The sequence below is a fragment of the Galendromus occidentalis genome, unplaced genomic scaffold (assembly GCF_000255335.2).
Source record: "Galendromus occidentalis unplaced genomic scaffold, Mocc_1.1 scf7180000077460, whole genome shotgun sequence".
Lineage (NCBI taxonomy): Eukaryota > Metazoa > Arthropoda > Arachnida > Mesostigmata > Phytoseiidae > Galendromus > Galendromus occidentalis.
In genome coordinates this window covers 132908-190958 of record NW_003805448.1, presented here as the reverse complement: position 1 = coordinate 190958, position 58051 = coordinate 132908, and the positions used below count along the sequence as shown (strand labels likewise).

The 58051-nt window shown below is 52.0% G+C and overlaps 4 protein-coding genes across 4 annotated transcripts in view; 3 read left to right on the top strand and 1 right to left on the bottom strand.

Moving 5' to 3' along the window:
* Positions 1 to 2428, top strand: part of Glut1 (Glucose transporter 1) — a 30000-nt gene extending 27572 nt beyond the window's left edge. Inside the window, exons 7-8 of the mRNA XM_003744098.1 lie at positions 223 to 426; positions 1926 to 2428. Of these exons, the coding sequence (XP_003744146.1) occupies positions 223 to 426; positions 1926 to 2279 (558 nt within the window). The 3' untranslated portion in view covers positions 2280 to 2428. The remainder of the gene's footprint in view (positions 1 to 222; positions 427 to 1925) is intronic.
* Positions 2429 to 10635: 8207 nt separating this feature from the next.
* RtGEF (Rho-type guanine nucleotide exchange factor) lies at positions 10636 to 14347 on the top strand. The gene is made up of 6 exons (XM_029111681.1): positions 10636 to 10692; positions 10885 to 11125; positions 11321 to 12377; positions 12736 to 12827; positions 13234 to 13553; positions 13701 to 14347. Exons 1-6 carry the CDS (start codon positions 10636 to 10638, stop codon positions 13794 to 13796), a joined length of 1863 nt encoding a protein of 620 aa, XP_028967514.1. The 3' UTR covers positions 13797 to 14347.
* A 2466-nt stretch (positions 14348 to 16813) lies between these two features.
* On the top strand, positions 16814 to 20962 carry LOC100901169 (bcl-2-like protein 1). The gene is made up of 2 exons (XM_003744148.1): positions 16814 to 17359; positions 20837 to 20962. Exons 1-2 carry the CDS (start codon positions 16826 to 16828, stop codon positions 20960 to 20962), a joined length of 660 nt encoding a protein of 219 aa, XP_003744196.1. The 5' UTR covers positions 16814 to 16825.
* Positions 20963 to 23598: 2636 nt separating this feature from the next.
* On the bottom strand, positions 23599 to 48829 carry dlg1 (MAGUK family member discs large 1). The gene is given in 17 exon segments (XM_029111685.1): positions 23599 to 24548; positions 24679 to 25041; positions 25219 to 25425; positions 25536 to 25689; positions 26134 to 26462; positions 29588 to 29847; positions 33586 to 33708; positions 34186 to 34193; positions 36209 to 36285; positions 36408 to 36570; positions 38191 to 38475; positions 38955 to 39171; positions 39591 to 39664; positions 44806 to 44973; positions 47104 to 47246; positions 47777 to 47908; positions 48811 to 48829. Coding segments are annotated over 17 exon segments (2844 nt in total). The 3' UTR covers positions 23599 to 24426.
* Positions 48830 to 58051: the final 9222 nt, after the last annotated feature.

The window sequence follows — 58051 nt, the reverse complement described above, 5'->3', positions numbered from 1 at the left end:
GGGAAGGAAGCAGACGCACCGCGCCTCCTCGCTGCGGATGAGCTCGCGATGGTCGGGTCGTGACCTCTGGCCTGCCAGAGGATCCAGGCTCCTCCAGGACGCGATACCCATCGGGAATTATATGTAGCGGATTGGGACGCCTCGAGAGGATTTCCCTCCCGCTCGGCGAAGGACCCGCTGAGATTTCCGTGGACAGGAACTAAAGAACATTCTATCTTGCAGTTTTTGTACACCTGGATCACGTATATGTCGGTGGTTTCGACGTTGGCGTTTGTCGTATTTTTTGCCATAGGACCAGGAACGATTCCGTGGATTTATATGGCCGAACTCTTCTCACAAGGTCCTCGGCCGGCAGCAATGGCTATCGGAGTCTTGGTCAACTGGGCTGCAAATTTTCTCGTATCGCTCACATTCCCACCGATGCAGGTGCGTAACCGTAAGACGACGTTTACTCTTTCGCTTTCCGTCCGTTTCTTTTCGCTCGCCGCGAGTTATAATGCCCCGCGAGTCGGTGTGGTTTTTATGTCCCGAAGTAGCGAGCGACTTGGTCAGCCAGCCCACCGACCGACTATCTGACTGAGCGACTGGCTGCGAGGTCTTCCCGCGGTTTTCTTTTGGTGCCGTTCGCTCGTCATTCCTACGACGAGCCGGGGTCGGACCGAAAACGAGTACGTGCCGTCACTGGAAAGGATGAGCGTAGCGAACAAGCAAAGCGAATGGCGAAACAGAAGATAGATTGACTGCGACTCGGGGCTGCGTTCTAAGCAGGAAAAAAAGAACCACTCGGATCGACCGCAAAGATGAGCACTCGAAGGCAGAAGTTCCATTGTCTACGATGTTGAATATGCGGTTCGACAGCGTCGTTCGCCCGGAGCTCTCGCCCTCCCTCCGAGTCGAGCTCGAATGGATGTTGGAGGAATATTCTATGGCTTATCTGGTGTGGCTACGCACAGCTCCCTCTAGGTCATTAGCAAAACCAATCTAGATTCGAGATACGTAGGTCGCAAGTGACTCCTAGACTCCTACTACAGCGACTCCTTGTAGATTACGGCCACTAACACACTGGAATAACTCTGACATCGGTCGCGAAACTTGTCTCTGTCCGGTCTGCTAGGAAAGGCTCGCTGAAAGTTCGGAGCCCGGGTCCTGAGGGGCGCTCGCAACGTGGGCGTAAGGGTCTCGCTTGTCCACTGGAAACTACTGGAGAATCCAGCCGACAGGATTTCGAGTAGCTGTACCCAGTGGAAATGAGGGCAGGGGGGCACGGCTGTACGGGGCAGCTCACAGTGGTGGCAGAGAAGGCACAAATCATCATAATTTATGTGCTACGTTCTCTTCTGCCAGCTCTGACCTGAGTCCCTCTCCCCCCCTACTCCCCCTTTTCTCCCAAGACTGCCTGCTGCTCACTTGACAAATGTAGCCTAGCGAGCACAAACGGCCGCGGCAACGCTGCCGACAGGAGAGCTAGCAGGAGTCACCAGTCAGTCAGACGGTCGGCGGCCGGCAGTCTCGGCGTCGACGGCTCGGCCGGTCTTCCCTGCCGACCGTCCGTCCCCGAACTAACTAACTAGACAGTCGCCATCCGAAGTCGGGACGCCTCCTGTCCCCTTTTCTTCCTCGATCATCGCCGTCGCTGAAGTTCGCGTAATGCTCCGTCGTCGCCGGCGCTTTTGGTGCCATCGTCGTCGTCGGCGGTGGTGCCGAGGGAGACTTGTCTTGAGGCGACAAACGTCACCTCTTCGCTAATATCCCCCATTGAAATCTTCTCCCGTTGTCGTGGCGTCTCTTCAGGAGTTCGTTCTGAATCATGACAAGCTGCTTCCCGCTCTATCACATTTATGCTGCATCGGTCCCCCATTGACTCTTCAAACGTCTGATTTCGTTTCTCCTGTTCTCCACTCACTCGTATGATTCCTCAATTGCAGTATGCTTTCGGCGACTACAGCTTCCTACCGTTCACTGCTCTGCTGGGAGTTTTTTGGGTGTTCACGTATAAGCGGGTTCCCGAAACCAAGAATCGAACCTTCGACGAGATTGCAGCACTTTTCCGTCAAGGCTCATCGTCTTGCGATCAAACCCATCTGGCTCAACGATCGCTGTCGCAGCCCGTGACACCGACCTGTCCCCATCAGGGGGCTGGACCACAGCAGAGCCATCTTTGCAATTCTGCTTTCCACAATCACCAACATATTGTGGTCAATAGCAACAACGGAGGTACGGAGAACGACAAGTCCTTTGGGGAAAATGGAGAGAAAAACTATCGAACCTTCGAATCGTGAACGTGATCTTCGATCGTACGACGCATCTCCCCCTCTCGTGACCAAAGATTTTATACTATATTTCTCGCAGTTCATTCTTCTACTCATAGTGTTGATAATACTCGATCCGTTTTATACTCGTTACTCAATAAAAATCAAAGTCCGTATTTCACAAAATCCGATGAAAAGCCGCTTTGCTCCCGGAACGCCGAGCCGGCGTATCCGGATCTGTCGTTCCCTAGGGAAATTCAGTGGAGAAATAGATAAGTTGGCGAGGTCGAACCTCGACGAGGATCGTACACGGACTCGAACGCAGGGAGAGCTGTGCGGGGCGCCATGACTAACTGAAGCGATTTTTCCCATGCTGCCTCTACTTCTTCCGGAATTTTGTTCCGTTCCGTTTTTTTCCCCTGTCTTCGAATTTCCCTCTCATTCCCGACCGTCGTGGTTCAATTGAATATCAGGAATCATGACAATACCGAGACGAAGCAACTCTGTGATCACAGTCCCACATCCCTATCATCCAGAGACGGACAAGGACTCTCGTGAGTATTATTAATCGAATTTCCGACTTACGAATTGTACATGTTATTTAATCAACTTCTCAGCAATCGAACTCAAAGCTTCTCGGACGGGATTCCTTTCTTTGACTGCTCGAATTCGTCTGTGTACTTCCATGAACCACGAACGGTGGGGTGGTTGCCGCGTCCTGTTCCACCGACAACCAACATGCGATCGGAAAGAGCGTTGTCCGGACAGGCGATTTCATATAAGCATTACATAACTGAAGATGAAACGAAAGAAAGATCGACAGTCGGGAGGGGGGAGGAGGAACTTAACGGGAAGGAGTTTAGAATTTTCATTTCCGGCCCCTGGAAAGGAGCCTTAGGCCGGAGCGAGTGCTCGAGTGGTGAACCAGGCACACGGAGGAACGAACGAATGGACGAGCGAGCGAGAGCATGGGCAGTCAGATTCCCCAATTCTCTGATGGTGTTGGTTCGCGAACAAGTTGGAATTAACACAGGGCTCATTATTCGCAGTCGGTTCGCCGGCTCGGGCAGGAAGAGAACCCCATCGAGGTTTGCGGAAGAGACGCCGCGGGGAGCGAGCAGGGGAGCGGAGCGAGCGCAATACATTTGCCCGCAATGGTGCAATTAAACGCTGTATATAATTGAGATAAGATAAGCTTCTCCACAGCTCTCTGTCAGCTCGCTCCGCCAGACTGCTCGTGCGTTCGCCCGCCCCCCTGCCCCCTCGCTCGTCCGACCGTTGCCTAACTCTATCGCTAACTGGCTATTCTTGCCTCGAACGGCACGCTGGCAAACATTCGAATCACGGAGCGAATATTCCGGGAAGTCCAGGACTCTGTCGGAGACACGAGACCGTTCCAATCCGCGCTCGGGGCCGAATGCTCCGCAGTAGCTGTACACAGATCGGGATGATCTCATGAGAGTTTTCGTTTTCTGTTGTAGAATACGTTCGCCCCCCGATGACGCCACATCCACACCAGGTGCATAGCCATTCTCACCATTCACTGCATCAATCGCCACCTTTGCCTCCATTGACGCCAACGATTCAACAACTACCGCCACCGCAGCAGTACTTCTATCCCACACTCACCAGCCACTTGCCATGCCATAACCGAATCCACAAGGAGCTCAACTGCACAGCGATGTCGGCAGGCTCGATGGGTGCTGCATTCATGTCTCGTCATCCGTCACAGGATCATCTATAGCAGCAAGAGTGCGTGGACCTGCATCCGCTAGAAGAACAGCTGAAGAGGATCCACGAGCTACAAAATATTCTCAAGGTATGAGACGGCAAGGAATTCGCCAATACATTCTATATTTCCCCACAAAGCAGGGCTCGTTGAGTGTTCGTCCTCGAGTTTTTCTGTCGAGATGCACCCGTAGGAGGAATCCCTCATTGCTGTTTCTTGCGTTCGTCAGCGTCTGATCGCTTGAATCTAGCCACCCCGTCACGCCGTACCTTCGAGGGCCATGAGCGACCTTCGGGATTTCTCTTTTTTGATGCACTCGCCTTCAATGCCGAGACCTCAATGCGGGTTGACCTTTTCCGTTTTCCTCTACTAGAATGGCAGCCATCGGAATATCGAACAGGCCACCGAGCAAGAGGCGCTGCCAGTCAATAAAACATCAATCCCGGCTCTGGTCGGTAGCGGCACCTGTTGGTCCTTGCTTCTTCTTGCCACGGTCGCCTGGAATTGGTCCGCGCTCGGAGCCATCGCGTTCTTGCGACATCCCACAGATTGAAAAGCTTCGAGGACTATGCACGGCCGAGTCCGAGACGAAAATGAATTCCGGAGGATTTCCGAAGCGTAACATTGCTCGTATATTCTTTCCAGGATCATTTTGAAACTTGAGCTGCTCCACAAAGATTCCGAACAAACGGCATCTTCTAGATGCTGCACCTCATCTGTACACTATTAGGTACGCTAGGCAGGGGATTTCGCATACCTACATTCAATCGATTGGTCAGCTGTTCGTGCGTTCGTGGATTCGATCGAAGGCGCGCACGATGAGATTGCTCCGAGTCAGTCGGCATAATTTGACTAGACGTTCTTCCGCTTGACGTGGTTGTCATGATGAACTCTGACATAGTATATTGATCTCTCTGAAATAATTTCACGTGGAGCATTGAGGCGGTGATGCGAAAGAGTGGTCCGCGCCCGTCGTCGAATGTCGTTTCTTCTGGCGGATGGAATGTCTGGCCTGGCGTTCGACAGCGGGAGAAGCCGGGGCCGTGCAGCCAAGAGCCGCGGTTTACCTGAAAATTTAGGAGGTGCGTTTGAACAAGCGGCTGATCAAGCGAACAACAACACAATGTAAATAAACTGCTGCTGATCTTAGTTCGGCTTTGCTCAGTGGTGGACAGTTAACGAAAACAATTACGTATACTCGCTCCAGGACAATGATGATGATGATGACGACAACGAGGGTGACCTCGATTGACGGACTTTGAGAGAAAATTTCTCGGGGATCATAGGAATCCCTGCTAAGTGCCTTGATATTCCCCAAATCGAGTCATCGCGAAGCTTCACCGCATTATCAATCCGCTTTCTCCCTCCGTGAGAGTGTCCCTGCGCGCGTGTTGCGTGGTTTTCGAGCGCTAGATGTCGCCGTGTATGTGAATCGCGGCGAATCGCAATCTTCACGTGCAGTAGATGAGGCCGTGATTACGAGATCGGTTGGGTCGATTATGTGGGCTCTCATTCAGAAGCGGCCACAGGGAATCTCATCTGGGAACTCATCAAAAGCCGGGAGGAAAAGGGCGCTCGACATCTCGCTGGAATGGATTTCCTAATAAACTGATCCTGTCGGTTCGCTTCGGTAGCCTCCTCGCCAGGTCCAGGCTTCCATTTTGGTCTACAGACCTTCGGAATTTCGTTCCAGCGAAATTGCAATTATTCGTCAGCTTCCTCCGATTGGCCCACGGCCCATCGAGCTCAACCGGGGTCTAATGGGCGGCAATCTCTTCGTCGCAGAGAGCCGTCTCTGTCCCAGTTCTCCTCCGCACGTTCCTCTTCCCGATAAGAGCTTGAGCTCGCTTCTCCAATAGTACTTGCCCTATTGGCAAAGGGGACTCAGATCGCGCGGTTAGGTGCTGCTTGGGTGCGCGAATCTCAGCGAGAACGAAGGCCTGCCAGAGAGCGGAGGAGCTAGCTAAACCTTTCGGTAATATGATCGCGGGGAATTAATATCCGACCGGAATACCTATATCAGACGAGACATGACGCTGCTCCATGACAGATATCTTTGTGGATAAAATAGGCGAGGAGGGATAATTCGCGAACGCGTGGGGGATGCGTTTATGAATGCTCGCTACGGAGCCGAAGCCGGAGTTGAGGTGAAAAATCGCTGTATTGAGCGGGAGCCCCCTCGACGGAGAGCTAGTACATACTTATATTATTCGCGCTAAAGCCTTAAGACGCTGTGTTTTGGGAGCAATCGTCGCGCGGGATATCATTGCAATCGGAAGATGCATGATGAGAATGTCCTTCGTGACCCACTCTGCCTGACGTTCATCCGAGCCGGATTGAGAACCATGGGCTCCATCTAGTATTCCGGGGAGATTCGTTCGCATCAGCTCAGGATCTCAATACCCTTCTATTTGATTATATTTACGTATCCAAGGAAATTAGGTCCTATCTTGGTTTATCAACATCGAACTGGCTGGCAGGATGGATGGATGCATTATGAAGCTTCCAAACCTCCCCTGCTCCATCCTACCCGTGCTGGTCAAGGAACAATCATATCCTAGGGCCGGAGCAGAGGATGAGAACGCGACGCTCGCTATGGGGGAAGCTTGGTGCTCCTCATGCTCTAGATGCGTCGTTCCTTAGCAAACGCAAGTCCGACCGACTACTCTGTGCCGGAACGGCCTTGTAGGAGCTCGAGGCAGATGTTCCACATTCTGCCCCTTCCCAAGAAGCGCGAGCTACGCCGTGCGTAGAGATGCTGCTTCACCTCCGTCTTCGTCGGAAACCGGAAGCTTCGAGCATGTGAGTTTCCATGCGGAATCGTTCGCTTGTAGCTTGTTCTCAGACCGTTTTTTTTTTCGATGCGCTCGACAACTCGTCCGTCTGTCGCGACTCTTTTGAGCAGACCGTTCATAGTCGCCGGTGGAGCTGCGAGCAAGAGTGAGCGCTTCCGCTTTCCGATTCGCGAGAGCGTCTGTCGCCATATATTACGAAAAACAGGTAAAACAGGAAGAAGCGGAAGCTAATGCCTCCTCAAGACTGGGGAGAGGAGGACGGCCGAAGTTTCACAATGAACGTGGGGGAAGGTCCCGAGAGCTATGCTGCAAGGCAAGGGGGATTAAACACGAGGAAGACGATACCAAAAAAGCGAAGCCTTGGACAGAATGTATGCCAAACAAGGGAATATTCCTCGATGGTTCTATCGATGGGCGAGGAATATTAGAACAGAGAGAGAACGAAGATGTTCAGCAAACAAAGAACGAAGGCGGAAGGGCAGGGAGCCTGGGACACGGTCAACAGCAAATAGGAAGGCATGGGAGATTGCCAACTGATGTCGACCATCGAATCGTCATCGCTTGTCGTCGACGACGATGACAACGGAACGAAAGACAATAACCAGAGCCACGCGGGCTGTAGATACGGCGGCAGCGGGCGAAGGCGGGTCCTCACTACGAATACGGTATGCTGCGGCTCGACCATCGAGTAAGTCGTTGAAGGCAGCAAAATGAGTTCTGCGACATGAGCAGGGATCACAGTGGGTCTGACAATGTTCGGGACCTCCGATGATTCATCGATTTCTCCCGCGGAATCGTGTGGGACTCAAGCACGAAAAGGCATCTCGAGACACCGAGCCCCGAAAAATAACTTATCCGACCGCGCTCGTCCGAGGCTTCCCCGCAGATTCGGAGCACCCGTCCTCGCCCAAAGCCTGACTGACGAAGTGGTGGATCTACAGTTAGTACAAATGCGTCCTTAGAAAGTCGGAGTTTAATAATGCGATTGATGAAAATGATGATTGTCGGAAATCTGAAACGATATATATCTTTATGTCTAGAATGAGAACGATGCACTTCATTTTGGAGATAATATGATTGACTGTCTGCGGTGTCGTTCAGAATGCGCTGTGTCTGTAAATACGAATCGGCATGACATCGGAAATACCGTCGCGGAGATCGATAAAGTGGGCTGGGCGAATTATGTTCCTCCTATTACATACATGCGGGAATTTCGAGACGAATCATCAACGAGGACTTCTTGAGCTGAGAAGTCCTCGATGATGACGTTTGAAACACATGTTATAATTGTCCTGTTCCAACGATGTAATTGTTAAATATTATTCATCAATGATTATCGCCACCTGAACCATTGCTACCGGTTATACGATGAGTTATAATCTTTCTGACAATTTATCAATTGGATGTTGACGCTTTCGCTATTACGCGGATTTCGCAATGCTTTTTGAAGGACAACGGAGGACATGGCGAATCGCGGTCCGAATCATTTCAATTCATTGTTATGATCTTCCTTCCGATCTGAACTGATAAGGATAAGAATAAATTGATACATGAATCGATTCGGAGGGTAGAAACAAGTGATTTTCCTAGATGTTCTCTGGCCATGAGCGCGTGTGGAGAATAAACTATGTATGGATACCAAACGTTAGGTGCGAAACGTCTGAACTCTCGGAGATCATATGAAAGGTGGCTCCTATCGATCGGGGGTCGAGGATTCACCGATTACTCGTGGAACTCTTATCCAATTGATACGGTAAATAAAAATATGGTTCATACATACACCCGTCGTTTTCTACTGATGCCCGGATCTTCCCTCTGCGATGTCTGAGCAGAGGCATCCGCAGCGGATTGACAGTATTGTCCGCGGATTTACAGCATCATCCTCGAATTCCGCCGGCTGCAGCTCGGTTTGGAAACCACTGATATTGGATCAGTTGAGCACCAGCCCGAGCCCGAGTGACGGCTCAGCAGCCTCACGTGGTTCGGAAGCTCGCGACTCCGGACTCGTGAGTATCAGCCGTCCGTTCGTGGATTTGGGCATCGAAAAGCTTCTCTTCCATCGCCAACAGAGAAATTCCTGGAATAGCTCTGAAGAAAATCGAAAGATCTGAGTGAGTAAGACTTGTGAGTGCATCGAGAGCGGGCCGCATTGCCTCTCAACGGAGGATCCGATATTCCGGAGCCTTACAGTCTCAAGCTCTGGCATGAGAGCGGTCTAATCAAGCGGACGATCCCGTGCACCCATCAAGCGGTTGGGTGGATATCGAACTCTCGGTCGGAGTCCGATCAGTCAGATCTGAGGCTGTAAGCTCAGATTCGGTAGGCAGGTACACCTCAAGGCCTTACGCGAGGCTTCCCTTTCACGTCTAGCGGAGTTCATGGCTCAGTGAACGGCTTCTTTCCAGATAACTATCGCGGCGTGGTTAATTTATGACGCAGGGGCTATAAATATTTTTCTCGAGAATTCATATTGCTCGGGAATTGTGTTTGAGCCATTCTCAAACTCCGGCCGACTCCCGAGCCCACGGTTCCCGGGATATCAATTATCTCATTCAGTTTAGCGGGCTGCGTCGATCGTGTAGGACACCGATATCATTCGAGAGATGAAAAGCGCGCTTCAGGGGACATGAGGTGTCTTCAGCACATTTCCGGAGAAAAAGCCTCGTCCCGAGCACGCGAAATCGCGTCGTTAAAAGTTGCACCTCATTTGCTCTATCAGGATCCGTGACGCGTTCGTAAGGAATGTCACCCTCTATAATCCGATTAGGTAAATTGGGCCTGAGCTCGTTCCGGAGGGCTTGCTAATTCAAGAAGGCTAATTCTGAATGTCAAGGCGAGTGCCCCGATCGCTGAGGAAAGAGAGACCTGAACGCCACGTCTTGCTTATCCTTCATGTAGCTTCGTCATATTCCTCTTGGACTCGTGGGTATGTTTGCAATCTGTAGAGCAAGAATGTCGGTAAACAGGAGTGGCTTCTCCAATCTTCGTAACGGTTCTCTTTCGAGACTCTACAGGTCGCAAAGGAAGGAGATGTTCCTGTAGGCGATGCCGATTGCTTTCCGTGAGACCAGCGACAATCTAATCACACGTGGATTTCGGGATGGCGGTGAACCCCTCGTGGAGCGGGCTCAAAGCGAGCGATTTCCATCGTTACATTTCCTGTAGAGAAGACCCAAAATCTCCCCGTTGCACGTCAGCGTACTGCTTTGCATCCTGCTCAACACCCCTCTCAGCTTGACTCCCTTCGCCCCCGGACTTGAAAGGAGAAAGGGATATCGTGTACGTCCCGACAGGAAACTCGCGTTCTGTGTCGGATGAAACCTCATTAGCGGAGACGTGTACTAGGCCGCTCTCCGTAGACCCGAGCGAGCGCCGCAGCAAAGATCACAGGCATGTTCTTTGAAAACAAAGATGGCGCCATGCATGGAGTTCTTCTTTCTCATCCGGCCACCCTAAGAAGTTCGGTTCCTGCACTATTCTCTTTGAGTTTGCTGTCGACAGCTTTCCGGTTCCTTACATATGTTTATGTTTCTCCTGTCCTCATCGGATTATGGCTCTTTCGGGTCGGTTTGAACCATAGAATTCATTTCCCGCTGTATGACTTGATTTGGGGGTTCTCTAATGAGTTACCAATAAAGGAAGTACTCGAAGAGGTGAGTCAGTGAGCTTGACATCGTACTCGGTGGAATCCTGACGCCGGAAAAGTGCAGAGACCATCAAGTGCTTCAGTCTTCCAACAATACCAGAGCTAGCGAAAGGCCGGGAATCCTATCCAAAGGGCATCCCGAAACTCTTTCAGAAGTTTTTTGTCCAACTTCCAGAGACCTCCAAGTTCTTAAGTTCCGCGAAGACACGATTCGTGATGGCACCCCAGAGAGTCAAGGCCCTCTACGACTACGACGGGCAGCATACGGATGAGGTCAGTGGTCATAGAAGCAAAGACCCACCGCTCTTCACAATTCTCATGGAATAACTCTCTGCACACATTCGAGGCGCAAGGGAATATCTCTGATTCGAAAGAACGACAGCGAGCTCGATTGGTGACTCTGGTCCATAGTACGACATCGTGTTGGGACCCCTGCTGATCCGTGCTCGATCCCTCCTTTTGCAGCTCACTTTCCGAAGAGGGGACATCATAACACTAACACAGCCCGCTCTAGAGGGTTGGTTCGAGGGGACATTGCGAGGTGTGACGGGTTGGTTCCCCGCGAACTACGTCATGGAGGTTCACGGGGAAGCTGACTCCACGCACCAGCCCATCACGATTAGCAACGACAATCGACAGAAAGTTCTCTCCAATATCATCGAAACCGAAGCGTCGTTCGTCGAAGATTTGGATAGCTTTATGAACTGTAAGTTTTCGGAATTGTCGGAAGTTTCCGCAATCGCTCCTGGAGCCGCGAATCTTGAGCGATTTCCAGGAGATTCGCCACCGAAGTCCGGTCCCCTTGTCACGCATCAGAATGTCGACCGACTGCGAGAAGCCTCTGGAACGGCTTAGGAAGTCGTAAGTCGTCATTACAATCCGTGGTTATCTCCTATTGCAGCAACCCTACAGCCTGTGTGGCGGCTTTTCGGCGAGGACTATGATCTCATTCACCGGAATCTCGAGCAGATACTGCAGGTTCATCGAACGCTGCTATCTGGTTTGAGGGGCGAGACGAATGGAGAGCCTAGCAAGGTCGGAAAAGTTTTCCAGGCGGTGTTCTCGAGGTTGAAGGGCGCTCATAGCAATTATTGCGCTCTGCACCCAAGGATTATCAAGATTCTGATGAAACACGCTTGTGTAACGAACAATAATCAGCCGGTCAACATGCTCAACGTAACGCTGGGTCTCTCGGCTCCATTCAAGCGACTCGAAAAATTCGAAACACTCCTCGAAGAATTAACGCGCCACACTCCAGAGAATCATCCAGACCGCGGTGAATGTCAAAGGAGCTGTAATTTGTTCCGTGAACTTGCACAAGAAATGAATGCTGTTAGGAAGCAGAAAGATATCGAGACCGAGATTCTCAACGCGAATATAAAGAATTGGGAAGGTCCTCCGATCAACACGCTGGGCGACGTCCGTGTCACTTGCCCGGTGAAAGGACAATGGAATTCCGGCTCGAAGGACTTCTACTTAGTCGCATTCGATTCTGTCATCGTGCTCGTATCCTTGTTGGACTCGAACGAGTTCCGGATGGACTACAGGTTCCCTCTGGACCGGACCACCATCAGCAGCGTGGAGAAGTCTCAAACTCTCGAAATGCAATTCCTTTCCGTGAAGCTGCTGGTGAGCTTCCATTCGTCGGACGATTTCGAGAAAATACGTAACAGGGTAGACGTCTATTCGACGGTGCAGAAACGAAGCTCAACGAAGTCGAACGACAGTTCAGTCATCCTACGATCGAACGGTTCTCGTCCCGTCACCCCGGATTCGAGGTTCGATTCTTCGAAGCACTCCTGGAATAGTTCCCGAATTTCCCGTCCGACCTCACCCGCGCCCCCGCCGCCGACTGCACCGAAAACTTGCTTGCAACCATTCGGGAGCGCGACGCTTCCCCCTGCCAGGATGAGTCTTACGATATCGCGCATTCGAGGTGTCCTACCACATCGAAGAGTGTAAGTACTGGATGAAGCCGAGGGCGGTTCACTTGTTGCTTAAAAAATCGGGGTGGGGAGACTGTTGACAGATAGAACTTGGAGAGACAAACGCTCGCAGTCTGATCATCCACGAGGGCCAATTCGATAGAATGGCGCACTCAGCTCCGATGTTTCTCTCCAACTCTCATCGCGAAGATACGTGTGTTCGCCGGATCGAACTATGAACCATAAACGCTGAGATTGCGACGTCACGTCGCAGAGTGGTAGCTGTACTGCCGAGCATCGAAGTCTGAACGCGCTCACTGAATATGTTTGGCTGTGTTTTGATTGGTCGAACTCGAACGAATGGCTCAAGCCTGCCGATTCACACTTGTAGGAAAATCTCCCTTCAAAAAGAAGCTGCTCCGGGTTTGAAGCGGGGTTCGTCTGCACGGAAGAACAAGAAAGATCTTCCAACGCCGATTTTGTGTGAGTATTCCCTGTATAAGTTTCAAGCTCAATCCTCCAGCCAGTCGTAGGTTGTGCTCGACCCTAATAAGATATGCGCTCCAATCGAATAGTGCTTTTCAGCTGCCGAAATCTTTCTCAGCGATTGTGAGTTGAATTCTTGTTGTCGTGAGCTCCATTCTGTTGCATATCCGGTGGCTTGCACAACTTTGGCCTCCAGAGTGTTTTTCTCTCCATATTTGAAAATGCGCACGCCATATGGATGAATCTCGCGGGAAATAAATATACTCCCGTTCTTTCTATTTGGAGTGCCTGCACAGCTTGAGTGCGCTGTTTCCTGTCCGAGCTCCGGGTCATAGTCGGTATATGCTCATAGTATTTTCTATTGTTCCCAAATCTAAACGATGAATTCATATCGATTATTCAGTTGAAGAATCCCTGACGAATCCCTCACACTACGAGAGAGATCTCCAAATACTCAAGGTGGTGGAGTCGTTTGCGAATCTCTCGAAGAAGCCTACGATTCCACTCGGAGGAGTTTCATCAAACTCGGCCATAGGTCTCACTTCGTTACCATCTGTGCGGGTTTCAACGTTGACTTCGCACAGCGGTGCACCTGGGATGGAAATCGATGTGCTCGGGAACTTGATCGGGCGGCCTAAAAGCATTTCCCCCATTTCCCCGAATCCGATCTCTGATCAAGGGGCGCTCCGGGTTCTCCAGAGCGACGTGTCTATCCTCAAAGAAGTGAGTGATTCGAATCCCAGAACTTCTGACATCTTTCATTCACCTATGATACGTAATATACATACACTGTGTGAGTACTGTTCTCGCCCTGTGCATCTCAGCATCATGCGTAAGCACCGAAAATCAACACCTCACGTGACTTTACAGCAAATGGCCAAACTTCAAGCGGACCTGCAGGAAGAGCGGAAACATCGGAAGGCTCTTCAGGAGCAATTGAATTCGCTTTCTCCCGGCAATAGATAATTTGACCGAGGCGCCTGCTCTCGAGAACAAGAGCCCTTGCTCACTGGTTGTAGTGAATACTTAAACAGGATGAGGAAGCTAATCTCACTCCGGATCTGATACCGAGATCGTCGGCGGCATCCAATGCCTGAGAAGCCGATCGTTCGTTCGGGAGATGGTAGCATTGAAGTATCCACAGGATTAACGGATCTGATAGCTCCTGTACTCTGAGCCCCACGAGTCCTCTGTTTTGGGAGGGTAGTCGCAACGTGATGTGGACGGAATTATATCTCTTCGTCTCTCGAACATAAATTACTGGGTGGTAGGCGACACCAGAGATCCAAGAATAATTAGGAGCTGTGGAAATCGGAGTCGCCCGTCATGGATTCAGCCTCTCCGAATGACTTGGCGAGGCTACACCGAACATCCTACTGGATTCTCCTCGTTGGGGTTGGGCAAACGTCGAACATCCCGTTACTGACAAGTTAATGCTCCCAGCTCGGAATCCTCCTCGCGGTCGACTCTCAGTAGCTTATCGCGCAATAAAATGATGGTTCATGTTATGTAATTTATCGGGTATTTTCCTTGCTTCTAAGGCAATTCTGACGGGGACAAGGTAGTGGAAACTAAGAATTCCCTCTCTCTCCCTGACATCGAGGCTGAACACGATGAGCTGTACGGTAATTCGTCAATGGAGGTTTATCATGAGAAGGATCTTCCTCGGATGGAGCCTTGACCTTAGGTTCCCCGCCTCACCGATTGCAGTGGCCCTGCTCCAGTAGCCGATCACGTCATTCTTTTCGGTACCTGCTATCTTCCTTTTGTTGTCAGGAATGAGAAACGCGGAGGGAGAGAGGGAGGCGGCTTCTGAGTGAGTTCTGAGAAAGGATGAGAGCGAGAAGAATGGGAGGGAGAGGGGCACCCGGTTCGAACAATAGTCGTATTCGTTGCCGACGAGAATTTTTCTCAATGGAGAGCTTGGCGTTTTTGCCACTCACAGCGCTGTGATCGATTCGACAAAAATGTGCTGCGTAAGGATCACGAGCCTCAGAACTTGTTTTGAACGACGAAAAGAGGCCCACGGTTCCGATAGACCCAAAGGGACGATCTCGGGGATGTGAGAGGAGTCCGTGGAACCGATAAGACTACATGTCTCAAGAAATGTTCTCATTCACGGAGAAGTCGAGTGACACCTGAGCCCCGAATGGAGACCGATCTCGTCTCCACCGTGATAATCTTGAACCGATGATCCCGGAATGTTGACACGCACCTATGCGCTGATTTATAGATTGGACCGATAACCCCTCCTCAGGTGTCGTCTCGATCGTAGAGACTTCGCAACAGTTTCGCGCTTCTCCCGAACTTACCACAGCTCATATAATGATGCCACGGAATACTCGGCAGTAGAGCGTGTCGAGCAGATGCGAACCCCGCACTTCCATTCTGAAGCCCTAGCCTGCCGTTTGCGGTACGAGGCGAGGGGCAGGCCGGACCTCCGTCTAGGTGGAGGTCTGATGCCGTAGTTATTCTAGCCTGAGCTACCCTTCCGTTTACAGTCGACAACCGACCTAGAAGAGGGGGGGGGCGATAGCTTGCGGAATCCAGATAGAAGAGGACCGCTCACGAGCATCTGATGCAGACTGCAATCTTTTGAGACGCGTCGAAGCGAGAGCGGTCGCGAACGGCTCGCGAATCCATGATGAGTACGGATACTCCATGGAGGTCCGAGAGTCCGCGAATATTGTCTACGGGGTTCAATGTGTTGTTCAATGTTCGCGTTCATCACTTTGGGGTCTCGACGACGACTGACCGCAAAGCGTGATGGCTTCTGGTCCGTCCGCCTGTTGGGCCAGCGCGGTCATTTCGCACAATCCGCCCTCACGAAACCCGCGATCCCTGCTCCCGAGGATAAATGCCTACGGTCTTCAAAGCAATTCGCAAGACGGAATCCCGGAATCGTAGGACCGTGGTCTTCCAAGAACCTTCCAGGGAACGAGAATCCCGTGTCGGGGGTCCCTGCAGCGGAGCTCCACGCCACTGGGCAAAAGCCCTTCCAGCCCTGCCGAAGTCCGCGCTGCTTAGTAACATGCGATTTGCTGCCTCGGCATTCTCGGTTAGAAGATGTCGGAAGATCGATATCTCTGAAGAATATCGAACGACAATTTCATCCGTGACAAATTGCAAGAATGATGATAATCCTGCGAAGAAAATCGCTACCGGGGACTTCTATATCTTCGCAGTGTGAGATTGAGCCCTCGTTATGGGGAGAAGTTCGGCCTCGTTCATATATATGAGCAAATGAAAGGTGAAGTCGAAGACTTCTGAGGTACACTGAGTCGTCCGCCTGTCTCTACTAGTGTAGCCGATAAACGTGGCGACCGCCCAGATGATTGGCTGTAGCGACCCGCAATGTATTGTGGATGTGCGGGAGCGAATCACGTTTGATCGTAGCATCCTGGGGAAAAGTGGTAGCCCGGGGCATGGCGGAGCGATGTCCATGAATCAGAAAACCGTGTGGGCAGAAATCAGGGGCTCTGAGAGCTAGGACCCACGATACCGTGAAGAGCCGGCTGCGCTTCGAGAGCGGCGGTTCCCATAGTCGCCTTGGACGTCCTCTAAATATATCGAACGAGTTCTCCTATCCTTATACAATCAGCCGAAGTATCCCAATCATGAGGGATCCGTCTCATATAATGAGAGTTCCGATAAGGGACGATGGTTCTTGCTCAGTCAGTCCATGCAGCCTGGGCTTATGAACTTGAACCCCGGGGAAGATTGAACTCCAGGGAGCTGTTGCCGAGATTTCAGAGAAATCCCTATCGTCTCCATGACGGGCGCTCTCGCAGAATCCTTAGCGTAGGCGCTGTTTCTTAATGCGTCGTTCCTGCTGGTGCTGTCGCTGCGGCGCCGTTTTCGCAGCGCCCGTCTCGCTGCGCCGATTTCGCGCCGCGCCAGTAGGGCAGCGCCGAATATTACTACTTGATGGCGCTGCGGGCGCCACGCTCGTCTAGCAGGCGAACAAGCCATCCGCCATTTTCCTCCGCGGTCAAATGACGAAGAACTCTGGAGGAGACTTGGCAATGCTTTTTTTCGTGATTTCGTTCAGAAGAGGCAACGCATCACGGCGCGGAAGCATGGAGTATCTTTCAACGGTCGAACAGCGCCAGATTCACGAAATCCTCGGTGATTTCTTCCGATACCGTCTGAGTTTGCGCGGTACCGAGTGGACATCGCCTGTCGAACCCGAAGTTTCACCAGATAACGCTGAAATCTGCGCAACGCTACGGGCTCTGTCGGATCACTTCCACGCGGGCTGTCAAGAAGCCCTCGCAGAGTTGGCGGAACGATGTCTACTCGTCGACAACCTCACGCTGAGAACAGTAGAAGACGGATTCCATACTTCAATGAATGAACTTATGAGTGAGCGTGGCGTCAGCTGGGAACGGATCGTTGTAGCCTTCACGTATGCCGTCGAGACTGCCGCGAGGTTGCCCACCCAAGATCCCATCAACACCGTCTACAATTGGACGACAGCTTTCACCGCACGAACTTTAATGCCATGGATCCGCGAAAACCACGGATGGGTGAGTTGTGCTCATTCAAGTTCGTGGGTATACTGCATGGAGTTCGAATGGCTGCTCGATGTGCGCACCTTCGCCACCTCCTGTGGCAGAACCTGAGGCTCTGACCCGGGTCGGTCTCAAACGATCTCGACGACAGAGAAATCGTTGGGACTGCTCGTGCGTTGCGCTCATCTTCCCCCACATGTCCCGTGCGGGCGATCGGCTTCCCTGTTGCGTCTCCGGGCCGAGTTCACATCGGTATCCGATTCCTTGAGGAGCCTAAACTCTCGATTCTGTCCCAGAGATCGAATACGGTGGTGCTCATCACATTTCGTTGCTCGATATGTGATTCTTTCAAAAAAATATCGAGGGAACTCGGGAGCAATGATTTCGATTTCGCGATCTCTCGTGAATCGTTCGATCGATACCACGCCGCGCTGTCCCGTTGGTCGTTGCAAACGCTCGTAGGTTCCGGTGCCGGTAGCCGAGACCTAGCTTCTGAATCGCCTCCCTCTTCTATTCAGAATTCCCTCGCGCTGTCTTGAGCTTATCTTTTCGTCTGTCGAGTGAAATTGTTCGTGTCCGTAGATCAACGATTCGTTGAAAAGCGAAACGAATGTTTACTCCTCGTGGGAACGGAATGGCGTCTGTCGTCACACCACGATGAGTTCGAACGAATGTTTATTAAGCCGTCACCGGCTCGAGAGAACGAAAAGCATCGTCTCGTTCTAGTTTGGGGATTCCTTTCGTTGATCGTCTCACGAGTTTCCTACCGATACGAGGATCAGTTTCGAGGACCGCGGATATCACCTCCAGATTCTGACGTCTGTCTGTCTGCCTGATTCGGAAGTGTTCCTCCGCTTAGAGGGCAGTCGGGAGAAGGAATTCCGCGAGGAGCAGAAGTCGTGAAATTCTTTACAACAAGTGGCTTTCTCCGGCCAACTGACTGGCCGAATGACTGACTGGCTGGCAGGCAGGCAGGCAGACGTCATTCCTTTGTTTTCTCTTCTGGTTCGTCTCTTCTGCTTTTCTGCGACGGCTTCTACCGGCGCGGACAGCGTCGAAGCGAAAAAGAAAGAGAAGACGATCCGCAGGCCCAGCGAGCAACCAGATGGCATTCCAACGCCGAAAGGCACAAGGGCCGCATTCCACGCCGGTCAACGGGCTCTGAAGTCTAAGCTCTTCGAAAGAACGTTGAAGGAAGCTTTCCATGGGAGATTCTTCAGTCGGGAGAGGCTTCTCGATGCGACGTCTTTGAGCACACTTCAGCGGCTCATCGGACTGTTCCGCTTTCCCGGGATCTCCTCGGAGCGATATCCTTGGAACGTCCGTTCAGAAGGCTTCTTTGTAGGCACCAATTATTATTCATGAGTCTGTGCCAGGCTCTGTAGAAAAAAGGTATCGAGAGGCGTTCAGCTGTAGAGAGGCCAATGGTCATATCCGGTAGCGATGACATCGGCGACGGAGAGAGCGATCTAACCTTAGAGCCGAAAAGTTGCTCGAAGGCAGAGAAGTTCATCCGAGGGCGGCAATCAGGCGTCGAATCAGACGGGCACCGCCACAAGCAAAAATGCGGCGGGTAGGAAAGCGGGTGCCTGGCGGCGAAAAGGCAACAAATCGACGTCAGCGGGGTGACTTCGACGTAGAGGAGGGGTTCAGGAAGAGAGGAAGAGACAAAGAAAGAAAGCTCACTGGACCAACAGTAGCCATACGGATGCTCGGGGGCCCCGAGCATGGCCAATTCCTTGTTTCAGAAACACGTCGCATATTCGCTAGGACATGGCTTCGTGAACGATGGAGGACTTTCGAATCAATCGAACTTCACGGACTTTGAATTCGAAGCCGAAAGTTATCGAATCCAGCGATCGGTTGCCTGTATCGGAAAAACTCGGAGATTTTGAGATTTTTTTTTATGAAGAACGATTCGTCAGACGCAGCGGTCTATCGAAGTTACCTCGACGGCTACGCGAACAAACTTCTGCTGAGTCAGCGGTCCTGCGGTATCTGGATCGGGACAGTTCTTTCTCTTGTCCTCTACAATTTGCCGAGCAGATTACATGACGAGCGGGAAAAATGAGATTAGCCCCGAGAGTTTGTGAGATGGATGGTCAGATGAAATAGGGAAAGCCCCAATCATGATTGAGACGGCGGCGTTCAACATTCCTTTATAATCGACAATCGACGGCGCGATGCGATGTCGCCGTCTTCTCCTTCGTAAGTTCAGACCCCTTCAAATTGAGTCGGTGGTCGCCAGCACCATCGATATTGACGCATTCCGTTAATTCTGCTCCTCGGCGTGCTTAGGTTTGCCGAAACGTCAGCCAAACGCGGGAATGGTTCGCAGACGGATCGGGAGGGAATCACTGTTTATTTACTCAATCGAAGACATGAGCAGCTCTGGGTCGTTATCGAAATTGTCGATTAGGGAGAACAGATGACGGCTCGCCTCCTCAATCATAATCATTACGTCGAAATTGTGGTTTGACGAAAAGATCCGTAGGAAAGAGGATTCGATTTACCGCTAACCGAGTTTCTGTACATGCACGCAGAATATGCGTCTTATTGGGGAGAAATCTCAAATTCTCGCGTCATGATCGCGGATTTCCAGCACATCGTACCGAAATACTCTACGGACGAGAAAAAATCGAAATTCGTGGAGAGTACCTGAGGAGCGGCAAACAGTGCGGGCTCTTGAGCTCGTTCGGGGACAGACACCTGATAAGGGATCAGGGTGATTTTTTTTCACACCTCGCGGTCCGACGATCGATCGAGGACTCGAAGCTATTGCTACCCGGATCTTTAAAGCGTTGAGAAATTATAAAACGGATGTGATCATCTCATAATACGCGCTTTCGAAATCTATCGATATCTTCGTCGTGTCCGACGTGAGTCATGACCAGAACCTTCCCCTGCTGATCCCATACGGAGGCAAGCATGGGCGAGCGTATGCAACGGAGACTCGCTTTTACTCGACCCTCCTCAAGACGATCCTTGCCGACGGTCTGACGATTCCCCCGACCAGGCATCCAGTCAGCCAGGTGCTTCTTGAATATTCCATTCACCGGTTGAGGCGGGTTAGCGTTCGGTCTCCGTGTTAGCTGGTCGGTTGCTTTGTTCGTTTCTTTGTTTGCTCGCTTGATCTGGGGGAATCGAGCAAAGATCGACAGAATCTGTCTGGCTGATGACGCCCGCGGGCGGACGGCGAGGTTGATGACAACTCCGTCGGCGGAAGACCTTTTGAATCTCTTTCTCACGGGAATCAAAGTTTTCGATGTGTGGTCAAGGGAGGTCGTAGCCAGCAGGGGCGTCGTCGTGGGAACGCAGTGTCGATACGGACTCCTCCGACTGTCATCGCCAATTCAATGACCCTTCCATATTCTCGAAGCTTTTCCCTCTGAGCATATCTTTCGATCACGATAATAATAATCCAGAATCAATTGTTTGCTGTGCCGCTCAATTACATTTTTAGTCTGAGGGTTGTCTTCTTGTTCTTTTCAGGCCAGTGTGTTGGGTGACGTGTCGAGCGAAGCACCGAAGTCGAATTTCTATCGAAATATCTTTGGAGTCGCCGGCATCGCGCTCGGAGCCATCGTTGTAGGTGCCATCCTGACGAACAAATCATGATATGACTAAGCCGAGCGAAAAAGTAAGATGGCCGAGTAATCTCAACCTGAATGATGTTCAGTTCAGCCATTAGGTATAGGGATATCGACCGAGAATCCTCCGACACGAAGGCGTATACAGAAATGTATATTTTTCAATGAGAAAATGTAATTTTGAATAAATGACGAGGGAGAAAAATTAATCAATTCAATGGAATTGAACTCTGACCGCATCGAGGACATTCACCTATTTATTTTATGGGATATCGCCTGACCAGATATCGAGTTACATGGAATGCCTATGTATATATTTACATTATATATTTCCTACCCCGCGAACATGGGGGAAATCAATTACCAGTGTGCTCGATGGACTCCGCGGAATATTCGTCAAGCCTTTGATTGTATGTCACGACAAATGCGACTAATTAATTCGTCGATATGGAGTCGACTATGAATATCGTAAATCGAAGCCTGACGGGAGTAGGAAAGCTCGGTGCTTCTCGGTTCCCCCTTCCTGAATGCGAGTGTGCCGCTGCTCTGCTTTGTATACTGCTCCTTCTTGAGGCAAAATATTCTCCATTGGTATGGGACCACTCCTATCGGTGAAACCAGGAACGCCGAACCTTACTACTCCCAGATCCCCTCACCCATCGCAAGATGGAGGGGAAGCCTCTATGCGATTCCAGCGCGCGAGGACGCCGTTCTTCTGCCAGACCTGTCTGAAACAAAAGTTGCGGCCTTGGCGTCCAGGAATTCGCGATCGCCCAAGAGGCTTCCTTCACACGGCGCTGATGCCGACATTCATGAGTGTTTAGACGCAGTATCTATCCATGTACCTATGTTGATGATTAGGTTTGGCACAACGAGTCCTGAATCCAATAAATTTGATGGGTATTATCCAAAAAAATGATGGGGTACTCTTCTGTTCCATTCCCTACGTTTGCCGCATCTGACTGAGCAAAGAGCTCGCCGGCCAGTTTTTCTCCCGGAGTGGGCTCTTGGGATTCTGATGAGATTTGCTGGAAGCGTCATCTCTGGCGTTCTCCTGGCAAATCTGAAACCTCTCGCGTTTTCCGTCGGAAGCAGTCGGTTGACGAATCCCGATTCCGGTTCTCTCTTCGCGGAGACCTCATGAAGCGATTTCCAAGTGAAGGTATCCGGCCAAGCTCATCTCTCGATGAGAGAATTCTGATTCAGTTCCCGTCCATCGAATCTTTCTTCCAGCTCTCTACGGCAACTACACCTGAACACTCCCTCGATCGGAGAAAAGACACGGGTTGCTTTCTTTCTCATCGATTTGTGCTTTGTTCCTTTCTTGACTTCTTCAGTTTATTTAATTTTTATATATCATCAAATTGCTTCCGTCTGATCGACACCGCGCATGAGGCAATGCAATTACACTCATCAAGGAAATAAAGAAGAGGCGATGACGATGTCGGGTGATGTTGCTCCAACTATCGTCTCGCCACAGTCCACAACAAGTTCTTGAATCAGATAGAGCCAAGCATTTCTGTCCAGAACTGAAGTCATTTTCTACGGGAGTCAACGCGTCCTAAGCACGTTGTCGTTGAAACACTAGGTCTCGATCAGGATTTTTGTTTGTTCGCCTCTCGGCCTAATTTTCAGGTGTTTGTGAATTTGCGTGAGGTGTCTATGTTGGCAGCTCTGATCGAAGTGATCACGGTGGTGATGGTACAAATAAAATTATCTCTCGATTTCGTCGAGCTGAGGTCCGCCCATCGACCGTCACGCGCCTAGCTATAGACCACCCCCACCAAAGAGCGCACCAATTGAGACCCGGAAAGTTTACAGCGAAAAAAAAGGCCTCCGTCCGAAATTGCTCTCTAGAAGAAGAGAAATTTGATGACGTAGTGCCTCCGGATTACGACACCATCCCATTCCATCATCATCTTGGTCTCTCGATAATCAGCTTGTCCGGTATTATCATAATTTTCCTCATAATCATTCCCGTCATCGTCGATGCCAAGATGCCCAATCGAATGGAGCAAATTCAACGAGACACGGAATAGAGCAGTGAAATTTCCAGAGTGAGGGAAATCGAGATTGCTTCGGTGGACGAGAGAGAAGACAAAAAAATTAGAAACAGGAGAGAATAATACGTCTCGATGCAGCGCCCGTCCTTTCGGTCGCCCGAGCCCGACGGTGAATGGGTCATCGGGTCGCAAGCCTGAACAGAGCGCACTTCTGCTCTATGTACAGAGTCCAATGTACAAATACCGTACACGCTCGTTGACTGGAGTTCGGAGAAGCCGAGGAATCCTTCGATTATTGATACGACGGACACGTTTGCACTTAGCAGACTCATCGGCATCGATGATCATCATTGGGGTACCCATTAGCGTAGGAGAAATTGCTGACGACGATTCTTCGTGAATTATGACCGCGGTGTTTGACATCAGCCCGCGACGAACACTCATCGCCAATTGCACACGAAATTACCTCCGTGTCAACGAGTCGTGGAAAGGCGGCTTCAACTGCTGCTCGCTTGCTACTAGGAATCTGAACGGACGCCGCGACACTTTTTACTTAGTCAGTCAGTTACTGCGAGAACAGTACCTAGATATCATCGGCGGTCCACACCGCCCAATCCTCATCCGTCACTCTATGGCACATGACAACCGGTATGCCAGCCGCTGACGACACAATTGCTACTACTCACTACATAACATCCGATGATCCGAAATTAATAATCAGACCCGGTTCAAGACAATTGTATGACTCCGTCCGAATTCAATTCATTCTCAGGGAAACTCTGAGTTCCGAATTTTGTCCGAGAAAACCTCCGTCGGATCCTCCGGGCCCACTGACTAGTATGCTCCGCAGGGTAGTTGATCTCCCATTCGGATACAACAATGAATTATAAGGATACCGTACTCAGTCACGCACAATTTCGGCCGATATCAGGTGAGGTGCGTGATTCGCACTAGAAATGTTCCCCCGACAGTGCTCCTCGATCGTGATTTATAATACGAGTCAATTTTTACACTAGATTGTTTCCCTCGAGTGGACCTCACTTTTGCAGAGAATAATAATTAGTTAGTGTACAGCTCTCTTGAAGCTCTCGAGGTTTGTTGTTCATGAGAGGGCCTTTCGTTTCCTGATCACGGAAAGTAGCGAAAAACAATGTTCGTTCTATTTTTTTCAATAGCAGGGGGAACTCTCTCCTAATGTATGCATATTTCTTCCGCTCAATTCGCAGTGTTGTTTACAAGATCTATTGGCAGTAGATTTGGCGGGCCTCGAGGATCCCAGACGGGGACCGTATCAAGAGTGAAACATCCCTCATCTAGAATTCGGGATCTTCCACCTGAATTGTCCGTTGTTGCTCTCTTCGTCGTCGAATGTTTTTCCTTTTCGTTATTTCGCGCTTTCGGCGGCTGTGGATGCTGCTACTGGCGATGTCTTTTTCTTAGAGTGACGTCTAAATGACTTGGATGGGAAGGGTGGTGCTCACGGACAGCACTATAGCTTATGCGGAGCGGGGATCCAGGCATTGTTACCCGAGTGGAGCTCTATGAGGATTCTGCACTTCTCGTAGATTTCCTCAGCAGAGTCGCCGGTCACGTTGGCCGTCAGGACATCACCTGTGCGGGGAAAGAGACGGTGTGAAGTGCATCGATATTGGCGTGATGCTCCGAGGGTAAGTTCCTAGAAGAGCGTCGCAGATATTGGAGAAACCGGAAATTGCTCCCGACGGATAGCTCGGGTACTCACTAAATTCCTGTTCAATCTTGAGGGCCCGTTCATATAGCTTCGCTGCCTGCTCTTCGCTTATGCGTCGGTTCATCTCGAGGATGCTCTCGACACTTTTCGGCTTGATGAGAATTGCAATTGGTTCGAGCCCCGCTACCTGCAGCCTTTTGATGGCGTTCGCCGAAACATCTAGGATACAGTGCTTCCGCTGCTGCTCTGCGACTAAACGCACAGCGGCGACTGACGTTCCGTACAAGTTGTCGTTGTATTGTCCCGCCTCAATGAAGTTATGCTGTTGAATTTCCCGCTCCATCTGCTCTCGTGAGGCCACGAAGTGATAATCTCGACCGTTAACTTCATAATCTCGCTGCGGCCGGGTGGTATCTGCGGTGAAGAATGAGCGATCATTCCAACATCGTTCATGGTCCGGGGTAGTGGGGACCAGGGGGTCGCAAGCCTTCAGCGGCTCCGAGTCGCTCGACCACGGGACAATTCCGGGTTACGATGTCGTGCCGATAAATCATTTCCCTTGGCCGAGATAGAGTGCGAAGTTCTACTCACGAGGTACACACGACGCGAAAAGGTTCGGGTATTCGGAGATGAGGTCATCATTTATTCTATCCTTGAGAGGACCCAGGATGACGACAGGCCGGACGTAGTTGACGGGAGTTTCTTCAACAGCTTCGTAACTGAGCACGGTCTCAACTTCACCGCGTTCTCGACAGCCGACCGACGAAGCTTCACTGTCAGATGAAATTGCAGTGGTGTCTGCGAAGGGGAGAAACCGTCAAATTCGACCAAAGGGATCCACGTTCGACACGGGCGCTTTCTCGCAGATCTCACGAGAACCGCCGTGATCGAATCGCATAGATACTCACTGTCCTGGTTGCTGCCATCGTGGCTACCGTCGAAGTCGAGGTCACCGCCATCCCGGCTCTTCATGAAGGGGAACTTGCGGCTGAATGAAAAGTTCTTTTTCTTTCTGTCCAACGTTCCTCCCGACCCTCCGGAGTAGTGACCGAGTCCTCCTCCCTGCAAGGAAATCTGGCGTCAGACGTGCTCGCCCAGAGAGCGAGCATCCGCCTCGGATCCCGGAGCTCCATCGAGCTTGGGGACAGGCCTGCCGAGTCGGCGAAATCCAGCACTTCAACCGTGATCGGTCTGACTTGGCGCGATCGATACTCCGAGCCCGCATCGACATGTAGAAAAAGCTTGCGAAAGCCGCCCTCATACATCACAAGCAGCCTCGATGGAGCCTCCTGCGACGCGAACTGAATTATGCAGACGGGAGCTTATCACACTGGGCGGCCAAATCGAAATCGCAAATCCAGTAGGCTAGAGCGGCGCTGACGGAACGCATTCGGCACCGTGAACCTTCGGCGAGGAGCTTCAACATCCCATCACTGTCAAACTCTCGGCCGTCGTGCGGGAGCAAGACGCGAGAAACTCGGCTGAGAAACTCCGGCTGGAACTCACCTGGAATTTGACTGTCTTGAGACGGGCCCTTTCCCGACGTTCCACTCGACGTTTCGACGGAACGATTCCCACGACGTCCTCGACTCCAGGAGGGAGGACTCTTCGCGCCTGCCACCACTCGTCATCGCTTGCATTCGTCACGTGAAGGATGTCTCCAAAACGAAATGATAGGCCTCTAGATGGAAGTCCACTGTCTCTCTGCGGCTCGTAATCGAAAAGTGCTTTGACGTACAGCGACCTCTTCTGAGAGGTCCTGATGCTCCCTGCGCCCGAATTATTCAGCATCTGCTCTCGTAGCTCGTTAATCTTTGCCTCGAACCGATTGTACTCTGAAAGAGAAAAAAAAAACATTTGAACGCTATTTCTGGCGAATCTCCGCAGTGTATGGTCAGCAGCAGTATATCCCCAAGATTCTGTTCATCGTGATTTTGTTCATTATGATTTTGCGGCATGACATCAGAGCCAACCGCATCCGACGTCAAGGCCCACAAACGCCGATCGGAATTTCTACGGAGCCATCTCATTCATTGGACGCCGCCGAGAAATCATCCGCTTGTCAACCGCAGCCTGCCCGCTCACGTCCCAAGCTGCTGCTGATTAGAATTCTTTGAGATGCAAAAAAAGGATGAATGCAGTTCTCTCGGACGCGAAGAATTTCACGAGGCTTGTCGTTTGATCGCATCGTAGTCGCATTCATCCTCGTTCGCTATGAATAATTGACCACGACGATCGCTGCGGGATCGATACTTGTTGCATGGAGCGGGTTGCGTGAATACCCTTTGCCAGGTGAGCCCGATAAAGTGGACGCTCCCGGGGTTCTCAACAAGGAACGCGCGGCACGTTCCGACGAGGGACGTCTCGGTCGGGGCTAAGTCGACTGAGCCGGCGGACGCTGCGAGTCGGCCGCGATGGAAACACTTCCGAAGTTTCGCAATCGATTCCAATTACCCATCGAGGTATTGGAAGAACACAGCTCGCATGCCGAGAACACAGCGAGTTAACAAATGAGCTCGATTTCTGTGCAATAGAATCCGGAGCACGGGTAATGGAATACATATTCATATCCGATGGCTCACTCGGCCCTCATGATTGGAATGTTCCGTCGAGCGATTCCGGGAAACGGGACGCCCCTCGCCATTCCAAACAAGTGGTCGTGACGATGAACCTCGGGCGGGAGAATCTCTCGCTCTCAGAGTGACATTATCCCCATCCGTTCTCGGCGAGCGAGGATTGAGAGAGATGACCACACCTTCGTCAAACAAGGACCTCATGTCGAAGGTCGATGTTATGGAACCTCCTCGATACATACCCGAGACTCTGGGGCGGACTGTCAGCAATCCGATCAGGCAGGGCGATCAATGATCGAACATGGAAGACAATTCGCATCCCACATGAACTGCTTGTTATGCTAGAACAACCGCTTGCTGAACAAATGTAGTCCTCGTGTGTATAAGAAGGCACTTGTCAAAGAACATTGGTTTTCGATGTCTCCTCGTGGTTAGCGTGGATGGGTCCTCATCACTTGCACAAATTGTCAATTTGTCCTCCACGATTGCTAGAGGCCGATCGACTCGGAAAGATTCCTAGGTAGTCATTCTCGGTAACTGGCGACGATGACCGTACAGCATTCCCACAGCCATTGGAGCCTACCGGCAGGATGGGCACAGGACAGCTCTGGGTGGACCCGTCATCTCACAACAACAAGAGCCCGAACGACGCATTCGACACGCAGGACATCGAGCCCAAGATCTCGATCTAATGTGTTGACCTCACAGAGGGATATCGACTGTGCAGCACGATCACATGGGCAGTCGCTCCAGGAAAATACCGGGATTTTGGCGCTCACTAGCCGGATTCCGGAGGTTCAGAATCCCTCTGAACTCATGGAGGGAGGCCATCTTGTGGGACTCCCTCGCGCTCCTTGGCCGGCCGGCCGGCCGACCCACCGACCAGCCATCCAGTCACCCAGTCAATCAGCACACCCATTCGCGGTCCGGGTGGGCGACTCCGAACCCGAGCAGCACTGGCCCGGGAAAAAAGTCTCGCTCGAATATACAATGCACATACGAGCGTCGTTTATACAGAAGCGTCGTGTGGGTCCGTCTCAGCTCCGCTCTTCGACATAGAGAGAGCTGAACCCGATACCGACTGAAGATGTCCCCTGCGTGAAATATTCGACCCGGGTGAAGTCCTACGGGAAGCTCGGAACCGCTGCGTCGGAGAAGACGGCTCCGTGATCTATGGGGAGTCCGAACCTCTCACTCGGAATCGAAGGGTAGGCACATCGAGACTTTGCGAGCTCGAAGAAGGGCACTGACTGAGCTCCGATCCGCAGATTTCAGAAACTTGCGAGATTGTATCCAACGCTCGACGCGCGATATGTTCGAGATGCGCGTCCCGAACGTCATTGCTCCTCGTAACCCGGACGACCTCAGCGAACGCGTAGGCGTTCATACGGGTCATGCCGCGCGTCTAATTGATTCGCGAAAGTATCTCTTGCAGCGAACTCTGCGACGAAGGGCCGAAATCACCGAAGTAATATCACGCCTCATGAAATTCGTATTACGATCACTAGTTAAGTCGCTGCCGCAGTCAACGAGAAATTTTCCTTCCGGCGCTAGCTGGACGATGCTCAAGCGTGACATTCCGCGCTAATTGCGGAGATAAGGGATGCTGAAGGGAGAGGAGGTATCGAAGAAGGGATTTTCCCATACTCCCAATGTCGCAGCCCGACGTCGGGGGTCCCCGATCGGCATCCAACTTCTCCAGGTCAGAACAATCGTTTCGAGTTACAAAGTATATCCAGGACGCGGGACCGATTTAGATTCCATCGTGACCGCCCTAATGCATTCGCGATCCAGATAGGAGAGGACCCTCCGATCCATCCCCAGGACGAGCGACGCTGAAACTGAACGACCGACACTGAAGCCTAGACGATCAAGAACAACCCGGAAACATCGGTGACTCCAATTGAGAAAGTGAAACAGCGTTCCTAGCTGTTCGGAAAGAAAGGAGATTTCCGAGATTTCCACGTATCCGCGAAATCAGACGAGTGGATAAGGTTGCCCCTAAGGCTCCACTATGCCGCTCGGAGCCTGAGGATCACAGTCTGATCAGAGGTATTTTTGGAAACACCCGCGAATCTAGATCGTCAAATTCGCATCCGAGCATCGCGGCGAGAGTCTTCAAGAGAGGGACGAGCTATGCACCAAGAACGAGGTTCTTGTGCACTTCCCGTGAGACTGCGTCGACCGAGCATGACTTCACGTATTTTCTCACGCATCTCAACAGCATCTCGCACGGAAGGTAGCAGCGTGTCGGAACACGCAACAGTACCGCACGGGATGTGGCATCGGGGTCAACAGGTTGACGGCCGGAGGATGCGTGTATGCATGCTTCGCTTCAAGAATCGCCTGCGGTATGCGATGTCCGGGACATCGGGAATCCTACTCACCGTCAGGTCTGAACTGAACTGTCATGGTCACGGTGTGACCCGCCCCTTTGAGCGCCTGCGCTGCTTGTTCATGAGTTGCTTGTCGAAGGTCGATGTTGTTCACGGCGAGAATCTGATCTCCTCTTCGGAGCTGACCACTCAGATCGGCAGCTCCTCCCGCGAGGATGAATGAGATGAAAATCCCTTCACCGTCTTCTCCACCAACGATGTTGAAGCCGAGTCCACTGGCTCCTTTGCTCAGAACGACTTTCCGAGTTTCTCTGCAATGGAAAATTCTTCGTGAGAAAATTTTATCCATCGATGTATTCGGACCGCGGTTCCTGATACTCTCCCGGTTGCCTCAGCGGAAGAGGATTCGGCACCACAGATGACCTCCGTTGTCCCGAAATGTCCCGTCAGGAATATTATTCCCCTATCCAGACGGATTGGATCGATCGCTAAAGCTCTCCATTCCATCGTTGCGGAGACTTCTGGTTCTGGCTTTATGGTATTCGCGCGTGGGCGCGAATCTCCTCGCTTGATCTCAGGCTATCCCAACTATTCCTCAGGCCTTACGGGCCTGCTCGTGAAGCCTCCGCGTCCCGGCTGAGGTCCCGACCGATGGCACGGCACCCAGAATAGAAGAAAGCTTTTTCGACCAGCCGACCCGTCGAGCGTTCGTCAGCTGTTTCGAGCCGATCTTCTCAATGTAAACAGATCTCGATCGGCCCGAGGATCCCGAAGGCGGTCTACAACAAAGGACGTTGCCGCGCAAAAGAAAACCGACTCGTGAGTCTTCACGTAGTTCCATGGACCGTGAAAGGATTCAGGCAACTGACAAATCTGCAAGATCAGATCTCGTCCCCCTGTACTACATTGGAGTATTTCACGCACATAGTCTTTTTTACCCATCAGAACAAACTCCGAGAAATCGATGGAGGTTCCGAAAATAACTTGGAACGTGAGCTCCCATGCCGTGGAAAGCGAGCTCTCAACCGGGGCTTATTGAGCTGGATTCAGAGCCCACCCCGACCAGCCGTGCTCCGTCCGGGCATCAGAGCTCAGGCTCGAACGGAGAAAGCGGGAGCAGCTGATAAGAAATTGCATAGCATCCTTTGGGATGTCGGAGGCGAAATCCGTCAACACTGCTAATCCGTCTAGAGGTTTTGGGAATACCGCATTGACGTCTTTAGAGACTCCCACCCTGCGACACTCGAGAGCACGCGAGAGAATTTGTCAACGATTGGTGGAACGGACATAAGCCCGGAACAACGTTTTCCTGCAAAGCCTCCAGGGACTGATTCACAATATGATGGCTCCTATCGTGCTGTGACTCCCTAAGCGAGTGTTCTGGCTAAAAATATCTCTCTGTCTGGCGATTCCAGCTTATGGTTATTTGTAGGACGCCATTCTATCGAAATCTCATTCACATTCTTTGTTCGGGTAATGAAGTGCATCAGGGCATCACAGGAGTTCGATTAGGCAGGAATTGGGATTCGCTGAGCAGGCTTCCGACCTGCGTGCTGCGCCGAAACCATCACGGAATCCGTTTCTGTGCTCGCAGTAGATCGGGAGGAAGTCGACGATGAACACAGCAGCAATAAAATTCTCACAAGTCTCGAGAATGAGGCCTGAGGGGTTCTGCGCTCACGAGAGGAGCCGATTCCACCCAGAGCACTCGCGGATGACTTCTCCGTTGAGCGAGCTTACGGAGCAAAACTTACGGACAGGAACCACGCCTCTCCATGAATGATAATATCCGAGTGTTGCTTGGAAGCGAACCGTAGGTCGTCGGCGTCGTCAGGTTCCGATATGAATGAAGGGCCGACACCGTTGTCCGCCATTACCGTGGAGTCAATCACGGAGTAATACAAAAGATTTCTCGATCGGCCATGGCGATTCCTTTCTCGAGAATCTTCCCGTGCCGTCGCGACGGCAGCGTTTATCTTGTAATGCAGCGCATCCTCGATTTCGCACATGTCAACTCGAAACGCTAAGTGCTCTAAATCCAATCTGTGCGGAATAACGGGAACGAGTGGGAAGAATGAGTGCTTCAGATCACACAAACATCAGCTTGACAGACCGTGTAGAGCATAAACGTTCATGCTTGTCTTGTCTTCCGGAGCCCAGAAACTTCTCTGCAATAGACGCTCCTACGTCTGACTCTCACGTCCAAACTCAAGCAACCGTGCCGTAGCGAGTAGCGACCCGAGCCAAAAAATCAAGACGGGTCGCAATCTCTTTCCGCCAATTTGTTCAACAAGCGCCACAAACAGCCGCATCCGGGGAAATTCACCGTTGCCCAGATTTATCGCTACGGTGCTCTTGAATTCATCCATTCTCACTTTCTATCATCTCTTCATAACCAAGCGGACAGACTGCAACCCGATAGGGAACGATGCGGAATTCCGAAAACGCGTCACTCGATCGAACCGACCGCTTCAAGCAGTCAAAACAAATGGATTTCGCCGGATGTCGGGAGTGAATTGAATGGATCGACGCGAGCACGGGGAGAGCGAGGATCGAGCTTGATGATTCCCGTGGTCATTATCACTGTCATCGCCCGCATTTCGATCGAGGCTCGTTTGAAGGATCACCGACTATCGAGCGGAATCGAAGACGCTCGTGTCAAACAAGGCGCCTCATTGAAAAATTAGGCAATGAGGTTCCACTTTCACCTGCCGATCGGCGAATGTTGCAGTCAATCAGATCGAACTCCGCATTGAATAGAGCGAGTTCCCTTCGATTCTCTCGATTGTAGAAAACACATCGAAATTCCAATTTCACCCTGGAAGTGAGTCTCCGGGGAAGCAAACATAGCCTCCTCCACCCCATGGTATTCTGTCGCATCTCCTCCGGTGCGTCCCGAGCACTCGTTTCTTCGTTTCATCCCGCTCTTTTCGAGAGGACGAATCGAGAAGATTTCCCTCCCCGGGAAACTTCTGAATGAGCTGCTCGAGCGGCTCCAAGCCAGGCTTGAACGATCCGTGTAGACAGTAGACACTCGACTGACAAATGATGAATTCCGAGCCAGCGAACAACGCGACACAAGTCCACCGCACGACCCATTCGAGAGCATAGCGTTCGTCTCTAGTAAATTATTGCGACCATTATTATCATTGTCGTTGACTTTGCCATTCACTCAGATTCCGCTCGTCTCTTTTGTGCACTTGTGAAGCGCATCGTTTCAAGCGATGATGACACTGTAAGTGTTGTCGTTGTGTGCGGACGTGTTCGACACTCCAACAAAAAGAGCTTGTTCAAGATTCTGCCATCGGCCTGTATCGACTATAAATAGACGATTGAATACAAAAAGATATACATAAATAAACAGTGATACCGCTCCGCTATCGCTTGGATAACGTATTGGACATCCGAATGAGGTGATTTCTTCCCTCCTCGAACCATGATGAAGCGGAACAGTCCAATAGGTGTCACCACGGTTCGAAAGTATCGAAGAATCATAGAGCGGAAACCTAAATGATCGACATTCCATGAATAGTCGCAGACTGACAATGGATCCGGAGTCAAGTGGAGCTCCACAGCGGAATGTGGGAGAGCAGAGGGATTCGTATAACAAGGCTGATAGCTCTGTTTCCTGAATTTGAACCTCTTTGCGCGAATTGCCGACACAAACTTGGTGGTCAGTCAATGCGGCGTAAAGTTCGTGATCTGCTCAACGGGAGCAGCAGATGCCTGGAGCACGCCGGCAGCCACCAGAGGAATGGGTAGCCTCTGCCTCTTTTCTTTTTGTTTTTTATTTTATCTTCTACTCGTTACTCGACGTCGCTTGATCTTCTTCCTCGGCGGGTTTTCCGCAGCGAGACGCGGGGCTCAGAGGAACTCCGATGAGCAGCCTCAGGACCCTTATTGGGCTCAAGCAGATTGGTCCGGCAATCGCGTATAACAATCACATTGCTGATTCCCTCATCAGAGTACTTTGAATGGAATCGGTAGTCCTTCGGCCGAGCGTCGGCAGATAAAAAAAACTCTCGCTCTCCTGAAACTACCGGCCTCACCTGCCCGTGTTCGAATTCCTCTCACGAGATTTTGAGCGTGATCTCTTCTTGTTGCCATTCATGTCCTCTGTGGCGCTTCTGTTGCGACCCATTTCGTTTCACGTTTTCTCGCGGTCGTCTCCTCTACTTGTCACAAGATAGTCCGGCACCCGAGCGACGCGCTAGGATTTGTCGTCACGGGATTCTCCAGCTTCCCTCAGACTTGTCTCTCTCACTCTGACGGAAACGAGTAGCTGACAAGATATCAGATGATGTTCATCTCAGGAGATTCGGCCGTAGCGGGAAGTTGTGCCGCCCAGCCACCCACTCCGGTTGTCGACGAATCGACGAACGCTCGTTCTCCGACCACGGGTCTTTTTCACGGTGACGTCTATCTACGGTGGCGGCGGCGGCATAAGGGCCAACATGTAGAATGGTAGCGCCAGCTCCGGGAAACTTCCTCTTAGCTTTGCCGTCTAGTCGTTTGCGTAGTTTCACCAGTGAACTAATCCGGCCGGCGTCCCCGGGAAAAAACGGCGAACACCACCAGTAGACGACAGGCACCGCACAAAGCAACGACACTCCCAGTTGCTGGTTCCAGAGCCAGCTAGGCAGGCTCACTGTGGCTGCTGCTACGGTGGTGCTCACGAACGACGACAAGTGTGGCGCTCCGCTCGATACCGAAACCACTCACGAGTCATGTAAACATTATCATCATCATGGAACGAGCCGAACGGTACGCAACAACCATCTACGACGATGGCGACCACCACTACAGCTACCCAGCACACGACCACCAGGGGCCAACAAGATGTGGCGAGAGCATCGTCGAGACCCTGGTCTCCCAGATTTTAATCGTATGCTGATAGCGCACAAAATTAACTCCGAATTCGAATGAGAGTCTGTGGTGATTCGTGAGAAGCCCGATTTAGAGCCCAGCGATCGATGCAGAGGCGATGACAGCTGATGCCGAATGAGGAAAACCAATAGAGGGTACCCGTTCCGGGTAAAGCCCGCCTGTGGATTCCGGAATGTGTTCCGCATTATTCGGGAGATGGACGATATACCGTATTGCCATGGTGACCGGAGCCGTGGAAAGCAACAGTTGACAAACGAATCATTCCTCGTATGCAGCGCCTCTCAGTAATCGTCGAAGCAAGTCTGTAGACGAATTCACTCCACACGTATCCCCTTCAGCGACCACCGGGTGTGGCTTCGCCCAGATCCTCGCTTCCCGTCCGTGGCAGCGGCTATGATTCACGCTCATTCCGCTCTTTTCCATTGAAAATATTCCCTGCGTAGCTGAGCTTCTGCTCCGATTGCTTCAAATCGAGTTTATCGGTAATCAATCGCGCCGCCTTTGGACCCACTCTCGCGAAGAGAGAACGTGACCTGATTATTCAATGTCTCAATAGCTATCTTGCATGGGACTCCCTGAGGGTGGGCCGTCACCACGTTTCTGGGCCACAGGCCCAGAGCCTCAAGGAAGGCAGAAGCTCCCTCAAGGAAGATCATCTCACCGAGGCGTCATACCTGGCTCACTCTACGACGGTAAACCAATGAGGATCCGTGTAGCACTTCCTCACAACTATCTCCCCCTCATAGTATAGCGTTCCGAGGGCTGACAGACCGCGCGCCCGAGAAAGAGCTCGAGAATCGATAATCGTCAGATATACGCCGAACGATCGGAATTTCCTCCACGAAGCTTCGAATCCCCGCATAGGAAGAAGGCACAGCAATTCAGACGCGTCGGCGATCTCGAGCGAGCGCGAACCCGCTCGGGCCTGCTCCGGAATGTTCCGAATATGCAGTCCCTCCCGAACACCGCGATCTGGGTATCCCGAGCCAGGGCTGGATAGGTATGACGACCAGCGCGCGCGTGAAATGACGCGTAAATGACGCGAGTGAAGGGCTGGACCGGATGCATTCCAGTAGCAATACAGAAGCGGGAGAGGCGCGCGTTGCCAGCTTCCATTTCATCCGCGTACAGGTCGACTATCTCGAGCGAGACACGTGCAATGAATGCTCCTTATATGACTATGCGGGCCTTGAAGCCATTGAAAATCTGTTACTCACGATTAATCAGAGTCCGGGACCGGTTACGGACCCGCTGTGCGACGCGGACACTTCGACGATTTTCCTGCATCTAACAGGACGTTCCAATAACGCCGTAAAGCTTCCACGGAACATCAGACACTCTCCCACCGACTCGCCAACAGCACAATGAGCATCGATGGAAGGCTCGCGAGGAGCGAACAGTCTAATTTTGACAGAAATCACATATGCGCACACAAAGTCAGGAAAAGACCGCGCTTTCAGCCGAAAACGAGTGATACTCCGACTATCGCCGACAACGACTACGTCAGACGCACCAGAAACGCGATCGTCTTGAAGCCGGGCACCGATTGTTGGATTGTGGCGCAGCAATCGACAAAACGTCACCGCCGTCAGCATTGAATCGTCAGCCGGATAGCCGGCAGCATGACCAGGGGGAGAATCAAAAAAATTTCCTTCTCGATTGCCCACCTAGAGTCGTCTTCCGGGGGAATTTTCGGAAAGCATCATAATCGCTGGAAGCAGAACGGATAGATAGATATTCAAAGCGGAGAAGCAAAATCGCATCAACTCACACTCGACTATCGACATCGTCGCTGGCTGCTTTGGAGGTAGATGAGATGTTGGTGTCACTCAAATCGTCGATTACGCCGGCGGCAATGTTCGCTGGAATGGGAAGAAAACTTCGCAGAATCGCACGACGCGACGTTTGTATGACGCGGGGGATTCATGATGTCGACGATCATGGTCTCACGTAGAAATTCCACAGTCTTGGGTCCGTCTCTTACCTCTCACATCTTGAGGCACAGGTGGGGGTGGAGGGAGATGATGAGATGTTTTGGCAACCGTGAGCAACACGTGTTCACCAGTGGCTTTTAGCGTGGCCACAGCATCTTCGTGCGATACTGTCTCGAGATTCACTGAGTCCACCGCAATAAGCTTATCGCCCACCTGTAGAATAAGGTAGGAATGAATCGCTTAGAGTCGAAGTCCAGGGAGCCAGAGAGTCGCCGGGGAGCTGCGGCGCATATCTATCCGTACAGAATGTCAATCATGTATGTAAAATAAGTATTTCGTCATCGTAGCCGTGACGTATCCGTCGGGAATATTCCCCGTGATGGTTCGATACAGATGTCACAGAATAGCTTTAGAAACAATGGAACCTTTAAATTATGATGACGCATCCGTCTGAGTAGGGAATCGAACGAAAGCATCATCTTCAAACGCTGTTCATTGTGCCACCAGGAAGAGGTACTTATGACCGATGGCCGAACAGTGGACTTTGGAGATAAGCCACCAACGCAGTTTACAACACAATCCGCCTGGGAACCAAGTTGAGTCTCCTTCCGCACAAATAGAGTCCGAATGCCGACATTGAGCATTTATGATCTATCGACCGGTGATTTTAGGGCGGACTGCAGTATTTAGGGTACGAGATGGTTTTCACGAAAATGTTTGTTTGGTGTTTGAAGAGGCTTCGGGGCATCATCGAAAACAAGAGAGAGAGGACAGCGGGAAAGAAGGAGAGTGAGTGCACTCTATTCGATGAAATACAAAATTAAACCCGATGCTCCCGATGAACATCCCGCAACCTAGCCCTCTATAGGGCAAAAGGACTTGTCATTCGCAGACTCGCTGTACGAGGCAGACAGCGTTACACATTTGTCCTGCGTTGCGAGCCCGACGAAACTCAAGATGTCGAACTGGCGATCAATCAGCTGTCAGCCGCCGCAAGCGTCAACAAACACGCGCAAGCACTGTCTCCCTCTTATCGCGAGGGTTCTTCCAGGCTCGGTCGCGCATAGCGGTTTGCCGCTACTCTCGGAATTTTCGATCACTAGGCGATAGAATTCCCGAAGTCTATAAAGCGAGCGACTTCAATCGCTTCGTAGGAGAGAGGGATTTGAGATCGTCCCGCGGTGTATCATCTCTCGCTGACGGTGTGCGGGGGAGCGTCCGCGTCGATCTCCGACTCGAACGTACCCCCAGCGATAACAACCCGTAACGAACGCCGAACAAACGCTCGTATTTCGTTCTCCTCGGGCAACTAAGGAGCTCGTATACCTTCGCCACCAGGGAGGAGGTAACAGCGGCAGTCAAGGAGCCTGCGAGCAGCAGACAGGAGTTCGCAGAGTTATTTAAAGGCGCGTCATCATCATCATCGCTGGCGGTGAAAGCAACGATCCGTAACCGAGTTGGAGATATCACTGTTCTCCGGGAAGTCGAGCCTGTTCGCCTTTTGCCGACTCCTTGCAAGCGCCGTGCCCGCTTCCAACTCGGAGTCGTTCCCGTTCGTTCCCATCTTTTTCGGGAAACTTTTCCCAATCATTCGATGAAAATGCTGGGAGACCCGAATCGGAGGAGAATATTCCGCGACTCCGAGGTTGCTCTCCGGAATGGATGTGGAACTTCTCCCTCGCGCTCGCCGCGACTTGTGTCGGACGTGTTAAGTCACTGGCACGGAGAGAAACAAGGTCTCATCTACGCTTGGAATAGCTACCGAAGGAAACCCGACGACCGACTCGACGCGAAGTGCCACGGCAACAGCTGGAAGACTCCTCTACGACTCACCTGTAATCTCCTGTCGTGGTACGCTGCCCCGTTCTCACTGATCTTAGTGACATATATGCCGTTGTCTCCCGAGATATGCTGGTTGCCTATTCCCCCGGCGATACTGAAGCCGAGGCCTCGGGTTCCCTTCTGCAACTCGATTTCAACTACTCCGGGCGGCTCTTTGGTCGCTCGCTTGACCAGCAGGTGGACTGAGTTACCGGCTCTTTTCAGCGCGTCGACGGCGATCCTATGAGGTACATCTACAAAGTCGACGTCGTTCACTCTGAGAATGATGTCGTTCACCTGGCGGAGGAGAAAACGTTCCGTTATTTCCTCCTGAGATAGTCGGATGCCTGATCAGATATGCAGTCTCTGGTTGAGCCATCGCGACTTCGGCATCTCATTATTCTCGCTCATTGCCACCCTGAGGAGAGGAAAAATTTCCGATGTCCGTCGATTCCGATAAGCTCCGGGGGTTCCTGGGGCCCGAGCAGAGTTGTATCCAGGGGGGAAGGGAGGGGGGGGGCGAGGGGCCATTTCCACCTCCCCCCAAATTTGCCTTCGTAATGCATGAGTACAGAGTGCCTCATCATTCAGGAACCCTGGCCCCCCGGAAACCTACTCTGCCCCCCCCCCAAAAAAACCTACAAACGCTACTGCGTCCGACTCGACATTTTCCCAGAGGAGGAGAGGGATCGAGCTCCCCCTCCCTTCTCTGGAATTCCACACCGGTCTAAGGAACACCTCCCGTCCCGGAAGCCGCGTCAAAAATTCTAACTGACCTGTAGTCTTCCATCGGCTGCAGCTGCTCCTCCGACAATGATCTTGGTAATGTAAATCGATGGATCGTCGCCCACGTGAGGATTGTCAGTACCTCCCGCGATGCTGAACCCTAGACCAGCACTTCCTCGTTCCAGAGTTATCTCTTCAAACTCCCAGTCCACTGGTACCTCGGCTCCCGATACGTTCTGTAAGATTGCTTCGTGATTGGCCAGGTACCTCAGTCGGTACGAAAATATGCTCTCGAGATTATGTAGATGGGCGAAGACCGATAAAACCCATTCCTGGTGGAGCACCGGATCGGACTTCACGTCTTTCCTGGCCCTGCTTGATCGAGCGGGATCATGATCAGGGCCGAAAGGCCCAGAGTGCCCCTTCTATTGAAGCCGTGTGCACGCAATTCCTCACTCCGGGTTTGTGCTATGCTTGTGCTCGGGAAGAGCAGCTGCACCAAACGATCTCGGCAGATTCGCTCCTTCGCCGGGTTCCCAAAAGCACAATAACCAAGCGTATCTGTTTTTTCTCTCTCTTGAATTACCCGCATTATCGACCGAGTCCCGAAATCGAGCGCACTGACTGAGATGACTATGATGGAGCGCGGAGCCCAGGAATTCATTAGAGTGCGGGCGAACAAAAGCCTACTTACCCCGTATCGCTGAGATGCTTCGTCGAGATCTCCATCTCCGTTGCCGAGGATACTCGGGCTCTGGGCCTGGATGTGGAAAGGAAGGAACAGCCGTCAATCCTAACTAATCTCAGCCGGTGGATTCTACTTGTGGAAAATTAGCGTGATAGAGTGCCATTCCAATTCGAAAAGTGAACAAATGAGATCGAATGTCTTCGACTGTAGATTTGTGCACGAATCCAATTAGATGCCCCACTGAGAACGCAAGATACGAGATGTTCCGAAGTTCGATACTCGATCAGCGCTGAGTGCCGTAGCTTCGAATTCGCGTTCGACTCAGTCAGAAAGCTGATGGAACGCGATAGCTATGGAGAACGAATCCCCACGTGGTCTTCGGACACGGTGCGATATAATCTCCCGAACGTTTCCGGGGACATCCGATCGAGGCCTCCGAGAATTTCTCACGTCTTTCACCGAGCTCCGAACGAATTTTTTTCCGCGCGGAAATCCCGAAGGATCCTCCCGCATCTCGCCCGGAGCTCCAGCGGCTGTTGATCCCGAATCGAGAGAGCTCCACTTTTGTGAAGCCCCGAGACGCTTGGCTTTGTCGTAATTTTAACTTGAGCTCCAGAAATAAATGCACGGGATAAAAAAAGGTTCGAGAAAGTCCCTAATCGTGTGAAAGCGGAGTTCTAGCCTTGAAATCGCTAATTCGCGTCTAGCCGAGCGAAATATGCAGTGGCCTGAGGCGCTCGGCTTCCTTGGAGACTCTTTATCGGGAACGGTCCCGTGCTGCTGCTGTCGCTGCAGATACGCGACGTCGCCCGGCGGCTCGTCCGCCTCCCCGAGACACCCAGGCAAGTCCCAGGTCAGCGGAACGCTGTGGAGGGAAGCGGGAAAAACTGCTTCATTCGCTGCTTCTCCACCTTATGCCTTTATGGTTCCCAATGGGCGAAGCGCGAATAACGCGGTGTTCGCCACCTCCCACCGCTGCTGCTCTGAGTCGCTCCGCTCGATCCGGAGCTCGGCTCTGTGCAACAGCGGATAAGGGAGCAGCATCGAGCGAGAGTGTTGCTCTCTGTGGCCGACAACAAACAACACTTGTAAATCCACCCACTCCAGCAGCTTTTTGTCATCCGCAAAAGTGGTTGTTGGTCACGAACCCAGTGTTTAGGGCACGCTGTCTGTAGGCAACGAGTCAAGGGCTCAGATCGCGCAGGAATATTTAAGACGCGGCACGAGTGGAAGAAGAAGAGGGCGCAAACATCTGCGTATAGACCGCACATACACCCGAGTGCAACTTCAAACGACTTCCCCGCAGAGACTATCCCGGAGGGGAGCCACGGGACGAGGATCCATCCGTTGAGTTTCTAACGAGGAGAGGGTAGAAAGCGTCAGTGAATGGTGGTTGGTTCGGTGGATACGAGCGATTGAGTGAGCGAGTGGGGGAAGATAGAGTTCACAGTCAGGCAAGTGTCGCTGGATTCGTGAAGCAGGAGCTCACAGGAATAATAAGAGGATGCTGTTCTATTTCGGAGTCGGTTCCGGCGCAGAGAGAAGATTACTCAGACGGCAAGCAGGCTACCGACATGGTTCCTGCTCGTGCGAGTCGCACAAAGTTCATCTCCGCGGGACGCGGTCGTTGGAATGCCGCGACACGAGCACCGCTCACACCGATCATAACATTGCTCACAAGAGCGAGATATGCGACTACCTACGTCAAATGCGACATCCAGATATTCGACCAAGGGCACGGCTCTGTCGGAATGCAGTATCTACGTGCTCGCCACAGGAACGATTGTTTCCCAGATCGCCTAGAGCGAGTCATCTTCCGTGCTTTTCCATTTCTCTCATATTCCCGTTCCTCCTCGACCTCAGTGCTCACGTCGCTTCACTAGCATATACGTACATACATACACAGTCCTGGCCGTCAGGATATCGTGTAATTCGATCATAGGCTTGCACCCACGATTCGTATAGGTGGAAAAGATTCGCCGAGCGGCCACGCGGCCGAGAGGAAAGTGCGTGCGTCATCTATGATTCGCTCGTGCTTCGGTGCCATGGATCTTTTTTATAGCGTACCTGATCGAATAGTTCTAATTTCTTTACCAATAGAACCGAGTCCAGCGGAACTCCGTGTCTTCGGTAGCTGCCCTGTAGTACGAGCTTGTATGAAGATCATATCACACCTTTCCCCGATTCTCGGCATAATATACCGGTGACGTCCACTGCGTCTCTCTTAACGAGGGACACCATCGGACGACGGAAAGGGGGCACATAATCAATCCCTTGCACATAGAGGCTCGACAGCGACAGAGATCTACGAGTTCCCCCTCCAGACGCTCCACAGCGTGGAGAAGGTCCGTAGAATGCCAAGGAAGATGAGGAGGTATGATCTGTGAGGTAATTCTTGGTCTCGATCGCCGATAGGACGGAGGAGATCTGTAGGTCGTACCAATAATATCAGATGATAAATGAACTGTTGCATCCCTGGCATGAAGACATAAAAACCCCCACGCCTCGTCTATCTCGATTCCGCAGATCTTCAAGAGAATCCCGAATGATCAAGCGAAGAGCTTGATCAGATCTCCGTGAGACGAGGGACGATAGTTTACTCCGTGTGCGGAAGTTCTCGCTTGTCCCACAAACTCCCAACCGGCCTTAAAACGTCTCCTGCCGCATGGTATTGAGCGACGAGGATAGGTTCGAGGCCCCTCGACCTACTCGATTTCCTGTCCTGCCCTTTTAAACAATCAATAGGCCTCTGGATGAGGGGAAATCAACATTTGGAACTCGGGTCGGATCGGAACTATTCCCCTTAAAAATGGTCAAATACATATTACCCGGCGCGACCTTCTGACAGTCCCGCTCCGCGATAGAACCACTGCCTCCGCCGGAGTTACTGGAACAGTGAGCACGGACTCCTCAGCACCCATCGCATGCTTGGCGTATCAATAGCATGGAGAAGCGGGCAACACAGGCGACAACGACGACGACGACGGAATGGACAACAACACCACCATCGGAACCGACGACGATTCCCACAACTTTGACGATGACGACGACATCCGTATAAACACTCTGTTTCACATGTTTTCAGCGAAAAAATCACGGAACCCGGGCGTCGATGCGATCGGGCCGGTGGGTTTTCAGCTGCGCATGTTCATCGAGTAAATTGTGGATGCTACTCCGAAAAGCGGTGAGGAGCGAGCACACACACGGTCTTGCATGGGCAACTGTGCACCGTGCCACCGTGCTAAATCGGGCGCATGTGACTCGTTGGTGGGCATTAGCACCAGGGCCACGGCACGCCCCCGCAAGAGAGGGTCCTCTGGAGGAGAGGCCGGGAACTCATTGAGCGCCGAGATAGCAAACGGATCCGAGCGCGCCAGACGCAACGTGTGAACTGTGAACATGATGTGTGTCGTAGGCGGAAGAATCGAGTTCCTCATGGGAGCGCATGCTGGATGCGCTTCAACCTTTCTGAGGAAATTCCGAAACCGCGGAAGCGACGTTGACGGTATCCCTCCGGTATATCTCCCCCCAATGGGTGTACAAATGTCCAAAGAGTTCGACGAATAACTTCTACCTCGTCGAAGGAGAGTCGTTCCGAGATCGGGATTTCCCATTGATTGGCGGAGGACTGCGGCATTAAGGAGGGCAGCTTATTACACTGGTGGAATAAATAAGCTGCGCCGTCACATTCCTCCTCTCGGTTGAATATTCCGTACTCGGAGGAGAAAGTTCCGAGCCGGGAGCAGAGCATTCGCTTCCCCTACGTCAAGTTCTCACTCCATTGATATCTCACATCCAGAGTCGTCCAACTATTTTGCGCGATCGGAAGCCCCCCGGACGAGCTAAGGTATGCGAGAGACTCTGCCTTTCGGATCCGCGGTCGGAGCGCGGTCTGCCCCGCCGTGATGGTCGCACGTGGGAGTAAGAAGACCGTAACGATCCGGTGTATCTGAAATCTGAAGTGATATCCGAGACGAATCAGCCGAATCGTCGCAGCGGAATCGAGCGTCTCACGGCAGCCGCTCCTCCCAGGAACGAGCTTCCCCCCAAGGGAGACCGTCGACAACGCTTCCTCTCGATGGGACGATGTCGATATTTTTAGGATACCACCGAACCTTCGACTGTCATATGTCGCTGAGTGCTTGCTAATTTTAGAGAATCACCGAGCTTTCCAGCTGAACGCAAGCAGAAGTCTTCTTCCGACGTCCGTCGCGTCGAATTCCTTCGACTATGACAAATTCTCCCACGTGAATCGATTAGAATTTCGGAAGGCTCAAGTCGACCGATCGAATTCCGTACTGCGAGCAGCACGTCCGCCTTTCGAAGCTACGTACCTACGAGACGGTATCGTAGGAATCACTTTCGAAGAACGCGGGAATCGGGAGAAGCAAGGAACGAAATTATTTGCACCATGAATATGGCACGTTCCAGCAGTAGCCGACCGACCGATCGAAATCGGCTTCTCCATCCCGCAGATCAAAGTAATCAGATTCTGGACCGCGGCGTAGTCTGACGTATCACGTCGACCCTACGCATCGTCCGGCCTTAGTTGACCAGCTCGGCATTTATTCCTTGGCGTGCAGCTATTTAATTATTCGGCTCGTCATAGCTTACACGGTATTAATAGCCGTAGGAAGCTGACATCCACTACCATAACTCAATTACTCGGCTTGTCCAGCAAAACGGTAGCATGAGGCATATTGCACACCGTAAGGCAGACCTCCGCCGTTTTTCATATATATGATCCTCGCTCTTACGTCGCGCCGGATTCTTTCCGATTCAGGATATCAGACATCGGATCGGTTCCGAGTACCCCAACGCAGACCCGTATCGGAAGTCGGAGTCGAGGCGATGTAAAGAAGAAATGATATCTAACGAGCCCCCTTCAGGGCTTACGTCTGACGTATGCCAGAGTCTTCCTGAAGATCTACGTTTGCTCCGGGACCATGCGCCGCAAGAGCTGTGATCGGTCAGAATTTTAATGTCCGGACGGGTTGATATCGAATAATTTCAGGGACAGGCGGAGGCTCTGAATAGGTCGTCAACTCCCTCCGATGATTAATTATCAGGCCCCGTCCCGATGCTTCGAAGCCTATGTATACTCCCCATCGACTTCGAGAGTTTTCCACAAGGAAATCAAGCTGCCCGGATGGGGCCGCCGAGGTGGATGAGAACTATGGGAATGAGTTAGTGCGGAGGACGCCGCTCCTTACCTTGTCTGGCGACTCGGCGTTGAGGATGTGATTCGCTGAATGGTACAGCCTCGCGAGAGTTGCATTGCGCGACGGAGGCAATGAATGATCCAATGGTATCAGGAGGTCTCCGCCGGCGACTTCGCCCAAATCGTCATCGTCCAGACAAGCGCCGTAGTATTCTTTCTTCTGAAAATTCGAGACCATGATGCTGAATCCGTTCGAGGTCGCATTCGCCGTTCTATTCTGTTAGGGGTTACAAAGGGGAGTCGCGATGGATTCCATGAAACTCTTCCTCATGGCATCCGCAACTTCACTCCGAACTTACTTCCGCGCTCCATTTTTGGCCTCGATAATTTCCGAGACTGACTGCTCTATTGCTGATCGAGCTTTTGGAGCGGCCGAAAGTTCCGAATAATAACAATCGGGGACCAGAGGAGGCGGATCTCGGCGGTCATACAGATCAGTTCGGGAATGCATCGAGAACTCATTCAGAGAAGTCGAAAACACGAAATGTGAGTGAAGGCCCGTGTCCGGTGCTTTGTCGGATAATGACAACTAGATCCAACTCTCTCTCATTTTCTGAGAATTCAGCATCGGGTACAGGCCATATCAACTTGATTGAATGCCGCAGAGCTAGCGATTGGATCATCTGATTTTCCTCGGAAAGATCGAGCAGATCTCAACACGCGGCGGTGTGCTGTCAGGCCTGCTCGGAGCGAACCCCGAGCCACGATCGGATGTCCCTGACAAACAAGAGGAGGCACTTATTCCGCCTGACCTGGCTCGTCACACTCGAAAATGTTCGATAGGATCTAGGCGACGGAAGCTTTTCAAAGGATCCTCTATGTGTCTCTTGTTGATCGCAGAGAGTTCATGCTCGCTAGGATTCCTACGGAATTCAAGACACTCCCGGCAAAAGCCCGCGTGCTCTTCTAAGCAGTCATTTGGAATCTGTTTTCAGGAGCCGCTTTCCACTCAGATTAGTTCTCTTCGAGGTAGCAGCGTCCACCGACCTTGGAATAATTTCCGCCATTTCCCGCCAAAACTGAATTGAAGCGGCAACGAGGCTCACTGTTTCCTCCATCGTCCGATGAGCTCCGAGGAAAAATTCCCCGAATGCCGTGTTGTTCACATTCCACGGCTACTCCGATCACATTCTTTCATAGAAAGTAACTCCGAGGCCTCGGCCATACATCAATGATCTGTGAGCTGTAACCCCGATGACATAACTCCGATCAATCATCGCACTTCGGCTGAGGCACCAACTAGCCAGTCAGTCGCTGTCAGTGAGACCGCTCGTGGAAAGGCGCAATCTTTCTAACATGCACCAGCGATAATCACGAGATGAATCAATGGCATTCCTCCAACACGGTAGCTATCCATGAAATAATGGTACTGAGCAGGTTAGGTTATCGGTGACGATGGTGCAGCGAGCTCGTACGCTCGAACGAGGGCCGAGTCGCTTGTCACATACCGTGGCGCAGAACTCACTTTCTGATTTCTAGAGAAGGCAATCCCGCAACAACCTGCGGAGTCTTGTGCATCACGTCGTAGGTTCTCGCTCTGGGCCAACTCGGCTCTCCGTTGGCGGCTGAGCATGAATACGCTGGCGTAAGAGCGCTGACCGCGCATGATTGAAACCCAATCTAACATCTTGATACGTTTCGGTGTGCGCTTCCACCTCGAATGTAATGTACACAGACGCTTCTGCGCGTCACTTGGATAATCACAGTTCGATGAATGTACTCGCTATATATTCACTTTCACATATTGTCTTGGGTAGTGGCGGCGCGACGGGCAGGCTCAACAATGCTTTGGTGCCTTGAAGCCGAAAAGAGAGGGAGAGCAGTCATATTAGTGAAGAGATGCGCCGCTACTCAGCTCAGTCAGTCAGTCAGACTCTCCGGGGTTTCTAGAGAGTCGGAGAAAGAGCACTGTCGCTAGAAACCCTCCCCCTCCAGCTGCTTCCGGCAGACGACAGAGCACGATGTCATCGATGTACCTTCTTGCTCAAGTCATACTTCTGATGAAACGGACTCATTTTTCGGGGAATGAGAACCGACGTTCCGCTGATCGTGACCCAGACCGCTTCGCGCGACACGACGGCGTTTAGTGCATACTACCCGTACAGCCCGTGGGCAAAGGAGGTCTCAATCGGAGACTCCCTAGTCTAGTGAAGGCGTCCGACACCGAAGCGAATCAGCTCCCTGGATTTTTCTTCACGTGCATCACTCCTCACCACCCGACTTCGATACCCCGTAATCCCTCAACGGAAAATGTAGGAAAGGAAGGAATTTACATCACTGAAGCGCTCACCTTGAACTCGGATCCGATGAGTGCTGTAGGGTAGAGGAGGTCATTGCTTTCCCATCGATGGGCGACCTCCAACGTTTCGCGGGTTTTCTGCTGCGAACTCTTCCCTTCGTCTAGTAGAGTAGTTTCGTAGTACTCCTGTATGTCTGTGGAGAGCAGTCGATTACTCAAAGGATCTTGCTGATAACGATGTAAGTCCGCAACTGGGTCGTGAGTTCTCATACAGCGCTCTCGAGCCAGGCGTTGGGTTCTGAACCCCGCTTGCCGGGACGTGATACGCCACATCATTGAACTACTCCAGGACAGGACCAGAAACCCAGCCCCCGAGCCATACACAGCTTGCTCCCAAGCAGCTCGGCAGTTGGGTGGGTTCAGAGGAGCAGGCGAGGAGAGCCGATAATTTTCGATCGATTCCCACCTGTTACCCGCTCGCAGGACGCGACAGCCACGGAAACAACATCTACATACGTTCGAAACTACGGCTAGCTCGTCGCGTCTCGAACGACGCGAAACTTGGTCAGGAAGGAAGCTCGAATTTCAACCGGAGAGTGGTCACAGGCAACTCAGAGCCAATACCGAAACCTTCTGACCAGATCTTGGGACCGTCCCCGAAATTCGTTCCGATCGCCCGGCAGAAATTCAAACTCTCGCTCCGGATCCTATTCAAAGGGCTCACCTAGCAATGCCTGGAACAGCTTGGATTTGAAGATTCTGATGACTCGCTCGATTGCCTGGCGAAGTTGGCGATCTTGTGGTCGCGTCAGTTTGGCGTGATAGTCTTCCAACAACTCCAGGGCGCGATGAGCTTCTGCAATGAGCGCATTCGAATTGTCATTCTCGTTCAAGGCGAGTCTTCGTCTACCTCTTCGCCACCCCCGTGAATCTGCACCTCTATCCACGTCTTTCCTATTACTCATTCTATCGCGTCGGCTTCTTCCCGGTGTAAGAACTGCGTTCCCCGATCTTTCTCCCGCGAGATTCCTTCTCGACCTAGAGCGAAGGATCTACATATGTACCCTCAGTCGGATGTGAATAGCAAATCTCTACGATTTCGACTGTATCTCGCGTCTCGCATCCACGGACGCGGCTAGGTATTCGATAACGAGCCAAGTTTCGGCACGTCACGGAAAGTTCCTCGTCGACAGATGGGATATCTTATTTTTTATCTCAGAGATTCGGTCGTGCGACTGCGACCTCCGGCTCACACGCGTCGGGCTGATTCAGAGCTCCGCGCCAAATGACCACAGCAATTAGGAACACAGCAGCTATAAACATCTCCGCGGGCTCGGTAGCTGCTCCATAACTCGGTGTACTTGGTCTTGCTGACCGGAACCACCCGATGTGGGAGATATAAGTGAGCACTCGCGACCAATCTGGAACTTCCAGCTTACCGGTCTCTCCAGTGAGATCTCGGTGCTGCTCTGGTCTCTGGAAATTCTCTAGCAGCCTGGAAGGCTTGCGACGTTGTGAGTGGCTATTTTCTGATACAGCAAATGATAGCCGACCTCGTAGGATTTCAAGCATGCGAGCCCACTATGCCTAATGATCCTTCTGCCTCTTCACGGTTTTTCTGCCAAGCGAGCGCGAGACGCAGATGTTCGCTTGATGATCCATGATCAAGCCGAATCGCCCAAATCCGCATTCGGTCGTCTTGAGCTAATATTTTTGACGACAAGCTCTCTGTCATCCAAGATGACGGGCGGGACTCACCTTGCTTATGGTAAGGCATGTTCCAGGCTGATAGACTCTACGAGGAGACTAATTGATTTTGTGGACGAACAACAGGAGGTTCCAGTTGTCGACACTCCGATGTTCAATGTTGAGAACAATCTTACTGAATTCGGGCTGCGTAAGGGACTTCATGAAGCTCAGCGCACGTTTTCACGAGAGCTTCTCTAATCTGCTCAAAACCTCACCGAATAGATCGCTGTTCCGTCAAGTTGTGACTCGACAGCGGCTTCTGCCGTGTCGTGCATAGCGTTTCGCCTGGAATCGAACGTGGAGAGAATTAGGGAAAGCAGACACTAGATATTGAGTCGTCCGGAAGACTGCAGACAACCGCATTACGACCAGTGCTCTTCGACGGATAGATTCCGACGGACAGCACAGCCCTTCTGGAACAATCCTTGATTAGAGAAGGCGAAGGATTCATTCCGAGGCCCTAACTCACAGGGAATCGAGGAACGTATCAGCAACAAGGTTCTATTCCCCTGCTTGCACTGAGCGCGCGGCTCAGCCATTAGCTTCCTTTAGGGCTAGCTGTTCAAGTCGGGAGCTTAGCGAGCTTTTCTCCCAATTTTCGCAGGGAGTTTCCCCGGAACGAGGAGATGGAAGTTGCTGTTGGCCTCTGGGAAGCAATCTCTGCCTCGAGGCCAAGGATGTGGATAGCGTTGCGCTCCGAAAGTTTCCACTCTCCCACCGAAGCCGACAAAACAAACAATATGATTGCGCTACGAGCTCATACCCCTGCGAGCCCATGTTGCACCGGTGTTGTTCTCCCGAGTACCAGGTGATGTTCGATCGCTGTTCTCGAGCTTTACGGCTCCGGAGACAAGAAGTTCATAGGACAAAGCACTGCACTCTTGTCGGGAGGGCAACAACTCCCGACAGGCCCTTGAATCGGTTGCTTCGTCGGCTTCTTGTTTCGTCACGACACGTTTGAGACAACGGAGAAGCGATTTCCACAACACTCACCCGATTCCAGAGCGAGCGGACGCGGGGTCGGAGTTCCGCGAGGTCGGAGTCCCGCCACTAAGTCCCTGCACGATATGGGACTTTTTCGTTTGGCAGGTTCCTCATCGGGAGTCACTTCCACGCAAGCAGGGCATCAGAAAACTGGCGGCGGTTGGCCCACCGACTAGACACGGGCAGGCTGGCCCTTATTTGGCAAGTCAGATCAGACGCTGCCGTCGACGTTTAGATCCGATCCTATTGTCATCGCAACAGGCGTCACTTGCTCTCCTTCCTCTCCGATTGATTGGCCGATCGGCCAACTGCGAGCGGGCGCCGTCCAGGAATCCTGACAGGCGTGGATGAACTCAACGTCGACCCGGGACCAGCGCGTTGGAAATGCCCGCCCGCAGAGGGCGAATGTAACTGACAGAAAGTGGGCAATTTGGCCTGAGCCGCCCGCACACGGATCGCACCACGTGGCTCACCTCCATACATCTCCCGGCCAAATCCTAATGAACTGCTGTATAATTCAATATCAACTCAGCCGTCCTCACATGAGAGGGAAACTTTCCACGGAATGATGGCCATTCCGCTGCTTGCCTGCTGCCGCTCCCGCTTAAGGAACATCGGGAACTCTCTCGTTCGGCCCCGACTGGGAACCAAGAACTTGGGCTCCGTAAGCGTAAAACTCCACCGCAGTATTCGGCTCGGAGATGGAAGCCTCCGAGCGAACTGGCAGTTGGCAGGAAGGCAACCAGGCAGACGCGTGGGGTGAGCCGGTTGTCGGAGCAGAGCGGCGATGCGCTATCTCTAGATAATAAAACTCGGTTCCCACTTCCTGCTTCGGCTTTCTTTCCCTCTGCCCGGTGGAAACCGCTAATACCTCCCATGTTACCTCTTTTCTAGCTTTTGCCCGGACGAGCTCCCACTCGGTTTCTTCATTTCAGAAGCGAGCTGCCAATGGACGAAAGCAGCAGGGGTCGCAGGGTGCCGCAGGCACACCTGATTTGAATGGGTTTCGACGGGTAATATATGACATCGATTCCATGACAAGGGCCATAAGTCAGCTCCGAACAAATGCTCGCATTACAAAGCAGGCATTGGCAACGACGAGATCTCTCCAGATCAGCTCGTTGCTTCGGAATCCGCTCGTTGGCTGTTCTACTCAAAAAACAATGGAGCGACGTGCCATAATATTACGAGCGCGGAATAACGAGGCCGCGACCAGCCTTGAGCTCCTCTCATGTGCGACACCTGTGAAGTGTTTACATGAATCTCGAGTCGCGCAACGCATACATACCGGTTTCGTTGCCGAACCGGTGCGGCGCGGCCGCTGGGGGAGCTACGAAATCAGCCCGGCGGCTCCAAATAATTATCTCGAGGCTCTCAGCTGCATCGCGATCGGTACTCGACGAGGAGGAGGATGAGTTCTCTTTCCAAAAACAGAGTCGCTCACGTGAAATGAGGATGTACGATAGCGGACGGAGGGGGGCGAATCGTTCCGACTCACCTCGGTATGTGGAGGCTCGTAGGGCGTTGCCGGTCGCCTCCACTTAGGTGCTTTTCGGAAGTTCGTGCGTTCGCCTTCTCTCCGGGACGTCGTTGCGGTGTGCGGACGTCACGGGAGGCGATCCATGGAGCAAGGTACACAGCGCACCATCACCACATAGGAACTAGCATTGGAATCGACGCATTCCGAAACTACCCACATATGCCTCACAAGTGGAGCGCTTCACCGAAGTCAGGGTTCTTGGGGACAGCCCGGGCCCTCGCACACCTGGCCAGGTGAGCGCGAACCCCGCGCGCACTCCTGGCGCGCTGGCAAACGAGCGCTTCTCGATTCCCTCTCATCCTGGAGTCGGACTGCTCGCCTGTCGCGAGGCTCCCTCAGCGTATACTAGTCGTGCCCTTTCTATCGTTATCGCTCCTCAGTTTTCAATGAGGATCGTGGTTACCGTGAACTGGGATTTTACGCTGCGTCATCGTCCTCCGGCTACATTTTCGGGGCGTTTTCGCGTAAATCTATTCCGTTCGAGGTTTTCGGATACGTTTTCGCTCCCTGATCCTGGCACGGATAGATCAAAGAACCCTGGCAAGCGAGCGAGCTCTCCTCTTTCGCGCTCCTGGACCAAGGAGAACGCGCCACTATTCAAACAGGGACATCTGTTGGCTAAGAGCGTAGACTGCAGCGGTCGCGGAGGGACGGGAGTAGAATCCCATGCATGCGGAAAACACAATGGAGAAATGCTCTTCATCCCACTCGGAATTTTTCGCGTCCCGAACCCCCGTCATCCCTTATTCATGCCCGTGGTCTCTCCGTCGTGGAGAAGTGGAAGAGGGGATGGACGACATTTCCGGGACAAAGTTCGGGGAGACAGGATCTAGGGCACATTCTAGAGCTTTGAGATTACCTTTTGGTGTAAAAGAATCGAGCGCGACGATTAGAGAAAAGCGGACGCACGAAACGCAGTACATGAAGCGCGGTCTCCTTACCCGATTTTTCCCTCGTGAATATCTCAGGCTCCCGATTGGCTACGCATGATCAATCATTGGCGCATGAAGAATGCCGCAACCGAACGAACCTGCGATCCTTGATCCTAGATGCAAATCTCTCGGAATCTGCACACCGAGCTAGCTGGAGGATCGAAACAACACTCGACTGGAGGACTTTAAGACCGTCGGAGGATGCGATCACTGATCACGAGCGTGGAAGTACGGTGCAGCGGAAAGGCTCTCCGGCGACTCCCGCGCGACACTCCAACACGGAAGACTTGTTCGATTTATAGCGGAGCTACCCGAGAAGAGCATCTTCTCTACCATTCGTCATAGTCGAACAGGAAATCGAGCGAGCGCGACAAGCGACGGTTCACCACTTCGTCATCTTTCCGCGCTCCAATCATTCCGAATCGTCTGTCTAGGACGCTCCCGTCATTCCTGTGTTTTAGCTTGACGATTCCGACTCAGGAGAAGATTCAACTGCACGGCGGCCAAAGTCACTCGGGGAAGGCTCCTGGGCCAAAGTCAAGCGTCTCAAAATCGACCCATCGTGCTCGAGCCGAGCCTGGCTTCTTGCGATAATGTCGGAATGCTGTGACTGCGAATTGACCTCTCGTCACCTAGCAGTAGTCTTTCCGCGATTTCAGACGAGAGATTGGAAAGGAGAAGGAACTATCGATAGAGCGAGAAACGATTGATCTGGTCACTGAGCAATGGAGACTGCCCGCGACATCTATGTTCCCCGTTTTTCTCGGCTATATTGCTCCACTCGGGAATAAATCGATAGGGGAGGGACTAGGTCATTGGAGCCGTGTGTATTCGATAGACGTATTTATTCCGAACACGAGTGCTCCTGCACTAGGGTACGGCATTCGGCGGTCGAGGAATCGACTGCGAATCTTCGTGCCGTTTAGTTTTCAGCGCATTTGATTATCACAACCTCGTCAGGAAAAGAGAGCTCTCAGTTATGCACATGATGAACTCCTTGATGACCTAGAAGAAAATCCTCGCGAATTTTTGCTTCGTGTACCCGGGAAATTCACTCCGGAGTCATAACAGCAAAAGACAGCCGAAATCTCGACAGATAACTAGCCTGCGAGAAGCTCCGGGAGATGCCTCAGATGACAACCAGAACGAATGATTTATGAAGCCCACAGCTCTCTTATGATGGAAGTCCTCTGGGCGCGCACAGGTCAGGTCGAGACTCCCGTGGGCGCTGTACACCGCCTATTTCTCGCAGGAGCACCGGTCCGATTTTAACTTATCACGACATTGTGTCCGCGAAGTTTTCTCCGGATTTTCAAGAGGGACCACCTTTCGGAGGCTCTCATGTTCCCTCCACTGACGATTGAGGGATGAAGGGTTCTCGATTCTGGAATTGATTTCTTCGAAACTCGAATATGAGCAGTGCAACGGTCAAGACTCATTCTACGCATTACCGGGTTCAGGAGTGTCAGCTCGCTTTGATTCCAGCTTCATGCTTCAATTTCGCGGCCCAGTCCTCGGGGGAAGCGGTGCAGATTTATTGCTCCCACGATTCCGAGATCTCTGTTTAAGCTCTGACCACCGAGGAGACTATCTTCGCTCTCAGAGACCGCCACGCGCAACGCGGGCATCGATTTGGAGCAAACCGACTTGTAGAAAACTAGAGCCGCGAGAGAAAAAAATGTATGGTTCCGCGCGGTCCGAAATTTCAAATTTTGGCGCCGTTCACATCCCCTCCCTTGCTCTCACTATGGCCGACTCCAGCTGATTCTCCGTGTGTGTGTGAGCGAGCGAGTGTGAATAGTGAGTGTGTGGTGCACTTCTGTGTTATGTGTATACTTGTTACGGTCGTAATCGAGTGATCCTCTGTTAATGACGCTGTGTTTAGTGCGAATTCCGCACCCCGCGAACTGAACGCGACCCCCTCGAGGTGAGAATGAATTCACTGGGACGGCATGCAACCTGATCGATGCTCAATGGGTGCAGTGTAGTGTGTTTTGGGAGGAACCCCTTCAGGCGATGTTCGATTCGCGACAGATTCGACGCATCGCCCCCAACGGTTTTCGCATCGGTGATCTTATCCGCCTCCGAGAGAAGCAAGACGATGCAGAAATGGAACCGAGTCTGAAGTGCCAGTCACTAGCCTTGGGCAAGTGGTTCATCGCTAGCTCTACCCTAGACATGGAGAGCACAGTGGTGTCATCGTCCTCTCAGGACCATCAGATCACAGACAGAAGCCACTGGTCGTTTCATCTTGATTCGGTGTTTACATAGTTCCTGTTGCTGCTTCTGGAGGTAGAAATCTCGGAAATCGATCGACTCTCGGATAAACATCAACACGCCTCCGCGATCCGCCTCTTTGACAACTTGTGGTCGTCCGGCTCCGCGGTTCTGCTAGTGGAGTTGCTACTTTATACTGATTCCGGGTGCGACCCCCGGCAGCGATGTAACGAATCGCGTGACATAATTTGATCCGATATCCGTGTGATTCCGGTGTCCGACAGAATCCAGATACGAGGTGGCTCGAAGACTTCGAACATGATGGCCGAAAGACCGCTGTGTGATTCGTAAGGATATTGCCGCTGGCAACGAAGCTACCGGTGGGGTAGCCTCACTCGGGGCCTCTCGGTGGCTCACGACTCCTCCGCTAGTCAGTACACCGTACTGAAAAACCATCACGTCATCTAGGAGCAGGGGCATCCGAACTCCCTCGAACCACGACACTCGTTCGAGACATATCGGAGCTTGTATGCATCTGCTCCAGAAGCGTGAGAATATTCGATCTCCGAGACGAAAATCGGTCATTCGTAACTCTTTCAAATAGCATCTAGTCGAGATTTCAACATGTCCATCCAATGGTAATGAAACGGTTCGGTCATTGACTTCAATGGAAACGACATTAAGTCATGACTTGATATCTATTCAAGGAATCAGGTGCTCATCCATTCAGTGCTCCTCGGTCAAGCGGAAACCATCTTTGACTCCTCCAGACGTCCAGACGCTTTTTTGTTGACGCTCGATTGCTCCGGCCGGAGAGTTGGGTTGTCAAGAATGTGCGGATAGAGTCTTTGATGTACCCACCGTGTTTCTCATTCAGAAGGAACACAACACCGGTCGAGCGGTGGGCTGTTTCTATGCATGACATATGGTGTTCCTTTTGAAATTCATCGCGAATCTATGACTTTGAGCATTTGAATTTCGCTCCGTACAAAAGAGCCTAAATTGGATCGGAGAAGAGAACGTTCGCTCTGTTTACCGCTGTCAAACAGCATCGAGCGAACGAGCAGACAGACGAACTTTCCAAGGAAATGATGATAAAACTCTAAAGGGTAAAACGTGAATAAATAATGAGGGTGTTCAAGTGTCAACAGCGACCAAGCAAAAAGCGGCGAGCAGATTCATTCTGACTGACTGACTGAATTTCGGTCTGCCTTCGACGATGGCTGCGGTGGCGGCAGAGGCGGTAGGCACCGCTACGGCGACGTCGGACGAGCGTCCTGACCCGCTGGGTTGACGCTTCGCTGATCAACGGGATTCACGGACTGGGTCCCTCTTTTGACGTTCCCCAGGAAAGCAAGCGGTCGTCAGCTCGCTTGCCTCACTGCCTGCTCACACCCGCCCATCGAGCGCGCAGACTGCGTCAGGCTGGGAGCCATCCCCTGACTTCAAGATCCTCCTTCGGCCGGCTTGTTCCGTTTTGCTCTCAGACAGAATCGGGCTTGGAAACGTTATTCTAGCTTCGCGGAATATCTGCGAGTTCGGAGAATCCCCCTCCGACCTCATACGGCGAAATTATTATTGCCGTGAGGCCCAGCCCGGCGGACCATCGTACACGCTCATTCGAATAATCGGGTATTATATCGCCGCGAGAGACCGGCGGATCTTTCCGCGAATAAGTCTCGGCAGTTGACGGAATTCCGGAGTGTGATTTCCAATCGATGCAGTGGAATGATCGGCGAGAAAGTCTCGCATTCCGCAGACTTTGGGATCCGTGGGATACTGCCGAAGAAATTTGTTCTCGCAACCGCCGTCATCATGGGAAAGATGGATCGCAATCGAAAACCTGATCCCCTAAGGAGTCTGTGTCAGTTACAGCTTGATTCTTTGGATTTGAATCATGATCCAATTTTATCCAGTTGCTACCCTTAACATGAAGATAGTCAGTCGGACGGACTCTGTTTATGCTAGGGAGTTTCCTCTCTCCGAGGCGACTCAATGTCTGCGATGACTCATTTGACAAAATTAGCTTTTGAAATTAGGCGTTCAGCTCGCAGTGGCTCAGCAATGTGATCGGTCGTCCGTCCGGTGAGAAGATGACCACCGGGTCGGATCAAATTCAGATAGCCGCACAGCCCGGAAATCGCCTTGGGAAACACAATGGACAGAACGTCAGACACCGGCTTAACAATGGCCTCGCCGAAATTGATTTGAAATTCGAGCGGGGTAAGGCCAGCATTTAATGGAAGACGAAGGCCGTGACATATGTCAACTTTCGAGATATTCGTGAAGAGCTCGAGAGAATTACTTAGCCTCAAAACGGAGATCCTTCATGAGATGAGAGGGATCTTAAATCATTCGCCATTGTCGTTGCTCGACCGTGGGCTTCCGCAAGAGCGCGTCATGCCTCTGATAGTTCTTCTAATCTGCGATTTGAAGACTGCCTCGAATCTAGCTTGAGAATTACGGTCATGGAGAGGCAAGTGAGTCCGAACCCATGAATTTCTCTCCTGTTCGTCGGATCAGGCGTTTTTCGGGCGTATGATTGAATAACTGATCGCGCTGATCGTCGATCAGATGCACTCGTTGCGCTATACTGGCGGATGTGGAAGCGCCTCACTAATCAGGCATTGGACGTTCATTCATGTCGTCAAAGGACAGCCTTCATGGGAGTTCAATGCGATGGTCGATATCGTTGTTGATGTTGGTGGTGCTCGAGTTAGTAGCGCACGAAGCGCTAGGTCACCGAGATGGATAATGCGTTCGGCGACACGGCTGGATTGTACTACGCTGTCCGTGACGTGACGCCCGTACAGTGCATCGTCAGACTTGCAAATGAATTTTCTGCTGTGTGAACTTGATATAATCACAATTTCTCCTCCGTCAATCGATAGCGCGCGCTTTCTCGCCAGGTTTGTTTATTTGTTTGTCGCTATGTTTCTGCGGTTCATGGTAGGTGGATTCCTTGGTTCGCCCTTTGGCAACTTCGGTACACTTCGTAGCGACGACCCCCACTACTAGATACCGACGTTGCGTTCGTTTTCCTCTCCTAGATATGTGATGGCTGATTAGATTCTTGTTGACTCGCACACGTGCCGCTAAAGGTGAGCTCATCCGATGACGTTGACGACTCGTCTTCGTGAAGGAACGGGCATTTTTCTGGCGCTCCGGACCGCCGAAAGTCGCTGTCTTCATTCTGAAACTCTGCTGTGGCTTCTTGGGGTCAAGCGTTCAATTTATTCTGGACCATCGCCGTGACATCTCGGTCTAAATGATTCCGCCCGCCTGCTCTCTTTGGATAGCGCGCTCCCCACGAATTATCCCTCGAGCTTTATTCGGTTCTCCAAATCGGATTTTCCTCAAGCAAGGAAAAATAGAACTTTATGCCCCATAGAACAACCTCATACCGAGAATCCCGTAAAAACATCTTGAGAGTCAGGAGCGTGAGATATATTCGGTCCCCCTCCCTAGAGTTACCCTTCGAGGAGAGGGCGTCGGTTGCGCGCACTAGACTCGGCATCGTTTTCGGGAATTTCGCGCCAGACCTCCGGAGGATCAGCTGCTCCGACCGACAGATCAC

What these genes read in the sequence shown, in the direction of transcription:
- RtGEF (XM_029111681.1), top strand. Translation starts at nt 10,636, where the DNA reads ATGGCACCCCAGAGAGTCAAGGCCCTCTACGACTACGACGGGCAGCAT. An exon ending in TTTGGATAGCTTTATGAACT is followed by an intron (nt 11,126 to 11,320) that starts GTAAGTTTTCGG and finishes CTCCTATTGCAG; the next exon opens with CAACCCTACAGCCTGTGTGG. An exon ending in ACGTGTCTATCCTCAAAGAA is followed by an intron (nt 13,554 to 13,700) that starts GTGAGTGATTCG and finishes GTGACTTTACAG; the next exon opens with CAAATGGCCAAACTTCAAGC.
- LOC100901169 (XM_003744148.1), top strand. Translation starts at nt 16,826, where the DNA reads ATGACGAAGAACTCTGGAGGAGACTTGGCAATGCTTTTTTTCGTGATT. An exon ending in TCCGCGAAAACCACGGATGG is followed by an intron (nt 17,360 to 20,836) that starts GTGAGTTGTGCT and finishes TGTTCTTTTCAG; the next exon opens with GCCAGTGTGTTGGGTGACGT.